General features: G+C 47.9%; 2 protein-coding genes and 2 long non-coding RNA genes across 9 annotated transcripts; 1 reads left to right on the top strand and 3 right to left on the bottom strand.

Annotated features, from left to right (window-relative positions):
• Positions 1-2,669: 2,669 nt before the first annotated feature.
• Positions 2,670-3,320, bottom strand: LOC114684741 (translation machinery-associated protein 7-like). Its single transcript, XM_037197300.1, has one exon. The coding sequence runs from the start codon at positions 3,116-3,118 to the stop codon at positions 2,924-2,926; it is 195 nt and encodes a 64-aa protein (XP_037053195.1). The 5' UTR covers positions 3,119-3,320; the 3' UTR covers positions 2,670-2,923.
• A 9,453-nt stretch (positions 3,321-12,773) lies between these two features.
• LOC114684758 lies at positions 12,774-18,221 on the bottom strand. Its single transcript, XR_003733401.2, has 3 exons — positions 17,542-18,221; positions 14,729-14,897; positions 12,774-12,811 (listed from the first exon to the last, which is right to left on the bottom strand). It is a non-coding gene; the product is annotated as an uncharacterized LOC114684758 (long non-coding RNA).
• Positions 18,222-23,217: 4,996 nt separating this feature from the next.
• LOC114684745 (lymphocyte antigen 6E) lies at positions 23,218-27,005 on the bottom strand. Of its 4 annotated transcripts, XM_028859313.2 has the most exons (5): positions 26,897-27,005; positions 26,252-26,375; positions 24,705-24,805; positions 24,172-24,291; positions 23,218-24,066 (listed from the first exon to the last, which is right to left on the bottom strand). In XM_028859313.2, exons 3-5 carry the CDS (start codon positions 24,772-24,774, stop codon positions 23,846-23,848), a joined length of 411 nt encoding a protein of 136 aa, XP_028715146.1. In that variant the 5' UTR covers positions 24,775-24,805; positions 26,252-26,375; positions 26,897-27,005; the 3' UTR covers positions 23,218-23,845. The 4 variants fall into 4 exon arrangements, with proteins under 4 accessions (XP_028715146.1, XP_028715145.1, XP_028715148.1 ...); XM_028859312.2 differs by lacking the exon at positions 26,252-26,375 and having other exon boundaries at positions 26,897-26,979; XM_028859315.2 differs by lacking the exon at positions 26,252-26,375 and having other exon boundaries at positions 24,705-24,802; positions 26,897-26,977.
• A 58-nt stretch (positions 27,006-27,063) lies between these two features.
• Positions 27,064-37,021, top strand: LOC119086366. 3 transcript variants are annotated; one of them, XR_005089639.1, is made up of 3 exons: positions 27,064-27,136; positions 36,221-36,440; positions 36,704-37,021. It is a non-coding gene; the product is annotated as an uncharacterized LOC119086366 (long non-coding RNA). The 3 variants fall into 3 exon arrangements; XR_005089637.1 differs by having other exon boundaries at positions 27,069-27,559; XR_005089638.1 differs by lacking the exon at positions 27,064-27,136 and adding an exon at positions 32,111-32,751.
• The last annotated feature ends 33,074 nt before the right edge of the window (positions 37,022-70,095 follow it).

The raw sequence follows: 70,095 nt of genomic DNA, 5'->3' as shown, positions 1-70,095 counted from the left end.
GTTCAGGGATACAGCCAGCATTGGAGACATATGCCTTTAAGACCTGGAGGGCTGTACTTACAGGCAGTGATGAGGCAGTCACGTGTTTGGGTTTACAACCAATTAGAAGGCAGAACAGAAAGACTATATTAAAGACAAACACACAGGAAATAGCTCTCTTTTGGAGAAGTAGGAGCACCACAGGAGGAAGGGTAAGATTTTAGCTCTGAGCTCTGACCTCTTGGCTTTCTCTTTTACATTGGTTCTGTGTTTCTTATTTAATAAGACGGTTGGTTATATCTACAAGTAACAGGTATCTCCAAAACAGCTGGAGTAGACTCATACCTTTGAGTCTTAGTAAAACTTACAGAGGTTAAAAAACATGAACATTTTTTTCTTTTTTGTCCAGAGAACCAGGTATAGATTAGACTGAAATGTCTTTAGCTCAATGAGAAGCATCTTTAAGTTTATATTTAGAAGACAACCAAAAGAAATCTAACAGTAAGTAGTCAATGCTCTACCAGTTTATTATTTACCAGGAGACACAGGTGGTTGATTATTGAGAGCAGCCATTGTTAATCGAGTTCCTTTTAATAAAGGAATAGTAAAAGTTACATTGAAATCTATTTTGTGAGTTTATTTTATTTTTGAGTCCAGTAATGAGGCAAACTGTGTCTAGACCTAGTAGTAGCTCTAGGAAAGTGAGGCCTGTGCCCTGAATTTTACACAGAAGGGAAACTAAGAAGGCCGTTGGAGCCTTGGTTGCTATTGTTAAACTGACAAAGGTATATTTAGTCCAGCCATCAAATGTCATCAGAGTTCCGTGAAGGATACATTTTATCTGAGTAAACAGAAGTGTAGACCAAGTAGCTTTCAGATCTGTTAAAAAGAGACTTGTTGGCTACCTAGACAGCTACCCCAGGTTTCTCTGTGGTCATTGGGGGCAGAGGTCTCAGGGCAGCAGCTGGCTGCCAGGCCCAGAGGATTTGACAGGTTTTTTTTTTTTTTTTTTTTTGGTTTTTTGAGACAGGGTTTCTCTGTATAGCTTTGTGTCTTTCCTGGGACTCACTTGGCAGTCCAGGCTGGCCTCGAACTCACAGAGATCCGCCTGGCTCTGCCTCCCGAGTGCTGGGATTAAAGGCGTGCGCCACCACCGCCCGGCTTTTGACAGGTTTTTCTGTGAAGTAGGAACTTGAGGGGACCAGCCCACTTTGTCTAGGTAAAGTGGGGCAATCGATTCCCCAGTGTCCTGTTTGTCCACTGTCTGGACAGGGTCTTGGCAAAGCAAGCTCCAGGTGGAGGTTCTTAGTACCCATCTATCTTCTTTGGAGGAGATAAGGGTGATGTTGCCAGGAGCTGGCATGTCTCTTTATCATAAAAAGTTTTTTCATTAAATATTTTAAATACTATATTCTGCAGATCTCTGAAGCATTTGAGGACTATCTACCTATTAGGTATATCTGAATAAATGAATTTTGTTTGTTTTAAGTTTAACTTTGGAAACATGTACAGGGGGCTAAGTAAGGCTTATCCCTGTAATTAATTATATTTGTACTTAGTATGCATGACTATAATTAAAGAATTTGATCATTTATAGGATGGTGGACATAGTTTACAATAGTTAGCAGCTTTTATAAGACTAGGACTTTACATTTCATTCCTGTCTAAGGTGGCTGGCCACTGACTTATATAATTTTTAACTACCCTTATTTGTTTACAATAGGTTAGTAGTAAAGAAACCAAAATATGTGTTCCATGGGTGAAAACAGAATCTCTTGAGAAAGCAAGGAAAAGTGACAGGAGAAAGATCCCCAGGGCCAAATGGGAACAGGAGAAAAGGGGGTCTGTGAGTTGGTGGGGAGGCTAGCGAGCAGGGACTAAGGGAGCCCAGAGTCCAGCATTGTCCTTGACAAGTCATGGGGGCTCCTGCCCAAGTGTCCAACCCGGAGAAAAGGACCCTCTCAGGGGACCTTAAGTTTAATTATAATTTATAATATAAAAATATCTTATTTATCAAACATGTGTTATCATTTATCTAGATTCTCTAGAAGCTTGGTGTTGAACACTTGGCAAAGATATAAATACTTAGGTGTATGCTGTGGCTATCGCTCTATATAAATAAAGCACTGATGGCCAGTGACCAGACAGGAAGTATAGGCGAGACAAGGAGAGAGGAGAATTGGGGAAACAGGAAAAAGGAGGGGAGACACAGCAGCCACCGCCAGGACAAGCAGCATGTAAAGACGCCGGTAAGCCACCAGCCACGTGGCAAGGTATAGATTTATAAAAATGGGTTAATTTAAGATATAAGAACAGTTAGCAAGAAGCCTGCCACGGCCATACAGTTTATAAGTAATATAAGCATCTGAGTGATTATTTTATACGTGGATTGTGGGACCGCGGGGCTTGGTGGAACATGGAGAGAAGCCCTCCAGCAACAGGTATAAATCTCTAAGTCAGTTTTTGTTAGTCTGAATAGATCCTTATAACCTTAAAATTTTAACATCATATACAGTATATATATATTTTTTTACACAAGAATGATAGCCTTTTAATGAGTTGGTTTAATTAATTCAAAGTGATACAGAGTTCAGAGTACAACAGAGATGAAACAGCTCCGGTAGGATTTCAGACTGAGTTTACTTTAAATTCACAGCTGAGGTAGGAATTGCTGAACACTAGAGACAATGAGCCATTGTATTATTTATTATTACAATTTTTTTTTTTTTTACAAAAGTTTATTACAATGTACAACAGGCTCCGGGATAACACTTCATTCTAACTATAGGTGGCAAAGATGTTATAGTAGGGAATCCAGATGTTTAACAGGCTCCAGGGTAACACTTCATTCTAGCTGTAGGTGGTAAAGATGTTATGGCAGGGAATCCAGATGTTTAAATAGGAATGGAAGAGGCTCACCGTCATCTCAGATATGAGGAACAGCTTACTTTTTGCCAGATTTCTTAATTCCACCTGTGGCCAGGGGTCCCTTGCCCGTGGCCTTGGCTTTTAGCTCCTCCAGTTTCTTCTGCTCCTCCTTCTGTTTCTGCTTGAAAGCCTTATCTTCCTCGTCCATCTCCTTGGCCTGCTTCTTGGGCTGTTTCAGAGGCTTCTTTTTGCTACCTTCGCGGTCCGACATGGCGCCTACAGACAGCCCCTTCACCAGATCCCCTCATATACAGTATATTTTAAACCAGAGTTGAATCGTATATACAGTATGCTGTAACAAATATAACCTTATATTCTTAGTATCATACAAGAGTTTATATCAATTCAGAATATTTGAGACTCATTGCTTCCTTGGTTTAAAAGGAGATACAATGAACAGAAAATTCGTTATGTACATATCATACAATATGTATTTTTTAATTTTTGTAAAGATGGTTGTCAACCATGTGGCCACCTACATTCTAATAAGGTCATCAGCCAAGATGGAGGAGAGCCAAGTGGTTGCTATTTAAAACATGTGTTTTTTTTTAAACAATAGTTGGATCTAAGTAGTTATAAGCATATATATGTAGAATTAAATCCAGCTTACATTTATATATGTGTGTGTGTAGAGAGAGAGAGTTAAAACTAAATCATATATGTGCATATATATATAATATATATATTAAACAGGAGTTGAACAATATATATATATATCCCCATGTATAGAATTTTAATTATAAGTCTTTTGTTATAAGTTTAAAGCCAAATTTTGTTACAGATTACATAGCTTTTAAACCATACCCAATGAGCAATCTACAAGTCCTGAGATAAGAGCTGATATATCTTAAGATATTATTATTATTATTTATCTTTATATAGTGTATTATTATGGAACATATCAGTTTCCTTTATGACTCAGTTTCTCAAAATGGATATAGCTTTAAAAAGCTAGCAAAAACAAGGGGGTTAGACATATATATTTTAAGTCAACGTTTGTTTGCACGAATAAACCTTAATTAAGGAGAGACATTTTTTAAGCCAGTGGTTCCAAGTTGTCAGATGGCTTAGGTTACCATCTTTTATTAATTTTTGGCCTTATTGTATAATAGCTTAAGCAACTGAACAATTAGCTATCTTAGCAAGTCTGTAAGGTATTTGTAAATTCTTAATAAAATATAAATTTTAAAATGTCCCATGGCCTTATAAATTTATATGTTGAAGTTATTTCTTTAAAATATCTAGTTTTTGTTTGTTTTTACTTAAGGAGAAAACGGGGTACAACCATGATCTATATCAGGCAAAACCAAGCTCCAAAAGTGTAAACAATCCAAAGCACTATATCTGGGATTTATTCACAGTCTTTTGGCTTTTCTCAAGGGACTTGATCACCTCTTTGGCCCCACACACAGCCTGCTCTGCTTGTTTCTCATGATCTCTTCATGAGTTTGAGGCCAGCCTGGTCTACAAAGCGAGTTCCAGGAAAGGCGCAAAGCTACACAGAGAAACCCTGTCTTGAAAAACCAAAAACAAACAAACAAACCAAAAAAACCCCCCAAAACCCCCCCAAAACCCACCATCACCGCCAGGAGGTGGTGGCACATGCCTTTAATCCCAGCACTCGGGAGGCAGAGGCAGGCAGATCTCTGTGAGTTCAAGGCCGGCCTGGACTACAGAGTGAGTTCCAGGACAGCTAGGACTGTTACACAGAGAAATCCTGTCTCAAAAAATAAAAAAATAAATTAATTAAAAAAAATCACCTGAGCGACTCTTAAATTACAAAGTTTAGCTGCCAGAGGCAGGCATATTTTTGCATATACAAGCACAGAGGCGCAGCTTTTAATATTTTATCACACAAGCATTGTTTAGATCCTATTTTTTAAGCCAGTTTTTTTTTTTTTTAAAAACAGCATAAAACATTAAAAAAAAAAATCTCTATTACATCAGACTCAGTAGGAGCTTCAGCCAGGACTCATTGAGCATAGTTGACTTTTACATTTAGAAGCAAATGTTAGTGGTCACATTCATGCATTCAGACCAGACAAAACTTTTCTAACTTTCTCCTGCTGAAATTTTAGGCAGGGGAAGGGGTGGCAGGCTGTTTGTGCTTTCCTGATAAAACCACTCCTGCTCCTCACAGCTCGACCCTCAGGTTTCCTGCTACACATGGGAGCATGTTTCATTTTGTGAGATCTAAAAATATTTTCATCCGCAAGAGGTAGATGGCAGCGGCCACCCGCTAGGTGCTTGGCCTCTCTGGCCAGGGACTGAGTGAGGTACCTGCCGGGGAGGAGTGATTATCTAGGCGGCCAGCGCAGTGAGACAGATCACAGACACAGAGTGGAGCCCTCTGGGCTGCAGTGGAGAGCTGGAGATGCCTGAGGCAGGGAGAGGCAGAGAAGGCTGGCAAAAAAAAACAAAAAAAAAAAAACAAAAAAAAAACCATTTCCTCGTTCCTGAAATCCTGGAAATGAGAGAGCAAGATCCAAAAGGGGCCTGAGGCTTAGCGGAAGCTTGGCTCAGGGTAGACATTAATTTACTGACAATTACCACAAAGAGACTGACAATAGACAACGCAATTAGACAGAATTGACAAGGCATACAGAAGGAAGAGCCCTGGGCGTAGGGTCATAGGGCTCCCAAACAAGTCCCGAAGGGCCACACAGATGGGCAACCCAACTGCCAGAAGAGGGGTCGGAAGTGTCCCCTCAGGCTCAGAGGTCTTTGGCACATCCGCCTACTCTTTTTCGAATCTTCCCTTTGGACACCAGATACAGAAACCAGGGAAAAACTTACCAGTCAGCCAAACCCAGTAGAATAAAGTTGCCAGAGACTGGGGTGCCTTCCCAGAATTGCGCAGATCCCCAGATGGGCCACCAAAATGTTGGGTCCTGGAATTGCGAAAATAACAGGGAACAGACCACCAAAGTCTATAAACCAGAAGCATCGTCATTCAAAAACACCACAGGGGTGGGGGGAGGCTTCTAACTAGTTAGGACTACAGAGAATTATTAGACTCTGTAGCCCTGAGGAAGGGCTACAAGCTCCTTTTTATAGACAAGGGCTATACACAAGGCAGAGAGTACGTATTGGGATTTACCGCATTTTGGGTGTCTAGGTGTCTTGAGACGTGAGACCTCTGAGATCTCTGAGATAGGAGGGGGATCTGGGACTTATGACTTTTGATTATGGGGTGTTCATAGTCGTGGGTTTGTTTAAATTGCCTTTCCCTTGCCTGGGAGAAAGCAGGGCAAAGGATCCAAGTAGCCATCAGTCCTAACACACTCAGAAATATGCGTATAGGCTACAAGTGTACAGTTTTTTCATATTCCTGAGCTCTTCGGCAGGAACTCCTCCCTAGGGCCAGAGGCTGTATCCAGCGGTACTTGGAGTATTGCTCAAGGGCTCTGTCCTCCTGTGCAGTGACTTGGAGGGAGCCTGTGGGGGTCTGAAAGAAAATGACCCCCCCCCCAAAAGGGACTGGCACCATTAGGAGGTGTGGCTTTGTTGGAGTAGGTATGGCCTTGTTAGAGGAAGTATGTCATTGTGGAGGCAGGCTTTGAGGTCTCATATATGCTCAAGCCATGCCCAGTGAGACAGACCATTTCCTGTTGCCTGCCTATCATGATGTAGGACTCTCAGCTCCAGCATCATGTCTGCCTGTATGCCACCATGTCACACCATGATGATAATGGACTAAACCTCTGAACATGTAAGCCACCCCAATTTACTGTTTTTTCCTTTATAAGAGTTGCCATGGTCACAGTGTTTCTTCACAGCAATAGAAACCTTAACTAAGACAGAAGTTGGCACAGAAAATCTGTGATAGGCCTGACCATGCTTTTGTCTGAAGGAATATAGACCTTGGGACTGTGGATTAGAAAAGCAGCTGAGGCCAGTCTCCTGTCTATACAGATCTCCAGACCTCTATGGTTAACTAGTGGCTAGCTCCACCCTCTGATCTTCAGGCAAGCTTTATTTGTCAGAACATAAACAAAATATCACAACATTTCCCCCGTTGTGTCTAAAATAAGAAGAGAAGGTTATAACTAATATAGAAAAACTATATACAATAAGTACAATAACTTAATTGTTATCATATATACTACATACTATATACTACATATACAGGCACTAATTACATCAACAATGTCTAATCCATTAACATTTGACAAATTCAGGGAAAATATTCCATTATCTATCCTATCTTGGTGAGTCCAAAGGGTTGTGCCTAATTCACCTTCTATCCTAATTTGCATAAACAACCCAAAACTATCTTTTGATGTCTTTCAACTCTTTTCTGAGTCTGGTAAAAAGGAAAACTATAACTACAACTATCTAGTCTTCAACCTCATCAGAGACCTGAGAAGGCTATAATATAACCTGTGTAAACAGGAAGTGTAGTTCTTTAGACTTACTTCCTGTTGATTGGGGGTGCTGACAATCTTTGGGGGACCCTGAGAAAATTTAGGATTATGGTCAAGTCCTAACTTGAATATTCTGTGAGGCTGGCTCATCTCAGCCAGCAACCTTGAAGCTGTTCTGGATGCAGAGCTGAGGAAACTGCAACAGATGCACTCTGAAATGCTGGATCATCGGGGCCATCCATTCCCATTGGAGATTTTTCAGGGGTTCTTCCTCGATCAAACCTTATTTTTCTTAACCCAGAATGAATCCAGAGCCTTTCATTTCCTGTAGAAAAAAAAAGCAGATCCTCTTTTCCAAAGTAACATATCTTTTGACTTAAATTTTGAAGTCGAGATATTTTTAAAATATATAGGTTCATTTAATCTATCAGCTTTCATAATCAAATGTCTCTCAGCAGTTATCATTTGTTCATTAGCTGTCAAAAAATTTAAAGACAATATAATAACATACAATGTCCAGACTCTCTGTGTATTTTCCATCTTTTCATGGCTTATTATAATCCTCTTGTACACTGCAGAGATTTTTCACTTGAATTGGTTTAATAAAATGCTGATTGGCCAGTAGCCAGACAGGAAGTATAGGCAGGGCAACCAAACTAAGAATGCTGGGAAGAGGAAGAATGGAATTAGGAATCACCAGCCAGACACAGAGGAAGCAAGATGATAAGGCAGAACTGAGAAAAGGTACCAAGCCATGTGGCTTAACATAGAAAAGAATTATGGGTTAATTTAAGTGTAAGAGCTAGTCAGTAATAAGCCTGAGCTACTGGTCAAGCATTTATAAGTAATATTAAACCTATGAGTGTTTATTTGGGAACTGGCAGGTGGGAGAGAACTGTCCATTTACAAATATGCTGTTTTGAGCCTTTGTCTGAAGAGTCTGCCTGATGCTAAAGTGAAGAGATTTGGATTAATTCCATTGGTAGAAGAAATGTCAAAATAGCCTAGTATTGACTCTGTTGTGTGGTTACTAGCATTAACTCTAATGAAGATACATAATGAAAAGAAGAAAGATGAGCAAGGAAAAATATTTGAGGAAAAAAAATCGCACTAGGAAGTGGAAGGAGTTAAATTCTGTGTTCAAGGAGATAGAACAGATTAAGAAATGGAATAAAAGGAGTGGTGATCTTAGGGCAAGATTTCATCCCCCTAAATTTTCAACTTGTGAAAAAGAATTAAAGAAAAGCTTAGAGCCTGGTGCAGTAGCACACGCTAGTAGGATTTACTGAAAGAGTCAGAGGCAGGAGAATCACGAGTTTGAGGCCAGCCTGGTCTACAAAGCAAGTTCAAGGACAGCCAAGCTTAGGCAGTGAAAATAACCACTGAAAACAGAAAGCTGGTGAAGAAGTAACTGAACAAGGAGGCCATGTTCCGGCCCCAGCAAGCAGCAGAACTTGGCAGCTTTGGCCACATGGTTCTGGCTTTAGAGTCAAGGAGCCACTAAGAAAAACCACTGAGGCCAGACATGTGTCAGGGGTGTTCATGAATGGAGGCCCAGAGAGGCCATTGTGTGAAGCTGTGAAGGTGAAATCTGGATTGCCTTAGAGAACCCAAGATTTTGGAGATGCCAGAGCCGTGGGATACCTGCCTAGGAGAGCTGCTAGCTGAAAGGAGTTGATCTGAAGAGTGTTTTGATATCAGGCATGGAGATGCAGAGTTCGGAGTTTGCCAGCTGTTTTTTGGTCTTGCTTTGGTCCAGTATTTCCTCACTATGCTCCCTTCCCTATGTTTTGGAGCAGTAATGTATATCCTGTGCCATTATATGTTCTAAGTATATGATCTGTGTTTTGATTTTGATTTTATAGCGGATTACAGTTAATAGATTGCATGAATCTCAGAAGAGGCTTTGAACTTTGGATTTTTAAACATTATTGAGACTGTGATAGACTATGGGGTGTTGTGGAATATTTGTTTAACTATGCAAAGATGTGTTGCATTTGTTTAATTATGTAAAGATGTATTGCTGTTTTACCTTGCCTACCTAAGGCACCTGATTGGTCTAATAAAAAGCTGAATGGCCAACAGAAAGGGAGGAGGTATGGTCAGAACTTCTGCGCAGGGTGAGTAGGAAGAGGAATTTAGGCTCAGGGAAGAAAGAAAAGGAGATGACTGGGAGACACCAGGGGCCAGACAGACAGACATGGAGGAAGCAGAAAAGTAGGACATACAGAATGAAAGAAAAGTAGAAAGCCCCAAGGCAAAATGTAGATCAATAGAAACAGGTTAAATTAAGTTAAAAGAGCTAGTGGGAAAAGCCTAAGCTAAAGCCTAACATTCATAATTAACAATAAGTCTCTGTATCTTTATTTAGGAGCTGGTTGGTGGCTCAAAGAAAATTCCAACTACAATGGGCACTTTTGAAGTTGGACTGAATGCATTTTTGCATTATGATATAATGCAAGCCTTGAGGGCCAGGGAGTAGAATGTGGTGGTTTAAAAGAAAATGGCCCCTAAAGGGAGTGGCACTATTTAGGAAGTGTGACTTTGTTGGAGATGGTGTGATCTTGTTAGAGGAAGTGTGTCTTTGTGGAGGTAGGCTTTGAGGTCTTATATATGTTCAAACCACGCCCGGTGACACAGACCACTCTCTGTTGCCTGCAAGTCAAGATGTAGGAATCTCAGATTCATCTCCAGCACCATGTCTGCCTGCACATCACCATGTCCCGCCGTGATGATAATGGACCAAATCTCTGAAAATGTAAGCTAGCCCGAATTAAATGTTCTCCTTAATAGGAGTTGCTGTGGTCATGGTATCTCTTCACAGCAACAGAAATCCTGACTAAGACAGAGCCTGTCCCTGAAGAGCCAGTACAGGGATGGGATAGAGGGACACAGGCTGAGCAAAGGCAGTGGCCAACGAGACAGGAGTGGCCAGGATCAAAGAGGGCCTGGGAATCCTCCAGGAACCCTGGAGCTGTCCTGCCACCAGGCACAGGCTCCCTTACTTTGACAAGCCCTGGTTCTTCTGGAAAGAAGCTGGAGGACCCTGCTTGGATCTCAGAGGCAGTAACTTAAGGGTAACTTTGACCTCTACCTCAGTCCTCCCTGCTGGGAGTGAGCCCAGCTGGAGAGGCTGACTCAGAGCATTGAGAAACTGAAATTCCAAGAGTCCTAGATCCTCAGCTTGACCATCCCCCCACTCATCCCCCACCCCTCCAAGTCAACTGGAAAACTACTACAGGCACCCTTCCTCTGAGCTCCTCTTCAGAGCCTTAGAGAGCTACCTAACCCCAGAGCCTGTCCTCCTGAGAGCACAGGCAGGAGTGTGGTCGCCCATGTTCTTTTATTGTGGCAACAGAAGAGACAGATATAGATTGTTCTCCACCCATTAGGTGCTGTGCTAAACACCTCATGAGATCAGACTGCATCCTGTCCCAGGGTTTTACAGACTGTGTGAAACAGTGGTTTTTCAGAATGTACCACCCTTCTGAGAAATTCCATTTTACAATCAGCTTTCTCCTTAAGGGAAAAAATTTTTTTCATACAGCATATTTTGATCATGTTTTCCCTCCCCAAATTCCTCCCAGATCCTCCCCACCTCCCTACACACCCAACTTTATTTTCTTTTTCTCTGCTTTTAAAAAACAGTCAAACTGGGCAGTGGTGGCGCATGCCTTTAATCCCAGCACTTGGGAGGCAGAGGCAGGAGGGTATTTGTGAGTTTGAGGCTAGTCTGGTCTACAGAGCAAGATCCAGGAAAGGCTCAAAGCTACACAGAGAAACCCTGTCTTGAAAAACCAAAAAACAAAAACAAAAGCAAAAACAGTAAAAACAGTAACAAAAAAGAAACATACTTACAAAAATACCCCCACAAGAAACACGCAAAAGACCAGTGAGAAAAATATGCCTCGACAAAGAAGATAGAGACAAAAAGTCTATGAAAATGCCACGGAATTTGTTTGGTGTTGGCCAACTACTCCTGAGCATAGGGCCTTCCCTGATCTGTGGTTAATATACCCAGTGAGACTCCACTGGCGAAAACAGTTTTCCCTTTCCATCAGGCATCAGCTGCAGATAGTTTTTTAGTTAGGGATGTGGGACCCATGTCCACTTTCCCTTCTCAGCGCTGGGGCCTCATCTGATTGGCACTGCGGTCTTTACGTGTGCTGCTACCGTCTCTGTGAGTTCATTTGCCCATCAGTTCTTCCCTGGATTCATCTATCCCCTCTGGCTCTCACAATCTTTCCACATACATGTCTGAGCCTTGAGAGGGGGGCTTTGATGAAGACAAACCATTTAGGACTGAGTGTTCCAAGGTCTCTCACCATCTTTTCACTGTCCGGTTGTGAATCTTCGTGTTAATTCCCATCTATTGCAAGAACAAGATTCTCTGATGAGGGCTGAGTCAGGCACTGATCTATGGATATAGCAGTATGCCATTAAGGGTCATTGTATTGCTAGTTTCCTTTTAGCAGAAAAATAATATTAGGTTTTTGTTGTTGGTTGTTTTTACTCTTTTGAGGGGCCCGCCACCCAGCTCCCAAATAAATTACACATGGAGGCTTATTCTTAATTATAAATGTCCAGCCTTAGTGTTATTAGAATCTTAGATGGTCTTATTAACAGAAAACCCAGAGCCAGATATCAGGGTGAAAGCTGAAAGATTAGAGAAGCAGAACAGCCAGCCACTAGTTCTTACCTCTACAAAATCCTCAGCCTAAGGAGAGTGAGTTCCTGTTTCCTCATGTCTTATATAACTTTCTCTGCCCTGCCATATTACTTCCTGGGATTAAAGGTATGTGTGCCTCCCAAGCAAAGGAATGGGATCAAGGTGTGTGCCACCACTGCCTGACCTCTATGTCTAATCTAGTTGGCTGGCTCTGTTCTCTGATCCTCAGGCAAGTTTTTTAGGGTACACAATACATCACCACCTTTCCTCATTTTTGTCTAAAATAATAAAAGAAGGTTATAACTAACATAAGAAAAACTATATACAATAAGTACAGTAAGTATATACAATATATACTGTAGCTGAAGTTTTCCTGTGTCCTGGCCTCCTGGCAGTCAGGACAAATCTCTCCCAGTAGCATCCCCCAAGTAAACACACAGAGGCTTATATTAATTAAACTGGTCGGCCTTTAGCTCAGGCCTACCACTGACTAGCTCTTACATTTAAACTAACCCATAATTCTTATTTATGTTTAGCCACATGGCTTGGTACCTTTTCCTAGTTCTGCCTTCACATCTTGCTTCCTCTGTCTCTGGCTGATGAATCCTGATTCAGCCTTCCTGTTCCCAGAATTTTCTTCTCTGCTTGTCCCACCTATACTTCCTGTCTGGCTACTGGCCAATCAGCATTTTATTTATTAACCAACCAGAGCAACACATTCACAGCATACAGAGTGATATCCACAGCAGCCTTCCTACCTTGTCTTGGCAAGGTTTGGCAGTCCTTTCTTTTGTGTCCTGCTTGTCTTGGACAGCATTCTGTCAGCAGTTGAGGCAAGTGCACTTTCTTGTCCAGTGGCTACCTTTTGCTACAAAGAAAGTAAACTCTATAAGGTCTTCAATGCCCATTATCTTCTCTGAAGTAGATTGGTGCTGCCAGGAGCAGACATATCTCATTGTCATAAGAAAAGAATCTATGTTATTAAAACATCTTAAATGCCATATTCTGTAGATCTCTGAAGTGTCTGAAGATGACCTGTTTATCTAAAATATATCTGTTTGACCTTAAAAACATACCTAATATGACTACAAGTTTGATTGTAATGACTAACTACCAACTTGCATTTCTTTATATTCTAATTAATTTGTCTTAATAACTTTCAAGGACTAGCAATTTGCATTACATTGTTAAATGAGCTGTATAGGTACAATACCTCTAACAAGATTAGAAATATATGTACATTATATTCTAACAAAATCAATCTCAAATTTGTATCAATATACATAATTTGTATACAAAAATCCAATCCAATGTAAAATATTTAAAACTAGTAGTTGCTTTCTAAAAGTAGATTCAATAATCTACAATTTTATCTTATCATAGCTATATTCTCTCTTTTTTCTTTTTAGAGTAGATTCAATAATATACCCTTTATCCATCATTTCTCTTTTTTTTCAGAGTAGATTCAATAATCTACCTCTTATCTATATCCCCTTTTTTCTTTTAGAAAGAAATTGACTATGATCAATAACATTTTTAACCAATCCCTAAACAAAGACAAACATCCATAATCCATTTTTTTTGGGAATATGGGCATAATTTTCTAGGCTACTTCTTGTTGATTAGGGGTGCTGCTAATCTTATGGGGACACAAAGAAAGTTTAGGATTATGGTCAAGTCCTAATTGGAGTAGTCTGTGAGGCTGTAGCATCTCAGCTAGCCATCTCGATATTATCCTGGGCAGTTTGTAGTCCAAAGACTGTCTTTAGGTAGTGTTTGTCAGCTTAATGGCACTATCATTGTCCTGATGGAATTGTCATTCTGGGGTCCCATCATCTTTTTGGAGACTTCAAAGTTGCTGTTTGGCATGGTCATGGTTCACTGCAGAAAATCTTCAGATGTCTTATTTGTCCAGTGGTCTTCAGATTGTTCAATGATTTTAGCCTCAGTCTTTCACCAAGTCCTCCATTGTAACTGGGGATCAGCTTCTAAGTCAGCTGTAACCAAATCTCTGCAGTCTTGAGGGATAGTTCCTTTTTTTTTGTTTGTTTTTGTTTTGTTTTGTTTTCTTTGAGACAAGGTTTCTCTGTGTAGTTTTGTGCTTTTCCTGGAACTCACTCTGTAGCTCAGGCAGGCCTCAAATTCACAGAGATCCTTTTGCCTCTGCCTCCCAAGTGCTGGGATTAAAGGTGTGTACCACCACCGCCCAGTGAGGAATAATTCCATTGCAAGTTGAACATGAGTTTAACATCTGCTTCACAAATAAGGAATGTATATCATATGACACTATAGCTTCTTTGAATCCTCTCAAATCTAACATTTACACAGGAGTTCAGTCAGCTCTTACACAGCCTTGAGCATGTGGCAGTTCTGTAAGGTTACTGGATAGATTAAGGTTGGCTGTTTGAAAGCCTTAGGCTGTTTCTCTGTAACTGTATAATGCAATGCTGAGATTGGCTCACCTTTAAATTCCTCTGTCTGGGTCTGAATATCTCTGTGATCTGTTTTAACAAGTTTTTCTAAAATTTTTATCTTGGCACTCACATTAACTTTTTTAATGGTAAAACAAAGATGATCAAACAAATAATATTTATAATTGACATTACATAAATCCCATCTACACTAATTATCCTCTCATTTAATTGTTCCATTTTCAGACCATCAATTGTATTATCAAACAGAGATCAATTTCCTCCATTGTAAAAATGCTTCCCATTTTTTAATGTGGAAAAAAAATTCTTTTTTTTAGCTAATTTCTCTCTTTAAGAAATCCCAATTGTCTTACCAAATTTGCCGACAATGAAGATTCAGATGTGAGGCTGACTGCTTCTGCATAGAACAGTAGAAGCCCATGTGGGTTTCAAGGCAGGTAACTAGTGTGGTAGCAGCCCAAGATGGGGATCCAGGGAGAACCCACAACCCACCAAGAGAGAAGAAGCCAAAGAGCCAGCCATCTGCACGAGAGAACACGAGAAAGTGGTTAACTCCTATAGTTTATGGAGCCCAAAACACTAATGGAGTTTGCTGCAGAGGGGCTCCACAAAAACTTGGAGGGTTAGGGACTCTGGCCCACGTGGGGTGGAGACTCTAGCCGCCTGAAGCTTGGGCCTGAGCTGGGGGCCTGCAAGGCTGCAGGCAAGAGGCTTTTTTTGTGAATTTGTGCCCCACAAGGTGGACACCAGATGTTGTTCGAATTTTAGATGGTCTTATTAACAGGAAACCCAGAGAAGCAGAGCAGCCAGCCACTAGTTCTTACCTCTACAAAATCCTCAGCCTAAAGAGAGTGAATTCCTGTTTCCTCATGTCTTATATACCTTTCTCTGCCCTGCCATACTACTTCCTGGGATTAAAGGTATGTGTGCCTCCCAAGCAAAGGAATGGGATCAAGGTGTGTGCCACCACTGCCTGACCTTAGCTTGGCCTGTTGCTAGCCAGCTCTACTTAAATTATCCCATCTATCTTTTGCCTTTGGGTTTTTTACCTTTCTCTATTTCTGTCTTCCTTTCTTTCTTACTCTGTTGCTGGTTGTGTCGCTGGTAGCTGGTCCTTGATGTCCTCCTCCTTCCTGTTCTCTTGCTCTTTCTTCTTCTGCCCCCAGATTTCTCCTTCTATTTCTTCTCTCTGCCTGCCAGCCCCACCTATCCTTTCTCCTGCCTTACCATTGGCCGGTCAGCTCTTTATTAGACCATCAGGTGTTTTAGACAGGCAAAGTAACACAGCTTCACAGAGATAAACAAATGCAACATAAACAAAAGTAACGCACCTTAAAATAATATTCCCCAACAGGTTTCCTAAGTAGATAGGTAGAACTTGGATTCTATTGTTTTTTGATCAAGAGATGGAGTTCAAAGTCCATCATGAGGGCAGGATCTATCTTCAATGGCCGCCAAGGCTGGGACTCTCTATGATGCTATTGCCCTTATCAGTCCAAGGTTGGGGTAAAGGTGAGAACAATGAGGATGCAGCACCGGTCTTTATACCTCCTCCCTAAAAGGTAGAGCTGGGGGTTGTGGGAGAACCTCTGGATTCCAAATCCAGACTTGCGACCCACTGAGGAAGAGGCTGCTTTCCAGGAGACAATGAGGAGCCAAGGTCTGGGAGCCTCAGCCTGGGAGAGGTGCAACCAGAGACTGGGCTGGGGAGCTTGAGGGAAGCGGAAAAGGCAGCACTGGGGGCAGGTGGGTGGGGGGAAAACCCCCACCCCACCCAGCACAGGATGAAGTGAAGGAGTCACGTGCTTAAGAACAGAGGAGATCTGGCTACCACACTCTCCCTGATGAGAAAAGAAGGTGGAAGTTGGTGAGGGACCCCAGAGCAGCAGTTCTGAGAATGCCGGAGACATCAGAAGAGAGTTTTAATTTCTGGTCCCTTGGGTGAGAAAGGAACCAAAGCTGAGAGGAAGCACCTGGACACTTCTTGGTGGGGCCAACTGTACCGACCAGTTTATCCCTCTCTCTGTGTGTGTTCAGTCCAGTTTCTACCCTCAGTTCTTCTAAGGGCCCTCAGCCTACCTATCCGATGGTAGCCCGATCCCAGAGACACCTCCTATGTATTGGAGCTCTGCTCTCTGTCTCTTAAGATCCCGCTTAGGAACTTACAATAATTTTGTCGCTAAAACTCTGTGGTCTACGAATTTCTTTAATTCCAGAGACAAGACCCCGAAAGCCACTGACTTTGGTGGCCTCTGAGTTTTCCGGGACTCTAGCCTCTGAAGCTTAGTTCACTAAGAGCTGAGAAAGGCTCTGTCAAACTCAGACACCCCAAATTTTCCGGTATCTCTCCCGTCCCATCAGCTCTGAGCAGGAAGCGGGATGGCCCTGGAGGGGGGCTCTAAGATGATGAAGTTTCTGACAACTTTATTTAGATTATTCATTTATTGTACCAAAGTCCAGTCTTCCCACCCTACCTCCGGCTCAGGGAACGGGGTGTTAAGGAATTTCCTTGGCACATTTGTGGAACGGCCCCCTCCCATGCACCTGAGTACTTGTCCCCCCACCCCCAAGTCTCTGAAGATTGCTGACCAGGCCCTAATGGATGGGGTGCTGATCGAGGGGAATGCTACTGTGTGGGTAGAGGTGATGTAGGGAAAAGGATACAGGAACTCTAAACCCTAGGAGGTCCGCCCACATCTCTAAATCTACAATTAAATCTACCATTTGAGTAAGGAGGACCGAGGCTCCAGGGGGGGCCAGGAGCCCCACCATACTGCCCAGACCTCAACATCTGACTGTGAGGTGGGGACCAGAACCCTCTGTGGGGACCAGGAGTTCTCTTTTACCTTCCAACCTTTCAGCCTCTGGCCAGCTGTGCCATTTCCAGCTCCCACTCGCCCCACCTCCCGGGCGGTGGGGGTGGTGGTGGAATGTCATGGAGGTCCCACAGGCAACACCACCCCAGGTCTGGGCAGAGGCCATGGAGTCCTAAGTGGCACCTAAGTGGCTCTCCCCCACCCTCTTCTCCTCTCCCTCCCTTTCTCCACTCCCTCTGAAGGTCCCCTCAGGCCCCTCCCTCCTCTAAACTTCGGGAAATCGAAACTCAAATTCTGGGCCCCTCTTCTTCCCTCTCCTCCTTCCAAAAGTCAAGGAAACAGAAAGTTACCTTCTGGGCTCCCCGCCCACTTGCACCAATTCACTTCCTCTTCTCTCTCCCATGCCTCTTGCGGTCTGTCTGAAGCTTTGTGGTGCCCTGTGCACGTTCAGTCCTATGTGGGACCCAGAATCTGAGCAGGAAGGCGGGGGTGGGTACCCCAAGACAACACCCTAGGGTCCTTCCGAGTCAAAGCCCAGCTCACCAAACGCACAGATCAGACTAGGTCTTCCCTGGAGCGCTCAGTGCTCCCATTACCCCCAAGGACTCCTGGAAACTCGTATGGGGGCATCCTCCTCTTGTTTACAGGGAAGGTCCGTCACGTTAGTGAGTGTTATAGCCCCAGTGTGTGCTCGCTACGGGGAGACTTCTTCCACAGACAGCAACTGGGGAGAGGCGTGATTCCATGGACGTGGAAGCTGAAATGCGCTCGGACTGTTGTGAAAGCTTCTGCCAGTAGAGGGCGCATGCGGCCCAGCCTGGAGCCCGGGTTTGGTGGCACTCTGCCCGCGCCAACCTCCCTGGATTGGGTTGGTCCGCTTCCTTCCCCAGCTGTGCCTGCTGATGAATTAAGGGGATAAGAGCGGCTTCTGCTGATAAGGGAAGAGGAACCGGGGGTGAGGGGGACTTGTCAGAGGGGGAAAAGCAAAGGGAGAAGGTCCCAAGGCCTCTGGAAACTGAGGCACAGTGGCCTAGGCTGCTTGTGGCCACCAGGCCTGGTGCAGCAGGTTGGGAACGTTAAGAGTTCGTTGCTGGGCAGGTGCGTGCAGGAGGGGACTTGGAAGGGAAGCAGGAGGCTCTCAAGAACAATTTAATTAAAGTTTGAGAGGAAGACCTGCCTGGACTGGCGTGTCAGTGAATCAGCCTGCCTGGGAGAAATGAATTTATCCCATAGGGACATTTGTGCTCCTCTCTTGGTTAGCAGACTACTGAAACAAAGGATCCCAAGAAACTGGAATTTCCTCAGAAACTTCCTGCTGGGAGAACAAAGCCCTGCATGCAACCGGAGGAACTTGTTCCCCGGAGAAAGATTTACAACTTGTCAGACTTGGAGCTGAGGCCATGGTGGGGCCCCACATCTTGGCTGGACTGCTCACTTGTGCATATCTCATCTTCTGTTTACCCCTGTGTGAAGGCCCCAAAGGTGGATTTAGTGAGGTCTGGCCGCTGGGTCTCTTCCTCCCTCTTCCCAATGGGGCTGGTTACACTGGCTTTTAATTGGCTTCTTGAGGGTGGCTGGCCAAACTTGGCTTGTTGAGGCACTAGCCGTAACTCTAAGTGCCCTGCCGTCCACACCTTTAAAGGTAGGCGTGGCGAGCAGAAAGCCCACAGGGTCAGAGAAAGCAAGCTTGAGCTTTGGCAGGTATCCAAAATAGGAGATTTTGGGGGGAGGGAGAGGGAGAGAGAGAAGAAAAGTGGGTAAGGGCATAGTTTATGTCAACTTGCACAGGCTAAGTCATCTGAGAAGGGGGAACCTCAATTAAGAAAATGCCTCCATAAGGTCAGACTGTAGGCAAGCCTGTAAGGCGTTTTATTTTTAATTTAATTTTTTTTAAAAATGTGGATTGGTGCTTTTCCATGGGTGTTAGGTCCCCTGGAACTGGAGTTACAGACATCTCTGAGTTGCCATGTGGGTGCTAGGAATTGAACCCAGGTCCTCTGGAAGAGCAATCAGTGCTCTTAGCCACTGTGAGGCATTTTCTTAATTAGTGATTGATGAGGGAAGGCCCAGCCCAGTGTGGTGGTGCCATCCCTGGACTGGTGGTCCTGGGTTCTATAAGAAAGCAGACTGAGAAAGCCATATTGAACAGACCGGTAAGCAACCCTCCTCCATGGACTCTGCATCAGCTTCTGCCCCCAGGTTCTGGCCCTGTTTTGAGTTCCTGTCCTGACTTCCTTCAGTGATGGGCTATGATGTGAAAATGTAAGCCAAATAAATTCTTTTCTCTTCATCTTGCTTTTGGTCATGGTGTTTCATCATAGCAATAGAAACTCTAACAAGACAGTGCATACACTATGTTTGATACTGGTAAATTTTCATCCAAGGCTTCACAGCTTCCACTTCAAATGCCAATTCTAACTGGATATAAGTTTATTAAATTGTATAGACTTTGGGTCTTGGTTTTTTTCTTTACTTTTTTTCTTTTAGAGGTTTATTTTAATTTTACGTGTGTGTTTTGTCTGTCTGTCTGTCTGTGGATTGCAAGCATTGCAGTGTCCCTGGAGGATAAAAGAGGATGGTACATCTCCACGAACTGGAGTTTCAGACAGTTGTGAGCCTCCATGTGGTTGCTGGGAATTGAACTCAGGACCTCTGGAAGAGCAGCCAGTGCTCTTAACTGCTGAGCCACCTCTCCAGCCCCTGATTTGCAAGCTTTTTTTTTTTTAAAAAAAAATAAAGTTTATTAAAAAGAAAAAAGTTTTTTATTAAAAAAAGGTAATAAAGGAAAAACTGAAAAATGCTGTGTTCGTGGGCATGTCTGAGTAACTATCCAGCAGGTGCCCTTACCCACTTTTCTTCTCTCTCTCTAGGCTCATGTCTCAGAATGAAAGACCGCACCAGGGACACACAGTTAGAATTAGAAGAGTTTAGACAGAGAACACAGTCTGAGGAACGAGAGCAGGCTAGTGGGCCAAGGAGCCCCCGAAACATCCACCATGAAGTGTAGAACCCTTTACAAGACCTTTACATTGCCCCTGCCTCTTGTACTTTGGTAGGCTGGGGGTGTTCTCCCCCCCCCCAACATGGTCTGTTCATTAGGTGAAGCCCAAGTAAGGAAGGTTTGCAGGTGTTTCACTTTGACCTTGCCAGGGCATGCTCAGTTTGTTGTACGAAGCTCAGGTGGAGAGGGGTCCTGAAGTTGCAGTCTCCGGTCTCCATCACTGGAGCCCTTGGGACCAAGGGGAGGCAGCTAAGTACCTGGGTAGGACGCGGCTGGCAGGGTCAGACTGGGGAAACCCTGGTCGGTGATTACTAACTAGCAATAATAGAAAGGGCTGGTCAGGGTTTGGAGGCAGGCCAGGCCCAGAACCCATCGGAGAGAGGGTTCATCTCTCTCTTGGAACCAGATCTCTGACTCTGGCATGGCCAGGCTGGTGGCCCACACCTGGCACCTCACTTCAAAGCCTGGGTGAGCCTGAGAAGTGTATGCTCACCCTCCTCCCCTCTCCCCTCTGGCCTTTCCTACCTCTAAATTTCAGGAAATTGAAACCGGGAGCTCCTCCTCTTCCCTCTTCAGGAAGTAAAACTTGGCCCATGTCACCTCCCTCTCCTTCAAGTCCTCTTACCAGTCCTAGGTATCCGGAAATTGGCTGTCCTAGCCTTCATTTTCCCTGTGATCCCTGGAACTCTAGCGCCCTCTGCCCACCCTTCTCCTGGGAGGAATCAGACTGGACTACCCACTGCAACCCCAGGTTGCAGTCTTGAAAGGATGCTGCCCTGCAGACCAGAGCAGAGGGCAGGCGGCTTAAGGGTGACCTCTTGAGTTTTGGACACCTCCCCCATCACAAAGAAGGAGCTAAGTCAAGACAAGGAGGAACCCAGAGCTTGTTAGATGTCCCTGTCACTGCCTGGTGCCGTTCTGGTTCCCACGTCCTTGGAGTCTAACTCAGGGTCCTCCCTAGATCTGTCATGAACACCATAGTGAATACCAGTTGGCAGCCCAAGCTTCCTGCAGAAGACTTGACTCCATTTCTCGCTTGCCTTTTGACAGTCCTGTAACAAAGCACCCTTCTGCCCGGTGTCTCAGAGGTCCGATAGTTGCTTTCCTGACAAGCTTTCCCCAGAACTTGTGTTTTCTTAGTATGAGCCTGGGCAGATCCATCTGGCATGAGACTAGCTCCTTCCTAGGTCATGGGAGTCCTGGTCCTGAGAATCATGGTACTGACAAAGCCACTGCCTTCATAGACATCCGAAGTCCACCCTGACCCCTGTGATGTCCCCATGCCGGACCCCCACTGGGTAGTATTCCTAGGACACTGGTATCACCAAAGCCAGGAACTGTGTGGATCGTATCCCACTGCAGTATCACTCGGCAGCCCAGAGACTTGGGGAAATCTGAGAATTAGCCTCTTTAGGCCCCCAGATGTGGTGATATATTGTTTTTAATCTAAGAAATAAAACTTTCTTATATTAGTTATAACCTTTTATTATTCTAGACAAAAAAGGGGGGGAATGTGGTGATATATTGTTTATAATCTAAGAAATAAAACTTGTCTGAAGATCCGAGGACAGGGCCAGGCACAGAGGTCAGGCATTGATGGCACACACCTTTCATCCTAGCACTCGGGAGGCAGAGGCAGAGATCCGTCTGTATTTCCGTGAGTTCAAGGCCACACTGGGCTACACGAGATTAATCTAGTCTAAAAGAGAAACAGAGCCAGGCAGTGGTGGCACACACCTTTAATCCCAGTACTTGGGAATCACACACTTTTTTTTTTAATTAATTAATTTATTTATTATGTATACAGCATATGTGACTGCAGGCCAGAAGAGGGCACCAGATCTCATTACAGATGGTTGTGAGCCACCATGTGGTTGCTGGGAATTGAACTCAGGACCTCTGGAAGAGCAGTAAGTGCTCTTAACCTCTGAGCCATCTCTCCAGCCCCCAATCACACACTTTTAATCCCAGCAATAGGAAGGTTGAGACAGGAAGTGATATGGCTGGGTAGGAAAGGAATATAAGGCGGGAGGAGAAAGGAACTCGCTCTCTTTCAGGCTGAGGAGTTGGTGAGGTAAGAGGTGGTAGCTGTGGCTTGCTCTGCTTCTCTGATCTTTAGGCTTTCACCCTGATATCTGGCTCCGCGTTTTTATTAGAAGACCATTTAGGATTCATGCAACACACATACAGACCGAAGAAGAGTTGCTTCAAGGTCTGTCTCCATGAGTCCCTTGTCCCTTAACACGAACAGCAATGAACCCCATCAAGCCAGGTGGAGGGGCAGCTGCCTGTAACCCCAGTACCTAGACTTTAAGTGAGATCCTGCTTCAGAAACAACAACAACGAAGTCTTAAGTGTCAGGTGTGGTGGTACACACCTTTAATCCACGCAGTCAGGAGGCAGAGGCAGGGTTACTGTGAATTTGAGGGCAGCTAGTCTAACATATTGGGACCCTGTCTTAAAATACCAGGAAAAAAAAAGTGGTGTGTGTGAGCATACCAAACCAAACCAGGAGGAAAAAAAATAATCAAAGCCAGTTACAGGGTGGATATATATATATATATATATATATAAAATTTGCCTGGCCACACTTCTGTGGCTTGGACCACAGTGTGGTTTGTGAAGGGCAAGTGACATACAGCAGGCCTCAGAAGTCCCTGCTATAAATGAATAACGTGTGATCAGCCCGCTGGGCCCACCTTTATGGGTAGCTGTACTTCTCAGCTGACTTACAGCCTGGGACAGCACTTTCTCGGGCTCTCTGTCTCCTTTCTCTTTCTCCCTCTCCCCTCCTCTCTCAGACCCATCTCACTAAAAGGGCCTGGATCCCTGGAATTCGCTACGTACACCAGCCTGGCCTCACCGATAGCTGTTCCTGCCTCGCTGTACCACCCACACCAGGCTGGTCTCTCGGGATCTCTTCTGCAGAGCTGTGGGCTTGCAGGATCCCCAGGTCCCTCCAGATTGAAAGAGAAAGAAGACATTTCAAGGAGGGAGAGGGGTAAGGACATCCAGGACAGCGTGGGAACGGGTGGGAACAGTTTATTTGAGGCACTAGAATAGCAGCAGGAAGCCGGTGTGGGCAGAGAGGGAGGCAGGGACTCAACGGGATGCAGCGGTGGGAGCCTTCATTGGGAGGAGTGGCAGGCAGTCCTCCATGGGCAGCTTCCTGAATCGAGTACAACATGGGCACAGTCATGCCAGGGGAAGGAGTTTGGGTGGAGACAGAGGCCTTCCACTCTAGAATCTTCCAGGTCCCCTTTGCCCATCCCAGATTCCAAGTGGCTTCATTCACATACAGACACACTGAGCACACAGGTGTACATTCGTTTGGTTAGACATCCTTGTGAGTGTGTCCACAAGATTGAGGCCTGACCTGGATACTCTTGAGACTCCAAGGAAGATTTTCACCCCTTTCCTGGTTCCCCCAAGGGTGGTCACAGGATGGGCTCTGGACACAAGGGTAGCTAGTCCCATTTCAACAGAGCAGATGTGGTGTTAGATTTGGTGCTTCGCCCTGATGCTGAGAGTGTAGAGGGGGACTAGACACACCCAGGAGGAGCCGAAGGCTCCTAGAGTCCCCTGGGACCTAAAAGGGGCTGTGCTTTTCTTCCTGAGCTGGGGGGGATATATGGGGAAACACATGGGGATGGTCAGGGATCCAGCTGCAGAAGAGCCAGCAAGCTGAGCAGGAGTCCCAGGCCCAGCAGGGGGATACTGGCGCGAAGTCCGAGGCCAGCTGTGCTGATGTTGCAGAAGGAGTGTTGGCAGCAGTAACTATTTACAGATGCCACCCCTAAGTTGACATTGATGTTCTCACGAGGGCAGATTTCGGAGCAGCCCTTGTTCAGGGTGTAGCCAAGGTTGACATTCCCTGTATGGAAAGTGAGATTGAGGGGGCAGCCGTCTGGGTACCGGGAGATGGGGGACAGCCCCGTGGATCCCCAGGTCCAGGCCAGGGAGAAGGCTAGTTACTCACCGAAGCCAGCCGAAGCAGATAACGTGACGCAGTAATTGTCTCGGCTCGAGCATGCCGTTGGCCACAGGCATTTCAGATTGCTCTTCTGATCGGTGCAGGAGAAGCATATCAGAGAATGGGCTGCAAAAGGGACATGCTGTAGGTGACACCTGCTTGCTCCCTGGGGAAGCCGTCCAGGGAAGGGTACCATCCCAGTGGGTCGGGGGTGGGGGGTGCGGCTGGGCTTGATACCCAACGCTTTGCGGACAATCAGCAACTACAGCATGCTCGGCCCTGGGCCAGAGACAAAACCAAGATGGCAAGTGACAGTAAATAGACTTTGGTCTCCGAGGGGCTAAAGTGTCTCCTTAAACACAAGGCAACAACAGTGTGACTGGGGCCAGCACGGAGGCAGGGGAACAACGTCACTTTGCTAGGGAGTGGGAGGCAGGAAGGCCGAGAAGTTCACAGGAGAGCTGGCTCCTGGTCAATGAGAACGGACGTCAGGGAGGAAGGGCCAGGCTGCCTCTGGGGTCTCAGCACTCATTCCGTACCTTGTTCTACACCCAAAAGGGCTGCCAGGAGTACAGGCAGGAAGACCCTCATGCTGGAAGTGGCAGACATCTGCTGAGGGCTCACAAGCCACAGGAGCCTGCTGTGAGAGAGAGAGGCAGCTGGTTAAGAGACGACGGGCTACCCACCCACAAACCAGGATCCCGGCTTAGACACTCCACACACACACACACCCCCACCCCCCCAGCGAGCCACACGTCCCCTTGGTAGATAGTTCCAGCATTCCAGGCCCCAGGGAGGGCAGGAAAGCAGTATTAACACCCTGCTGCCCCGAGGCTAGCCACTGAGACAACCTGACTTAAGACCCAATTCCTTATCTCGTGGCTTTCTGGCCCCTGCACCATCAGAAGAGCAATTTGTACAGCCTAAAGCCAGCCATGCGCTACAGCCGCCACACTTACGTAAGCCATGCATTATCTGACCGCCCCTCTTCCTCCTGAAACCTGTAGGAGCCAGGATTTTCCTTTGCCCCACGGGGCTGCTAATCAAATCTTTACCTCTGTACACCTGGCCCCCTCCCGCTGCTACTGTGGCCAATTATTAAAAGAGCTTTTTATCTAACATCCCTTTTGGCACCCGCAGAATCTTAACCCAAATTCATCTAGTGGCACCTTCCAGTTAACACCCCTTTCCAAACTTGGGGGCACCCAAGGCCAAGTAAGGGGAACCAAGGGCTCTCGGAATGCCATGGAAGGGGTGGGGCTTAGGGGGTGGACCCGAGGCTAGGGCAGTGGTCTGTTAAATGGGCAAACATGAACCCTAAATCTTCGCTGGGCCCTGTGGAACAAATCAGGCCACCCTGGAGAGGGCTGAGGGCTTCTGGGCGTCATCATTCCCTCCTGTACTAGGTGGGGGCTCAGGAGCCGTTTCCTGAAGAAGACAACTCCATTCCTCCACCTGTGTCTGGAAGGGCAACAAGAGGTTATGTACAGCAGTCAGCACCCCGGACAGCCAGGTGGGCCATGGGGCTTCTCTTGGCCCCTGGGAAGGAGTCTGTGGCACAGGGTAGAGAAAGTTAGCAAAAGGACCAGCTTGCAGGGTTTCGATGTCCTATTTTTGAGTACCACTGGCCTCCTGGGGAGGGAGTACACTGATGCCATCTGTTGAGTGGGAGAGGGACATTCCAGAGACTGAAAGGAATAGGGGGTGGCTTACAGATTTGGGGCGGTCCTCTTAGACAAAGAAAGGGGGTGCAGTGGGAGATGAAGTTGTGGTGTCTTCCAGGGGACACCCTGGCCCTAGGCCTCTCCTGTCCTGAGCCTTGCTAACATCTTATAGTGGGTGGCAAAAACCCCAGCTGGTCAAGTTCAGTGCCAAGCCCAGCTGGGCCTGTTCTCGATTCCAGGCGGTACATACTGGAAGAAAGGAGTCTCCTGTCTTTTCTATACACAGTGAGGCTGTGAAACGAAGGAGCCCCGAGCTGCCTGCTAGGAAACTCTGGCATGCACAGCCACAAACAGGTTGAGGAGGCAACCCATCCGTCCCCCGGAGGACACACAGCGCGACCAGAAGGGCTGAGGGAAGTTACCGGGGAGTGGTTGGAAACCAGTGCGATGAGTCTGTGATGAGTCTGTCCACAGCTACCGTCTGCAGGCTACTGGGCAGGGCCTCTCTGGGGCCCGGGAACTCCTCCTCAAACCCACAGGGATCACCTGTGAAAGCCAGGTGTCCAGTGCCAGGCGACCGGCAGAGGAAGAAGCCTGTTTAGGTCAACGGAGCTAGCCAGGGACTAGGCACCACCTCGGGAACCTCAGCACCGGCATGCAAAATCCTGGACAAAGACAAAGAGCTCCCGCTCCTCACTCTGGTGAGGGTCCTGCCTCTCGCAACCAATCCACCTTGTCGGAGGGCCCGGCAACTCCTGCTCTAGTTTACAAGGGTGTATCCCTGGAGATCCCAAGCAGACACACCAGCGTTCATGGAACTGAGAAAGGGGCACCGAGTGAGGGCTTAGCAGGGGCCTTTGCCCTTTTCTGCTCCAGATCTCCAGAAACATTCAGGGAAGACTGGGGGGATGGGAGGAATGGAGCACACTGCAGGGGGCCTCGAAGGCTCCAACCACTCCGCACACGGGCTCCGAGTGCCCAGACCCCAGACGCTGCGGCCAAGGCCGCCAGCTCTCTCCCAGCGCATCCGCGCTGGGGCCCTGTGAAGCCGGGCCCCGCAGACTTACCTCCGGGACGAAGCGGTGCCACGAAAAGCTCCAGAAACCTCAGGTCCTGGAGATCGCCACAGTCTGGAGATTCCCAGGCAGGCGGACCAGGGCGCCGATGGCGGGGGCGGGGGCGGGCGGCGGGCGGGGCGTTCCACGAGCTGTGGGCGGGTCTCTGGTGGGTGGGAAGGACAACCCAGGATACCCGACTCTGCGTCCTGCGGCTGCGCCCTGGCCTAGCAGTACAGCCACTCTTCTGAGGTTTGGATCCGGATCCCGACCCATGCGCCCATGGCTGCGGCCCTCAGGTCCCCGGTGGCACCCAGAAGTCGGGCGGAGACCTCCCAAAGTGCCCCATGCCGCACAATGTAGCGTGTGAGCGCTGGCGTGGCTTTTCACCTGGCCTGCGGTGCAGCCTGTCTTGCCTTCTCTTGCAGGACAGACCTGGGGAGGGTGGAAGGGTCAGGTCTTTGCGGTAATTACTGATACTAGGACCTGGGCTCAGGCTCTGCTTGCTTCCGGGAAGAGTGAGAGGACAGACTGCATCCCGAAGCCCTGGGCGCTCATGGGAATCTCTGCTGCGGCAGGGGCTGAGGAAGTGCTGGAGCGAGGATGCAGCATCTCCCGCCTGCTGGTTGTCGGGTCCCTCCGGGCGGAGTCTGTCTAGGCCATCTCTCTCTTGGGGTGAGACAGGACAGGGCTTCGGGGAAGGAGGCCACTGCGACACTGGTTTGGACAGATCTGGTTCTCCTTCCCCTTCCTCTGGGTACAGGGCTGCCTGCCTCTTACACTCCACTAGGTGGCTATGGAACAAAGGCTCCAGAACCCAGTCAACCTGTCTTGGCTCTCATCTAAAGTGCTGGGGCTCCAGTTTTTGGAGGGAAATCCCCAACCCTTCTGTTTTTACCTAAGCATCTTCCAATATTCTATTCATAGTGCTCAGGAAGCGCCTTCGCACCCAACAAATATTAACGACCGCTTGCTGAGTGTGGGACCCTGGGGTCCATGTCCTGCTTCCGGATGATACTTCTGGGGCAGACCAGGGCGCCAAGAGTGGGCTTAGGCAGCAGGTTCCTTTGCCTGGCAGGGCAGTTGGTCTGTTCCCCTTGGCTTCTTCTTGCCTTCCTCCTCCAGGGCCCTCCCCAGGGGATTGTGGGCTGCTGAGTCGCTGCCACCTGCTTTTCTGAGGGTCACACTTCTATTTTGATCACACGTGTGGAAATAAGGGCTTGGCACCTGATCCTCCCCACAGTCTGAGGAGTTGACGGGGTGGTGACAATGGCTGGCCCTAGGAATGAGCCTCACAGGATTGGGGGGAAGGGCAGAGGAGGGGCGGGGCGAGAGAGAAAAAGCTGTGAAGCTGGATGGCCGATTGGCCAGGGTGGGGCTGTGGCCCAGAAGCCCTGCAACAGAAAGCCAGCTGTTGGGGGGTGGGAGTGGGGGGGGAGCAGGAGCGTATTCAGTGTGTCTGTCGAGTGATGTGAACACAGTGTGTCTTCAAAGTGCTCCTTCGTGACGCCCCCCTCCCGGATCATCCAGCGCATCAAAGGGAGGTGGGGGGCACACCTGCTCCTGGTGCTCCTTTCCCAGGAGCTGAAGGTGAGACTCAGTGTGTGTCCTCCGATGGCCAGGCTGCAGCATGGTGACATTTGGTGATTGGGGAGTCCACAGTCTGGGGTGATGTCCTAGCTGTCCTCAGGACAGAAACCATCCAGAAGACAATGGCCAGGCTGTTGCTCAGAGTTTGGGTCCTTGGTTTTCTGTCCCCTCCTTGGTCTTACCTGGGGGCAGGACAGGTCTGAGGAGCCCGGGATGGAAGTGTCTTCCTCATGTTTAGAACATCTTTTTTTTTTTTTTTCCATACTTCCTCTTGGGCTGCTCCAGTGATCTGAATTCCTGCCAGAATATCACTACTGAAGGATTGAGAGCAGAGGACTTCATCTCCCGTCCAGTACTACTGGTAGCTCAGGGCAGGGTCTCAGTGAGTGTTTAAGGAGTCATACATGGTTTATCAGGACAGGCCCTCCTTTGCAAAGACCTGGAAGACAAGTTGCAGTTTGCGGGGCCTTCATGATTATGGATGTCCTAAGGTCTCTGCCAAGGCTCAGCCATTAGGCCTAGACTCCTTGGAAGCACTGTCTAGAAGATCCTGGCTGTGCAGTGAGCTGGGGCTTGCCAATGCTGTGGTCCACAGGGTTGCGGGAGTCTGGATGGCTCCCTTAATGCTGTGCAGTCGAAGAGAGACTGAGTGCTCGAGAATAGCTTATAGGAGTTATGATTGGGGTCCAGGTCCCCAAGGAGGACAATGATCTCAGGAATGATGCCAGGGGTTTCTACATCAGGCTGACTTCACGTGCTGAACTTCCTTTGGTCTGCCCTTGAATCCCTTACTCCGGTCAGTCCACTGGTAACACCACGTGAATGGGCCAGGTGGTGTCTGGCCTTTCACAGATCTGGGATCCCATTCCCCTGGTGGCTCAGCTCTTCCTGTCCACTCATTCACCCCAAGGCGGTCCAGCATCACATGGGAGAGGCTTTCCGCTGTCACCCTGTGGCGTCTGTAATACCCAGATCATGGATTCTACACTAGTCGGTGTCTTCTGATTGACTTTATCTCATGTGTCCTCAGTCCAGACTGCACAGACGTTGTGACTAGGACATTCAGACTCCTAGTGCAGCTTGAACAGCTGCCCATCTGCAGACATCCCATCCCCTACCGTGTTCTCTTCCTGAACAGAAGCTCCCATAACCACCCTTCAGATGCTGTTGGGAAGCAGTCCCGAATCCATCCACCATGGTGGTGTCTGTCTCCTTGGGCCTGAAACATCTACCCTTTTAGAGCAATGGTTACAGAAACTAATTTTAAGAACAAACAAAAAAAAAAAAAAAAAAAAAAAACCAAAACAAACAGGATCTGATGTAGCCCAGAGTGGTCTTGAACTCACTGAGTAGTGAGGATGAACTTCTAATCCCCCTGCCTCTACTTCTGAGTACGAATTACTGGTGTGTGCTACCTTACCAGGTTTATGAGTGCTGGGGATCAAACCTAGGGCTTCGTGCATGCTAAGCAAATGGCTGTGCTAACTGAGTCACATCTCCAGTCTCTATTATGCTAATCTTTCTGGTTGCTCAACATGGGCTGACAGTTACCATCCATGGTGTGACTTAGGCTTATGCCAATGGCATTGTCATGGGCGGGAGTTTTGTGGCCACTGAGACTGTCCTACGCTGGTGGGATTCTAGCTGTGTCTTCTGTAATGTTGAGGATTGCTTATCTTGAACTTTCTGCCCTCTCTCAGGGTAGAGAAACACCCACTTCAGCAGTCCCTGGGGACTTGCAGAGACAAGGTGTTGGTTAAGCGGCAGATGTTGCGGTGGCAGAAGAATCATGAGCCTTTCTACAGCTTTATTGGGAGAGAAAGGGAGAGAGAGAGAGAGAGACCGGGCAGAGGAGGGAGAGTACGGAAGGAGAGAGTGTGGAAAAGAGAGAGGGCACAGAGGGCACGCCCACTTTTTAGGCTGGGACGCTGTTGCAGGCTGGTGACATAATTAAGGACAGAATCCTTACACAGGGGCAGTGTGTCTTCAAGCTCAAGTGGACAGGATGATCCGTCTTAGAATAAGGGACGTTTTTCTACTTTGGAGTAGTGGACTGTCATCCTCCATCATGCACTGCAGCAGTTGGCAGTCCTTTCTGTCTAGGCAGCTCCTGTTAGGGTGCGGTAGTTTGAATAAGAATGCCGGGTGGTCATAGAACCATGGAGGCTATATATATAGCATGGAGGTCCCTAGGATGACTGTGGCTTATAATAAATTTCGGTTTTACTCAATTATTGAAAAAAAAAATAGCCAAATGAATGGAAACACATGAACTATGAACCAAAGGCTGAGGGGCCCCCAGCTGGATCAGGCCCTCTGAATAAGGTGTGACAGTTGATTGGCTTGGTCAGTTTGGGAGGCAACTAGGCAGTGGGACCAAGTCCTGTGCTCATTGCATGAGTTGGCTGTTTGAAATCTGGGGCTTATGCAAGGACACTTGGCTCAGGCTGGGAGGAAGGGACTGGACCTGCCTGGACTGAGTCTACCAGGTTGATCGCAGTCCTGGGGGGGGGTAGGATTTGCCCTGGAGGAGGTGGGAATGGGTGGTGGGCTGGGGGTAGGGAGAGGGGTGGGAGGGGGAGAATAGGGGAACCCGTGGCTGATCTGTAGAACTGAATGGTATTGTAAAATAAAATAAATAAAATTAAAAACAAAATTAAAAAAAAAAAAAAAAAGAGTGCCGGGTGGTGGTAGCACATGCCTTTGATCCCAGCACTCGGGAGCCAGAGGCAGACAGATCTCTGTGAGTTCAAGGCCAGCCTGGTCTATAGAGTGAGTTCCAGAACAGCCAACGAGGACTGTTACACAAAGAAACCCTGTCCAAAAAAGAAAAAAAAAAGCCCCCCTCTCCATAGGCTCATGTATTTGAATGCTTAGTTATCAGGGAATAGTACTACTTGAGAAGGATTAGGGGGTGTGGCCTTTTTGAAGGAAGTGTATCAGTGGGAGTGGGGGGTGGGCCTTGAGGTATCAAAAGCCCAAGCCAGGCCCAGTGTCACTCTCTTCCTGCTGCCTGTGGATCCAGATGTAGAACCCTCAGCTACCTCTCTAGTACATGTCTCCCTGCATGCTGCCATGCTACCCACTGTGATGGTAATGGACTAAAGCTCTGAAACTGTAAGCCAGCCCCAATTCAATCCTTCCCTTTAGAAGAGTTGCCGTGGTCATGGTGTCTCTTCACAGCAACAGAACATTGACTAAGACAGGATATAACCAGTGCCTGGATATATTCTTCCTCTCAAGTCGCTGGACTTTCCTGGATAGAATGTAGCCTCATGAGGATGGCTGAAAGTTGGCCAGCCCCCCATCTGCAGATCATAGCGGGCTCTGGTCCTAGCCCTGAGTTGGTGCCTGACTCAGCCTTAGTCAGCCCTGAGCCTGCTTTGTCCGTTTGGTCCACATGCTGCCTTGCTGAATTTGCATGCAGCCCAGGTGTCGGGGACCAGCCCCTGACTAGCCCTGGCCAACTGTCGGGGACCAGCCCCAATCTGTCAAAGGGTTCTTGGAGGGAGGAGGGAGGAATTGAGAAATAAGAAGAAGAAATATAGACATAGATGAAGAGAAAGATAGACACAGGATAGCTTCGGGAGGGCCCCGGGTCAATACCCAGTCGCCTCGAGTTTATTCATGATGGGCTTTTTATACATCAGCAAGGGGAGGGGCAAAAGACCTCCCTTCCAAGGTCGAGGTATAAAATACCAGTAAGTGTAGACCTTTCAAAATACCTGGTAACCAGGCCTTGGCCAAATCATCCTATTATGCAGCCCTGCTGGGTAAAGCAAGCTCAGGCTTTCTGACCTTGAGTAAGGCCTTACTAGGAAGCCTCTGTGGGCCCCCACACCCAGGGCAGGGTTGGTGGGATCAGAGAGTCCCTAGGTCCCTTCCACAGTTGGAGGAGGCTGGATTGACTCCCTGCCCCTAGAGTGGAGGGACCCTTGTCTGCTGCAGTCTGCTGAGCTTGCGTCTGGGGTTTTCCTGGGCAAGACTGTCTTCCTCCTCTTCCTGGCCGAACCATTTTACGGCACAGACCTCTTCCAGGCAGGCCCCTGTCCTGAGGAAGACCCAGGTGAAAGAGAGGGCCAGGACCATTCCCCATGCAGAGCAGAGCTTTACCCCAACGGTTGGTGGTTTCCCTCCTGCAGCTCTTCTTGAATCTTCTCTCACGGGCAGCCGAGTGGGTGCTGCTAGCCCTGGAGTAGCCCCTCTGCCTCTGAGTCCCTCATCTGCTGTGTCTCCCCACACTGGATCCCTTCCTCTTTGGCACCCCCTGGCAGCAGGTAAGTACCATCCAGAGCTGTTCTGGCTGTGGTTTATCTGACTTGAATCCCCCTCGTCTTAGGATGCCCAGTTGTTCTCAAAGTGAATGAATAAGTGATCAAATGAATGAACGAATAGAGACTCGACATTTTGATGGCAGCACAGAAAGTATATCTTCTGCACAGATGTCCTGTCCATCCAGTCCCAGCTGAGGTCACAGGTGTGCAGGCTAAATATACTGTAGGGGACCTCTGCAAGAAGGGAAGATTTTTGTCTTTGGTAGGTGCCCAGGAATGGGAACCCCATAACTGGGGGAGCCTGGGATTTGGGGAAGTAAGCTCAGCAGAACAAAATGTATAGGTGTGGTAACCTCAAGGGAGTGGGTGGAAACCTTCACGTGCCCCAAGTCTAACCGTAGAGGTTACTGGCTTGGAACTGCCAGCACATATAGGGCTGGACATTTCCAGTCTTTGAGCATGCTTAGTGGGTATCAGCTTAGTGGGTAGATGGCTAGACATTAGCAGGCATGGAGGACACTGGGGATGGTCTCTCCCTCATGACCAGTAGCTTGAAGAGTAAAGGACCTCAGTAATTTTCCCAGCTGTGGGAGGACAAGTGATCTCATAGGCCAGTCTTATCACCTGAGTTTCCTAAAAGACCGTTAATGAATAGCCATATAACAAGACTTCACCAAGTCATCAGATCATTGGACAGAACCCAGAGTCATCCAACCCAAAGGCTAAGAATATTATCAGTCAGTATCGGAGGCCTATAGCAGAGATTTCCCCCATTTGCTATGACCCGCCTACCTGATGTTTCCACTAGTATATTTGATAAGTGTTTTGTGACTTTGTCTGTCGGTCACTATAAAACAAAAAGCTCATCAAACTGTTGCCACATCAGAACATGAAATTTGAAGTAACCTAAATCTGTGTTCCTGGACCATGCTCGTTTATATTGGCTTCAGAATAAACTATCTTCGCTTACAAAAAAGAACCCCTCTTGAGTGAAAGAGACCATGAGCAGAAAAGGTTCAGAAGTCTGGTTAGGGGCTAGAGATGTAAGCTCAGTTGGCAGAGTACTTGCAGCTCGGTCAGTGGAGTACTTGCCTAGCAAGCAGAAAGTCCTGGGTTCATTCTTCCCCAGCTCCACAGAACCAGGAGCAGGTGGTGCATGTCTGTAATCCAAACATTTGGGAGGCAGAAGCATGAGGTCAGGAGTGTCAAGGTCAAACTGGGATAGAAGAGACCTGTCTTTAAAAAAAGGTGTGTGGCCGGGCAGTGGTGGCGGCGCACGCCTTTAGTCCCAGCACTTGGGAGGCAGAGCCAGGCGGATCTCTGTGAGTTCGAGGCCAGCCTGGTCTCCAAAGTGAGTTCCAGGAAAGGCGCAAATCTGCACAGAGAAACCCTGTCTCGAAAAAGCAAAAAAAAAAATAAAAATAAAAAGGTGTGTGTGTGTGTGTGTGTGTGTGTGTGTGTGTGTGTGCTATTAAGAGATTGAGCAGCTTATGAGAAGACACTACATGAAAATGTAGGGACACCGGACCCTGTCCCTTGTTTTGGAATAGCAGTACTTATGTGCTCTTAATAGGAAGCTGTCGGGGCTTTCTCTTCACTTTGTAGCTTTATTGTTCTGTTTGAGTGGTTTTTGTTGTTGCTTTGCTTTATTTTCTTCTTTCTGTCTAAGACAGAATGTATCCACTGCTTTTCAGTTGCAGAGATAAAACACCAGGACCCAAAGCAAATGCATGGAAGAGTTTAGTTGGGGTCAGGGTTCCTTGAGGGATAAGAGTCCATCCTGGCGGGGAAGGCAGCAGGAACAGGCAGCCGAGAGAGCACCTCTTCCAGAGCAAGTGTGAAGCCAAGAGGGCGAGCTGAAGGTGGAGGGAAGCCAAGAACTCTCATAGTTTGTCCCTAGTGATGTACTTCCTCAAGCAAGGTTCTTCTTCCTATATAACCTCCCCAAACAGCGCCATCAACCCAAGTATTCAAGTACAGGAGCCTATAAGGGACATTTCTCTTTCAAACCACCACACAGGGTCTCACTCTCAATAGTCCAGCCTGGCTTTCGAATTGTTGGCAATTCTCCTGCCTCAACCTACTGGCATTACAGACTTGAGTCACCACCATACGAGCCGCTGCTGTGAACAATGTAAGCTTTTTTTTTTTTTTTTTTTTTTTTTTTTTTTTGTCAAGAATTAGCTAGAATGTACAGAGGCCCCTGATGACTTTTCTCTGGGCTTGGTTTAACCACGATCATCATGAAGTTGAGTGGGTGTGGTGACCTACAGGAGGCTGTAGCTGCTGGCATGGCGACCAAACAGAACTGTACAGCAGAGAGCTAGGTCACAGTACTTATTCGGCTATCACTATTTCTTGGAGAAGGGAGGGAGGGTCACTGGACGTTCCTAGGACCCTCCCTTGAGATTCTAATTAGCAGTTCCTCCTGCTGAATGAAGGTGCATGGACTTCTAAGAATGCTTGAAGTGTGTAATAGATGAGAAAACTGGCTGGGTTTGGTCCCAAGAAACTCAGTCATTCATCAGGCTGGACCTGAGGCATCGTTCCTCTATCGGCCCCTCCCTATTTTGGCTGACTACACTTATCTTCTAACATCTCCCCAGGAGAATTACAAGTCATGAGACTCTAGCTTATGTCAAGATGATAAACAGCTAACCCGTACAACTGACCCCTTGTCAACCTGACATAAGAACAGGATCACCATAAACCTTTTCTTCTTGTTTCTCATGTTAATATTAACTGACAAGTTCTCAAGTTAGTATCATAATATAAAACGTAGTACGGCTTCAAAAGTCCCACAGTCTTTAAAAATTCAACACTTTAAAGAGACCAAGGTCTCTCTTCAAAGTTACTGTGGATTTTTGTACAAACAAAACAAGTTGAATAGTTTTTCCACTCCAAGAGGGAAGAACCAGGGGATGGATAGTCCCAGCAAGTAAAAGCAGAACCAGACTTCCGTGTCACGTGTCTGGGACTCACTTGTGCTCTTCTGAGCTCCAAGGGACCTGAACTGTCCCACTTCTCTGGCTTTGCCAAGAACGACCTCCCGTTCTTGGTGGTAACCGCCAGTAAGCTATGGTCTCCACCATGACTTAGACTGTACCTTCACCATTGACCTCTTGACCTCTTGACAGGAACTCAAACCTGTTCCATGAGGTCAAGGCTCAGCTTTTCTCCGTTACCCCTCGGTTCTCAGGTTAACACTGACTGTTACTGGGGCTGCACTCTCACCAATGGCCTCTCCTGGCCTCTCCCAGGGCCACGCCTCCATGGCCCCTTCATGACTTCACCCCCATGTGTGGGTCTCTCACATGTGACCAACTTCTGCTTGCAGCCAGATGTGCAGCCTTGGCCCCGAGCCCCCACACTGGGCCACAGCTTCTGTGTGCTGACCCTGAGAAAATACTCAGAGAAGATTTAGCCTGGGTGATGTTAGTTTCTTATTAACAAAGCTGATTTTTCTTTTTAGTCCCAGCTGACCGGAAACTATGGATTTGTCACTTAAATGCATCACCCGAATGGTCCTGCTGGAGTCTCTGCTCTTCATCTTCATGATCCAGGCCTCCACTGTCTACACTGCTGTCAACTCTCCTGTCTTCTACACTCCCATCATGCTTTGAGCACTGACTGGCTTTTCCGGTCCAAAGATCTAGATACTTCCACAATCCACCCCAAGGCGACACTGTCAGGTCTGTCTCAACAAGATCACACTCGCAGTACCAACTTCAGTGTGCATTTGCTTTGTGCTGCTCTGAGGACAAGTCAAAGCCATTGGCCGAAACCAATCGGAGGGGAGGAAAGGGTTTATGCGTGGCTTGCGCCTCCACACCGCAGTTCATCATGAAGGGGAGTCAGGGCAGGAACCCAGGGCAGAAATGGAAACAAATACTACCGGGAAGTTCTGCTTGCTTACTTGTTTCCCATGACTTACTCAGTCTGTTTTCTTACACAGCCCGGCCTGCTTGCCCAGAGGTAGCATCACACACAGTGGGCTGGGCCCTTCCACATCCATCATTAACTGAGAAAATGCCCTGCAGACTTGCCTCCTGTTAAACCTGAGAATCGCGAGGAGAACAGACCAAATCCACAATTGTCCAATTAAAGCAAGCAGTATTTTGGAGTGCACCTGAGACTGGCCACCTGGCTGTCTCACCATAAATTGGGATTTGAGAAAGCAGCTCCGGCTGGCCTTTTGAGGTCCTTTTTTTGTTTGTTTGTTTTTCAAGACAGGGTTTCTCTGTGTAGCTTTGGATCCTGTCCTGGATCTCACTCTGTCGACCAGGCTGGCCTCGAACTCACAGAGATCCACTTGCCTCTGCCTCCCAAGTGCTGGGATTAAAAGTGTGCGCCACTACCACCCGGCATCTTGAGGTTCTTTTTACAGGAGAAAGAGTTCACAGGGGCGAGAGAGTCAGCTGTTATACGTTGTTAGTAAAATACAATGATGAAAGGAACAAGGGTCGGAGATATACATCATGTGAATGGGGTCACGTGCTTTGCAGTGTGCATCAGGTCTAAGAAACGGGAACTCATTCCGCAAGCTACAATGTTCCTGTTTTGGTCTCATACCACAGGCCAATCTGATGGAGGCATTTTCTCAAATGAGGTTCCCTCCTCCTAGCTTATATCAAGTTGACAAAACAACAACTAACTAGCACATTCTTGAAGTCTAAAAGACACACAAATTTAGACCTATATAATATGGACTCATTATTGTTATTATATTATTACTTTAGGGCAAGGTATGGAGCTCTGGCTGGCCTGGAACTCGTTATATAGACCAGGCTGGTCTCAGGCTCACAGAGATCTGCCTGCCTCCGCCTCCTAAGTGCTGACAGGCCTGGCTAAAGGCATGATTAATACACTTTCCAAAGTGTGGGAGAGTCCTAGAGATTGGATACGTCTTGGTTATAATTCTAAAGCTGAAGTATTTATGCAATGTGATGATTCCCCTGCAAGCTTTAGGGCAGGCAGGGAAAAACCAATCAGGTCAAGGGAAGGCTGAAACTCAGCTCAGCCCGATTTTATTGTAACTGGCACTGGACCAGGACTTCTAGAGTGGGGCCCAGATCATTTTACATTAGCCATATTTAAGCACAGCACAAGTTTGGGAGAAGTATTCAGATGACAATTAACTCAGCCCTGTGAGTACAAGAAAGCTTAAGACATGCTTACATTGAAGTTCTTTGCAAAGTACCTGTGGCTTCATCCCTAAGATGGGTTCTTGCTGACTCAGAAACAGTGCTCAAGCTAAGGGTCCTGGGAGAATGACTGAGGTAGACATGCCTGGCCCTAAGATAACATAGAAGTCACTTAAGCTGTTGTAAAGTACAAATGACATCTCTCACAAGGATGACCTGGAAGTAATGCTCAAGGTTTTAAGAGGAAAGGGTTTGGGATAAGTAAAGCATAAATTTTGGAAGATACAGGCTGAGCCTGGCTCACCAGACAGCAAAGGATCACCGGGTTGCAAACTACATCCGTCCTCAGCATTCCAGGAGGAACACTAGGCACCCCATTCCACTGGAGAGGTAAGCTGTGTGTTCAGTTTCCTGGCTTCTCCAGTGCGTATCTGTCTGCACGAGACCCTTTTTGCCCCTTACAGTGCCACAGAGGGACCGGTCACAGGATCTTGACCTGTGACTGTACTGAGTCTTTTGCTGTCCATAGTTTTGACTCTTCCTATAAGTCAGTTTTGGCAAAATGAAACTTCTTTTATAAACTGATTTGAGATTGTTTGGCTAAAAATTAGAATCGCTTTAAAAAACAGTATGGTTTGCGGTTCAAAGTTACTAGGTTGGGTGTGTTTTGCTCCTGTTGGTTTTGTTCTATTTCTGCCCCCCTCGCTCCCCCCACCCCTCGCTCCACACTGAAGCACTGGCCCCTTGCCCTGAGAGGATACCTATTGTCTGTAAAGCTGGTGGAACTGAACGCCATTCATCTTCAGATTCTTCCCACAGGGGGCTCCTGGGAACAAAATAAAATGGGAAAAACATCGAAGTAGGAAATACTAAGGAAAGTAAATAAAAGCCAGGTGTGAGATAGCCGGTCTGACCAGATAAAAGAGAGGACAGGACTCACTAATGACGGTCTCTGCTTGCTCCTGTGGGTGGCAGTGAGGAGGAAGGTGCATTGACCTGCAGTATTCTCTGCTGCAGCCCAAGGGCCTGCATGCACTAACACTTATGTTATTTATTAAATGGCACAATGTTATTCTTTAAGCGGCAATGTTTACCATGTGAGAAAAGCCATGAGGTAGAACAAAGCCCACTGTAAGAGTTTATTAAGGGAAGGGAACAGAAGGGATGTGTTTAGGCCTAAGGGAAGGATTGTGCAGGAAAAAGGGGCCGAGGGATAAGTGGAACCGCTTTTATAGGTTCCTCCAGAACATGTGCATATGGGCTTACGTAGCTACACCACATATGCGCATAGATTATGTGACAAAGCCCTGGGATGACTAAGCATCTTGCCTGGCTACTGGACAGCTCATGTATAGTCATGTAGCTGGAGAGTAGCTAGGAATTCTAACATTCCAAACTCTTTGCTTTTTATAAAAAATGGTGGGTGAATGGGAATGGGGCGCTGTGTCTCGTGAAACTGCTTCCAGCTGACTCAGTGGGAGTTGGTTAAGTTTTGGGGGCAGGAAAGGGGGCTTTTGGGGTAGCTAGATGTCCTGAGGTAGTGGATTTGTCCATCGCCTTCTGCTGCTTCGGACTCTGTGACTGTTTGGGTCTGACAAGGTGCTGGGTAAGGCAGAAGGAGTTTAGAAAAAAATTTTACCTTGGGGGATGGTCCCTGAGGGGTCCCAGGGTGAGGGAAGGGGGTCCCGGGACCAGGAAAGTTTGAATTATACTTAATCTAAAGTGGTTCTGACCTGTCCAGGTGGATTCAAGCTGGCTCTGGAGCTCAGAAGATTTTTTAAAGATTTATTTATTTACTATGTATATAGAAGAGGGTGCCAGTTCTCATTACAGATGGTTGTTGTTATGCCCAGATTGTGACCCCACAAAGAGACCACCGAAGACCTTGGATGTCCAGAATGCAACAGCAAGGTTTATTCTGCAGATACAAGTCTAGACAGGGACTCATTCCTACACCCAATACAGTGAGGCAGGGAGGAGCCCCTCTTTCTTGGGGAAGTTAGTTTTTATAGGCAAAACCCATAAAATTTCTTAGAGGGGAGGGGGTTAGTACGGGTCCATCCTTGATTGGTCCAGTTTCCCGGGCCTGGACTTTATCTTTTAAATCTCTTACTCACAGCAGGGAGGTTGGAAGGAGCACTCCCCTTTCTTTGTGAGGCTAGTTCTTAAAGGCACAGACCACATAATTCATCTCCCATTGCCCGCATCCCTCTTTTAGGTTCATATCAGTAGTTTTTTTTATGTTATCTTTATTTCCCGTTTGTTCAGCAACCGTGTTTGGGAGTTTTATGAGCTGTTTCTGGGGTTTGGGGAGTTTGGGATGTTTTATGACCACTTAGTCTCTGCCAAATGGTCGTATATCCTAATTCTGTGTTTTCTTAAGTTTTTTGTAGTTGATAAAGCCACCTGGAAAAAGGCGTCTAAGTTCTTATCTACACTTAAGAATCCTGGTTTTAGCTTCTCTTTGTCTGTAGGGGATGAAGTGGGGGGTTTACTGAGGTTTCACAGTTGTGAGCCACCATGTGGGTGCTGGGAATTGAACTCAGGACCTCTGGAAGAGCAGTCGGTGCTCTTAACCTCTGAGCCATCTCTCCAGCCCGATTTTTTAAACATATTAAGAAGCGAATATGTAATTCGCTTACATATTTAAATTACACAGGTAATTTAAAATCTTGAACTAGTAGCCTTGATATTATGTTTAGTATTCTGCTATCAGAATTTTATTGGTTAGTGTTAGCAAGAGAGATAGAAGTCTGGAGCATGCTTTTTTTCTGAGTGGGTCAGAAATGATAGGCTTAAGTCCCCTAAGGCTCTGGAGTGAGAGAGGGTACTGAGCTTGGGTCATGTACCGGTAGGGTTCTGCAACTGGATAATAATAGAGGGATGGTGCCTAGCAATAGAAGGATTCTGGGTGCTCCAGACTTTGGGGTCGATCTGAGAGGCTGCCAAGGGAAATGAAATGTTAGAGCTAGTAGGCTGGGTGACTAGGAAGAGGAGAAGAGGGGCTGCTGATGAGTCTGGAGTCAGGCACATGGGGGGAGCAAACAAAATAAAAGCTCCTACCTTAGCTAGAAAATCTCTTCCCATTGGGGCACAGGGTAGGGTGGCACAACTGAAAATGTGTGGGTGAGAGGGACACCCCTGAAAATATAATTAAGTGGTGGGGTCTGGTCAGGTAGGTAAGGCTGTCCCCCTACCCTGACAAAAGGGAAACAAGAAGGAGAGGTGGGACCCCAAAACTCCCTCAGGAGTGAATAAGTAGCTCCAGTGCCCAAAAGGAAGGACATGGATCATTCCAATACTGTAATGGCTACCCTGGGGTCCCGGTAAGAGATGGCCCCTTCAATTGTCCATCACCAAGCTTAGGAGATCACCTGGAGGGTGGTCTTCCTTTGATGTCCCCATGCCACGAGGTGCATGGGGGCAGTCAGCTGACCAGTGTCCCTCTTGGTGGCACTTTGGACAAGGTCCTGATGGTGGCCCACATGGGGCAGGGCAGGCATGAGCCCAGTGGCCTTCTGTACCACGCTTCAAACAGGGACCTGGAGGCCTTTGGGAGGCTGGTTGGACAGTGTGTACCAGCATTAGACAGTTCTGTTTACGGGCTTTCTCATCTCTTCCATGGTATACCTTAAATGCCACTGCTAAGATTTCTACCTGTGGGGTCAGAGGCCCTCTCTCTAGATGTTTAAGTTTAGCCCGGATGTTGAGGAAACTGCAAGACAAAGTGGGCCATAAGGAGCTTACCTCGTGAATATTCATGAAACTTTTTGCTCCCCACCTTGAACAGTCCACTCCAATCTCTTTGGAGTGTTCAGTTCAGCTTTCCTAAATAAACCACTTCTTTGCTAAATAAACTTAATTAAATTATCTACTATCTCTTGACTGAATTCATTCCTTCAAGAAGGTAAGAACCAGCTGGGCAGTGGTGGTACACACCTTTAATCCCTGCACTCCGGAGGCAGAGGCAGGTGGATCTCTGTGAGTTCAAAGCGATCCCAGTCTACGGAGTGAGTTCCAGGTCAGCCAGGTCTACACAGAGAAACTCTGTCTCAAAACAAAACAAAACAAAACAGACCAAAGGACCCCTGTAGCATCTGCCTCAAAATGACCATGTGACTTCCTATGAGTAGAGGCCCATGTTTAAAGCTCCTGTGGGTACTGTTAACTACCTCCTGTGCAAACATCTGGGCAAACCTCAGGATTCTCACTTCTCATGTCAAACTCCGAACTGCTCCTCCCGAGGGACAGCCAGGTGAAATGCCGCAGGCCACTCAAGTGAGCTCATCTCCAGCTTTCTGCAGGTGAGAACCCTTAAGACCCCTGGAGCTCTTCAATTAACTCCCAGTCTTGATATTTCTCTTAGAGTCTTTTTTTTTTTTTTTTTTAAATTATAGACTTGCTGTGTAGTCCAGACTGGTCTTGAATTTGTGGTGATTCTCTATCTCTGCCTCCCAACTTCTGTGATTACAGGCATTTGCCTCTATGCCTGATTTTACAGTATTAAAGGCCTTTATAACTGACTTTCCAGAAATTGTCTGAAATACTCCCTTGATTCAGACAATCCTTCCTTCCTTCCTTCCTTCCCCCTTTTTTTTTTTTGATACTGAGACTTGAACCCAGGGCTCTGTACATGTTAGACAAGCTTTATGCCAGGTTTCTACGTGTGACTTTAGTTAACTCAAAACAAAACAAAACAAAACCCACTGATATCACTTCCCCAGGCTAATTCAGGTTTCCTCAGTGACTGCTTGCCTCCTTGGCTTTCCTATCCTATGTGAGACAAGTCTTTTTGTTGTGGTTGTCTGTAATCCTGGGAATAGAAGCCAGGATCATGCCCATTCTAGACTAGTGCCCTGTCACTGAGCTGTGTACCCAGCACACACTGAGTCTTGACACTTGGAAAGATTCAAATTTGATGCAGCCTCCAGCAAATGACTCATTATTTAATACAATTTCAAAAAAAGGGGAAGACTCCAGGTCTGAGGCTGGTAAGGCTGTCTTTTAAACACTCAAAAGAAACTCCACGTCCAAACCCCATGAGCAAGACAGCCCAGAGGAAAGAGGAAGAGCACTAACTGGGTCCAACCTGCTGAGTTCTGAATTGCTGTTGCGGTACCCTCCCTCAGAGACACTTGTGTTCTCTCTGCTCTTGCAAAGGAGACCCAAGGATTCCAGTTTGACTTTTTTTATCCAAATTTCACAAAACTAATTCGTCTCCACTGGCAAAAACATTCATGGTGGGTTCATTAGAATTAACCAAATACTAGTACTGAAAAAGACCACACCTGATAGAGGCACTAGAGGTTTCTGTATGCAAAGATACCCAGGGCTGGAAAGCTGGCTCAGTGGTTAAGAGTGCTAACTGCTCTTGCAGAGGAACTGGGTGTAGTCAGAAGGTTTCTCCAGTCCTGCCAAGCCCCCTTATGGCCCACTTATAAAATAATCACTCAGAAGCTTATATTAATTATAACTGCTTGGCTATTAGCTCAGGCTTATTACTGACCAGCTCCTACACTTAAATTAACCCATAGTTCTTACCTATATTTAGCCACGTGGCTTGGTACCTTTTCTCAGTTAGACATTCTTATCTTGCTTCCTCTGCATCTGGCTGATAACTCCTGACTCCCTTCTTCTTCCCAGCATTCCTTTAGTCTGCTTGCCCCATCTATACTTCCTTCCTGGCTACTGGCCAATCAGCACTTTACTAAACCAGTGTACAAAAACATTATCCCACAGCACCTGGGTTTGGTTCCCAGCACCAGCATGGCTCATGACTGCCTATAACTGTAGTTTCAGGAAATCTAAGGCCCTCTATTGGCCTCTAAGGGTTCCTGCAAGCATGTGGTACACATAAACTCACTGAGGCTCACACATATGTATAAATTTAGAAATAAATTAATTTAGAATTAACATTCTTTAGAATATAATTTGCTCTTGAGCTGTGCATGATGGCTCATGCTATAATCCAGCATTTGGGAGGGTGAGGCAAGAGGACCATTAGAAGCTTGAGGCTAGTCTTGCTTACAGAGTAAGATGCTGTCTCAAATATTTCCACTGAGGCTAGGCTCCCCACAATCTGATCAGTTGGTCTCTGCATTGTGTCTGGTTGTGATTTTCTGTGGTGGTCTCCATGCATTGCCAAGAGAAGCTTCATTGATGGGAAAGGTAGCTACACTTATAAAGATAAGATTTAGAATATAGTTATGAATTGTTCTGGTCTAGTTGAGTGGCAGTAGTATATTGGTGAAATTATTAAGGCCACTCCATATAGTTAAAAGGGAGGTTTATTTTGTGGGGTAACTTACACGTGAAGGGATAGGTGGTTTACAGGGTCTGGGAAAGGTGTGGCGCAATCCAGCGGTGTTCTCTGGAGAACTCTGCTCGGTCTACCTCCAGCGTCCAGGGTCCAGGCACCAAGAGTGCCAGCACATCTGGATCTCTGGTCTTCAGGGTCCTTTCTTGGCCCTGCCTTGTAGGCGTGACAGTTACCGAAGCCTCAATGGGGGTTGGAACTTCCAGATCAAAGCTGGAATGGTTGCTTACTACAGTAGTATAGTCTGTTCTAGACCCATGACCTCACTAGCCCCAGGAAGTTGGCTGCAGCTCCAGTATCAGGCATGATTTCCCCCCTGTTGTGTGGGCCATAAGTCCAATCAGGCATCTGTTGGTTACCACCAACATGTGAGGGCCACTTATTGTACCTTTACAATAGCTTGCCATGCTGGTCATTGTTGTGATTCATGGGTGTGCAGCTGGGTAGGATTATTCTTTGCTTCTCTCCCTTGGCAGCTCCTGCATCTATGGCTCAGGGAACATTGCAGAAGAGGAGGCAGAAAGATGGTAATAGCCAGAATACCAGGGAATATGCTGTGAAACAGTCTCCCCTAGAAATAGTTGCATACACATGACCAGAACAATGGCAGTAGCAATAGATATGCTAATATGGAAGGAGGAAAATCTCACTGTGTCCCACCCCTAGACAAAGAACTACAGACAGATAATGATTGCCAAGAGAGGAAGAATTAGCCTCTGATAGAGATGTGCCCCCTAATTGTGACCCAATATGAAGTGGCCAGCCTTGAAACCATATGCGCACAAACAATAAAAACAAACACAGCAGATTGTATTTATATGTTTGCACATGTATGCGCACACTCATATACACACATGTAATAATTATAACAAAAGAAAATGAGGCTTTCAATTTAAGGGTGTCAGGGGACATGGAAGAAGTGTCAGAGTGAAGGGACTTGGGAGGGGCCGGAGGGAGGAAGAAAAGAAAGGGAGGAAAAATGATATAATTATATTTTAATTTAAAATGCATAAAAATAATGTTTTATAAAAAATAAGACATTGAGACAATGTCATTTCACAAAGAGGAAAAACATATGAAACAAAAATTGTTATTACAAGAATGGACCAATAAATAAATAAACAAATAAATGAGATGCTGGTGTGGTGGGAGTGATGGCACTTGTAATTCCAGAACTGAGGAAGGAGGTTGAGGCAGGAGAATTCCCGGGAATTCCAGGTCAACCTTGTTGTAGAATATTATTTTAAGGTGTGTTACTTTTGTTTATGTTTCATTCCTTTAACTCTGTGAAGCTGTGTTACTGTGCCTGTGTAAAACACCTGATGGTCTAATAAAGAACTGAATGGCCAATGGCAAGGCGGGAGAAAGGATAAGTGGGGCTGGCAGGCAGAGAGAATATACAGAAGGAGAAATCTGGGAGGAGAGAGAAGAAAGAGCCAAAGAATGAGGAGGACTCCAGGGACCAGCCACCCAACTATACAGCAAGCCATGGAGTAAGAGTAAGATTCAAAGAAGTAAGAGAATGGAAAAGCCCAGAGGCAAAGGGTAGATAGGATAATTTAAGTTAAGGAAAGCTGGCTAGAAATAAGCCAAACTAAGACCAGTTACTTATAAATAAGAACAAGCCTCAATGTGTAATTTATTTGGAAGCTGGGTGGCAGGCCCCCCAAAAGACCAAAGACCAACCAGGAACACTCTTGAGGACCTCAAGAATATATTATAGAGATTCAGTTGTGTATTAAAGCTATACTTTGACCAGCCAAGGGTCTGTCAAATGGGAAGCAATTTATCATGAAATATGTGGTGTTATCTAGTTTTTAATATTTCAGCTGTCTTCTGCTATGAAATTCTTGTGTGCCCAAATACTATAGACCATTTGGCCAACAGCTAAGCTTCCCAGACCTGCTAAACTTCTAGGTAACTAACTCTCCTGCTGAGCCTAGGAGGCAAGCAAGCTTTGTTTCTTGTGCAAATGAAGCTCAGACCATCCCCTTCCCTCAGGCCTAGGGGCGTGGCAGAGAAATTGACTGAGGACAGCAGGGCTTTTTGCATAACCAGGTGCAGTAAGGACAGGAGCAGAGTTCCAGAGGCAGACACAGAACCGAGTGGCCAGAGAGGAAAGAGGAAGACAGAGGTTCTGCAGAGGGTAAAGCAGATCTCTTGTAGAGTTAACGAGGGCCAGGGGTAAGGAGCCAGGAAGGATAGAGGGAGGATGAAGGAACAGAAGATGAAGATCAGGTCAAAAGCGTAGGAGCTTACTAAACTATGAGGATAGGAAAACTGGGCACAGAGAGGAGCTGAGTGTGAGCTGTGTGGATAGAATTTTGTCATAGAGGAATAAAATTAATGGACAAAAGAGCATAGATTCCTTTCCCTCAGATAACCCACATCATAAGTAGAGTCCCAGGACTCTGGGAGGAATTTTCTCAGGGCAGGAACTTGGGAAAATTTTGTTATCCTTATAACACAACCCGGATCATACGTAACAAGACTGTTTCAAAAGACAAAGACATCCAAAGTCAAACCAAACCATGGACTGGGCTTTTTTTTTGGGGGGGGGTCACCAACCATCTCCCAAATCATGACACAGAGACTTATTATTACTTTTGAGTGCTCATCTTAGCTTAGGTTTGTTTCTGGCTTGCTTTTTTAACTTAACCTGTTTCTCTTTATCTACCCTTTGCCTTGGGGCTTATTACCTTTCTTTCTTCTGTATATCTTACTTTCACTACTTCTGTATGTCTATCTGGTGTCTGCCTGGCTTCTGGTCCTGGGTGTCTCCCTCATTCTCTCTTTTTCCTTCTCTCATTCCTCCTCTTTCCTTCTGAGCCCAGACTTTTCCTATTTATTCTCTGTGCCTGCCAGCCTCACCTAACCTTTCCCCTGCCTAGCGACTGGCCTTTCAGCTTTTTATTAGACCGATCAGGTACCTTAGCCAGGCAAGATGAAACAGATACAACACGTTCTTACATCATTAAACAAATGCAGCATAAACAAATGTAACCCACCTTTACACAGTTAAAGTAATATTCTGCTGCATCAACAAATGTTAACATCTCTTTGCCTAGTGAAAATACCATTCTACATTAAAACCCGAAAAAGAAAACAAACAGAAATAAGGTTCAACTGTTGAGGACCGTGCTTAGACTCCCAGGCAGGGAAAGCCAGGCTGGGCGTGGACAGGAAGCTGATAGTGTTGACACCAGTGGTGTCTGAAGAGAAGGGAAGGTGGCCAACACTCCTCAGGCTATAGCCCGGAAAGGGAACGGCCAGAAGAACAATTAGAATTGGAAGCTAATCCGTATGTCCTCCACTACAGGTGACTGCACAATGGGCCATAGACGAGGCTGAGCTCCCTGACATGTCCCACTTGCTGAAACCTCACCAGCATGACGGAGGCATGTTATTTCACGTTGTAGGTTTATTGTATATGTACGGGTTTCTGCCTGTGTGTATGTCTGTGCACCACATGTGTGCCTGGCGCCCATGGAGATCAAAAGAGGGTGTTCATACCTTGGAGCTGAAGTTTTATATGGTTGGGGACGGCCAGGTAGTTGCTGGGAACTAAACCCAGGTCCTCTGGAAGAGCAGCTAGTGCTTTTAACAGCTGATCTATCTTTCCAGCCCCCTCATTCATGTTTTGATACAGGATCTTTTCATGTTCAGTGGCTGTGAGTTCATGTCACCTCTTCCACAGAGGAGCACGCCTTTATGGGTAATTTTAGTACCCATTCCTTGGCCATGGCCATTCTTGTTTGACTAAGAGTAAGCTGTTTTCTTTAAAGCAAAATTGTTATGTAACTGGTACAAGATGGTGATGCACCTCTGGCCAAGTCCCCGGGTCTACAGGCCTGACTCCCACCTCTACAAAGTGCTCATGTGACACTTGTGACTCTAGTTCAAGCCCATGACCCTGGGAACTTCCTTTAAGAACTTCCTCTAATCTATATACCCACCTCAGGGCTTTTGCACAGGCTGTTTCCAATCTTGATGCTGAAGTGGCCTACAGCTTCTTCCCTTACCTCCCTGAAGTCTTTCCTGTCCCTAGGTGAGCCGGCTGGGACCATGTGAACACCTGGCACCTAACCTTGCACATAAGAGTTCCTTGTCTCACCTCCCATTGGTGTTAGGGCCCATAAGCACAAGTCTCTCTCTCTTTCTTTCTTTTTTTTTTTTTTTTTTTGGTTTTTCGAGACAGGTTTCTCTGTGTAGCTTTGCACCTTTCCTGGGACTCACTTGGTAGCCCAGGCTGGCCTTGAACTCACAGAGATCCACCTGCCTCTGCCTCCTGAGTGCTGGATTAAAGGTGTGCGCCACCATCGCCCGGCTAAGCACAAGTCTCTTGTGTATACTTTACATGAAAATGATGCAGTCTATGGGTCTTGATGGGGTTTGTTTTCTCTGCCAATTAAAGAACAGAAAGGCAGGAAACTGTCAAGTACACCAGGTAGGCAGCAGAGAAATCACAGAATACTGCAAAGGAGGGAACAGCTCAGGAGTTGCAGGAAAGCATTTACCGGGGTGAGGAGACACCTGCATGTAGCAGAAACACAGAGAAAGACCCTCTGCTTTGCAGAGTGGGCTGGTTTTGGACGTCTCTGAAGAGTTTCCTCCCCTAATTTAGGGTTCGTTGCTTTGAAGAGAGATAGGGTGGCTGATTGCCCTACAACTGCACACTGATGTCTTGACCTTGCCTGGACTTGTTGAGCCAGTTCATCAGCAGGGTCCTGCTGGTGGGACACACAAGCCTGCAGGTCTTTGTTTTAAGCCATGAGGTTTTTGTCTCAGGTCAGGAAGTGAGGAAGAAGGCAGCCATTTTGGAAGGCCATCGCCTTTATTACCTAGTCATGCCTCTCCCCCAACTGTCTGCCTACCAGTGAACTGTCCCTTAGAAGCATGGCAGCAGTGGTGGGTGGGTGGGTGTTGTCGTGACAAAGAGCCTTAAAGCATGATGTCATAGTCACCGGAAGAAGGATGGGTCCATCGCTTTCCAGTTCTTTCACATCACAAGTCTCAGGGACCCTCTTGCTTCCCTATCCGGGCCACCTGCTCACCACTTTGAGAATGATTGCCACTGTGGGTTCCTGGTGCCAGTTTGGAAATGGATTCACAGTGACTCCGAAGCAGAGGCAGGACACTGGCTGGGCTCTCTACCCACTTGTTCCTCTTCAGCTGACCCCCCACCCAGTGCTGAGGCAGCCTTGAATGAGCGCCCAGCAGGTAAATTGCTCTTCCTTATCAAGAGGGTTGCGGGTGTGTGGTCAAAATCCCAATGGCCTTACTCCAAGTTTTCTCCTGGGTCTATCAGGGCCCTTCCTTTAAGATTCCCTTAGATCCCTACCGAGTCAGTATGCCAAGGCCCGCCCTGATCATCCCCTACACCTGATTGCCCTGACCACTCTCCAGATCTGATGAGATCATATCCCAGACCCCAAAACCCCAGCTCTCATCTGGCCTGAGTTCTCTGGCTTACCCTCTCTGAGAATATGGCTAGGGTGGTTTAGACAGAATCCCCAGAATTGTTTCTGGAATTTTCTATTTGATACTTTGGGACTGTGGTTGGCTGTAAGTAGCAGAACCTGAAGTGTGGATAAGGCATCTGCTCTGGAACCTTACTCAAGAGCCAGGGTGATCTGTGGTCATCAGGCCCAAATGAAGCAGAGGGGCAGAAGCTAGTTCTGAGACCGGATAGACACTAAGGACTGTGTAGACAGCACCTCCTGCTCTGCACTGAGTCCTGCCTCTCTGTGTCACCCATTGCTGCAGAAGCTTCTCAACACGAGGAAATTACCAGAACATATTCAGATGGAGAAACTGAGGCTGAGAGAGAGGGAGAGAGAAGCAGAAGCAGGCCCTGTATTCCGTTTTCTTCTATGGCCAGGTCTGTGCCCCCTACCTCCACCCAACATGCATAAGGTTGTTAATCTCAAAGGTGGAAGGAGAAAGATGACCGACCCAAATCATCAAGGCCAAATTAATTTTTTTTTTGGTTTTTCGAGACAGGGTTTCTCTGCGTAGCTTTGCGCCTTTCCTGGAGCTCACTTGGTAGCCCAGGCTGGCCTCGAACTCACAGAGATCCGCCTGGCTCTGCCTCCCGAGTGCTGGGATTAAAGGTGTGCGCCACCAACGCCCGCGTCAGGCCAAACTAATTAAAGCAAGCAATTAATTAAAGCATCTTTTTATTCATGTAATGTTAAACCCAAATATGCCAGGAGAAAGATCAAATCCATGATTGTCCATTAAAGTAAGCTTAATTTAGAGGTGCACCGAGACTGACCAGCTGGCCGTCTCACCCTAATTCAGGACTTTAGAGAGGAGCCCCACACTGGCTTTTTGAGGCCCTTTTTATGGGGAGAGCCATAAGGTTAATAGAAAACGGCTGTAAGTGTGCTTACGGGGCAAGATAACGGCTGTTAGAAAAAATACAATGAATGGTAAGAGTAAAAGCAAGAATATACATCATGTGGGAAGGGAGTCATACATTGTGGGATGGTCACGGGTATAGATCAAGGTATCCTGAAAACATATTTTGTGAGGCAAAGGGCAATTATAAGTCATGGGGCCGTGAGTTTAGTGCAGGTTGAAAACATGTTTTGTAGGGTACACCAGGTTTAGGAAACAGAAACTTGTTCTGAACTAAAATAGAAACCTATTCTTGTAGGGTATGGGGACTTAACAACAATGCAGCTCCTGTTCTGGTTTCACAGGGTCCCAGAGAAGAAGGGGGTCAGAACTGAGCTCTGTAAAGGGTCTCTGCATCCAGGCAATGTGTGACCTCTGGCCTCCTAGCAGAGCCCAGTCTCCTTAATAAGGCTCCAGGATGGCAGAACTCATGGGTCTCTGGATTCTCCAGCTTTGGTGGAAATACCTCTCCCACCCCCGGTAGATGGTGTCTGTTTCTATTTGTCTTTTCTGCTCAGGTGACCTCTGTGAGCCTCCTGGCTTCTTCCTGACTCAGCTCCCACCTTTTCAAGGGTTCTTGTGAGGAGGAGAGAGGGATAAGAAAATATTAGATAGAAAGAGAGCTAGATGATGAGAGGAAAGATGGAAACACAGGATAACTTCAGGAAGGCCTGGATCAACATCCAGCGCCCCTTCCGTTTATTCAAAAGGACTTTTTATAACAATGCCAAAGGGTGGGGCTTTGCAAGATCAAAGCACACCGCACAGCCAAGTGTAGACCCTTCCAAACACCTGGTAACCATGCCTGTGGTCAAATCATCCCCTTATGCAGCCCTGCTGGGTAAAGCAAGCTCAGATTCTCTCACCCTGAGTAAGTTCTCACCAGGAAACCTCTGTGGTCTCCACACTCCCAGGTCCCTTTATCCCATATACCTTCTCCTGTCCTCTTCCTCCTGGATCCCTGACCCCATCCCATTTCTAGAGGCGCTTTCCTAGACCTCCTTCCTCAGCTTCCTTGAGCACCCCACTTGCCTTCCTCCTGCCTTTCAGCCCTCTTCCCCATCCCCTTCCTTTCCCCAGTCCGGAACCCATGTGCCCTCTAGTGGCAGTGGCACGCACTAACGCTCTTCCTCCCTGGCCAGGAAGAATCCACAGCTCTCAGAGACCTGAGAGCTAGATCAGGGCATTCAGAGGATTCACTCAGGCTGCTCAGGGAGCTGACGGCTTTGTCCTTTCCCAGCTAGCTGCTTTATCCCAGAGGCCTCACAGCTGTCCCTCCTGTAGCCCCCCCTGGCTGGCCTAGTAGGTGGTCTCAACTTGTGTTGTGGGTTCCTTCTTTCAGGCAAATCTGCTTCAAAGTCTGTAAGATATCCTCACACTGGGATGGAAAAAAGGGTCCCATTGGGACAGGATCCTGGAGAGCTGATCTTGTGTTCTCCCTGACGGAGGACCCAGCTAGGGCCAGCTCCTTCAGCAGGACTGGCCGCCAGGACTGATTGAATAACCCACCAGTGTGAAAACTAAACATTGGCTGCCGGGAGACCAAAAGGCCAAATGCCCATGCAGCAGAGCCAGCATTAACCAGCTTGGCTGCGTATACCACCTCCTGATACCTAGATGCCCTCAGCAGCCTCCTGCGGGAGCAAATCACTTCCCAACATGAGAATGCCCTGGACTAGCCTGGCCTTGAGGTTTGAAACACAGGGGCTGGTCAGCTCCAGTGTTGGTACCGAGACTGGGTAAGTGCAGATCTTTTTGACCTGAGTTTACTTATATATTTGTTGTTAAGTCCATATTTTAGTGCATTAGTCTTTTCTTTGGCCAGAGCTTGGGGGCCAGTCTCCCACACACATGCCTCTTGCTCTCCACTTCCTCCAGAGAGTGACTGGAAGGTGTTTGGAGGGCAGGGTGTTGGGTCCAGCAAGCTCAGCCACGGTGACTGAGGCCGTGAGTCTCAAAGCTCAGTTAAGTTGCTGGCAGTAGTTCCTGTCTTTTTGCTCGAGACTTGCTTGGTGCCCCCACAGACACACCAAGAGGGCAGTTTACCACTTTCTGGATGTGCTAATTCTTCCAGCTGATACCCAGAGATAACCACCACAGACAGACCGGTTGCTGGCTAGCCTGTGCTGGTCGTTAGCTGGAGGCCTACATTCTGTCCCCTCTGCAGTGACACCTGTGTACTCAGGCTGGCTCTCCTTCGTGTGTGTGTGACCCTGCAGGGAGCATAGTTGAAGTCACAGCATTCCTTACAGCCTTGACTTTGCAGCCTCAGGAGGTCACTCCTCCACATGACACCTGTAGGACTGGACTGATTCTATCTTCTAATGAGAAGAGTGTGCAATATGAACGTCCCCTCAACTTCTGTTGCATAAAGCACGTGACTTCTCGGCTAAGGGGTATGTAGAATTCAAGAAAAATGCAATGAATTCATGGCCAGCCTGCTTATTACATACAGAACTATGTGCCACAATAGAAAATATATATTTAACATTTATTTTTATTTGATGTGTATGGGTGTTCTACCAGGATATATGTATATGTACCACGTGTGTACAGTGCCCATGGAGGACAGAAGGGGACATTGGATCCCCTGGGACTGGAGTTACAGATGGTTGTGAGCCACATGTGGAGGCTGGAAATTAAACCTGCATGCTGTGGAAGAACAGCCAGTGCCCTTAACTGCTGAGCCATCTCTCCAGCCCACAATAAAGAATATTTTATGGTAGATATGGAACAATTTGGCATGAGTTAGTACAAACAACATAGTTTGCTCTCTACAAAAACCACACAATTATGTGGTAATTGGTGAAAAAGTTCTCAGTGAGACTGAGCAGTGTGGATGAGAATTCCTGGGAAGAAGCTGTGTCTGCAAAGGCTGACTGACCAGAAAGGCAGTAATGTGGAAAGGTGGGAACGGTGCAAGTTTAGAGACAAATTATCCCGAAGCAGCTCTGGCTTCTTTAGTAACCATTTCTTGCTGAAATGGCCTAACCTCTTTTGTGGCCATTAGGGAAATCCTTTGGGATGTATGAACAGACCCCAGTTTCCACCACCAAGAGGCTAAGAACGCTGCCGGACAGCTCCTGAGGCTGGAGCAGAGCTTTCCCAGGGTTTCTGTAACTGCCCGCCTGATGGACCACAAGTGTATTGAAAAGTGTGTTCTTTAGTGACTTCCTATCTCTTACCTCATCGGAACATGACATTTGGGGAGACCCAAATCTGTGTTCTGGGCCATCACTGCTTATATTTGAGTCCAGAATAAGCCATCTCTTTTGTTCCTTAGAGGGAGCACTATTTATTTTGCTGACAACAGCCACTTGTCATGAAATCTTCTACTTCAATTTATCTTTAAAAGGTAAATACTTATAACATATTGCTAAGCTCTTGGGAGGCAGAGGCAGGTGAATCTCTGTGAGTTTGAGGCCAGACTGATCTATACAGCAAGTTCCAGGCTAGACAGAGCTACATGGTGAGACTTTGTCTCAAAGTAAACAATAATAACAACAAAGAAAAACAAAACAAAGACCTCGGAGCAGTCTAATAGCCTCTTGGAACCAGCAAGGCATTTTTTGGCAATTGGGTTTAAGGTAAATAATATAAGGAATAAAGAGAGTAAAACAAGTCTTCACGTAACAAGGGCAGATAATAAAATGTTACCTAAGACCATGATTAGTAGATGTCAGGCTTGTGAGTCACGCCATGTGGCTGGCTTGCCTTCTATTAGCCTAGGCTGCAGGAGAAAGAAAGATGGAATTCAGGATGTCGCAATCAGAGCTTCCGGAGGAAGCTCCCAGTGGGACAGAGGGTACATGGGGTATTCAGTGGGCATGGGGTAGGGGAGGCATGGCGTGGGCAGCCAGCTACTGTGAAGGGAAAACTCCACCCAGCCAAGCTGTTCTGGTTCTTCTGTCTCCCACCCCCAACCCTGTTGTCATGGGTAGGCATGTATGAGCCTCACTGTCCATCCCAGCATTGGCCAGGACAACGGACAAGGCGTCCAAAAAGATGACACATAGCGCCACACCAGAAACAGATGATGTGTGGTATCTTTATTCAAGGTCAGAATTTATTGAATGGCAGGCAGAAGGTTCACAAGGTGAGTAAGCTTTGTTAGCTGTAATTTCCCAAGTAGTCCTGACTTCCCTTGGTAGCTGGCAGAAACAAGCCCAGACTCTTTCATTCCAACCAATCACTAGTATCAATTCTCAGATCAAATATCACATACCACAGTACTCTGTCTATCTGTCTATCTATCTATCTATCTATCTATCTATCTATCTATCTATCTGCCCATGTAGGTCACAGAATGGCTCCAGAAGGGTTAAGTGCTGAAGAGTTCTAAGAAATCAAGGAGGGCTCCCTGGAAGCAGAAGTAGAGAAGACTACAGGTGGATAGATTAACAAACCCATATGGACGCTGCAGAACCAAGCTTTAGTATTGTAGGACCCGGAGGTGAGGTACAGGACCAGGTCTGGATGGGTGGACAGATAGGCAGGCAGATGGCACTGTGAGGAGAACCCAGTCCAGCTTCAGGCATTGAGCTAAAGTCCTGGAGACAGCCTCTGGCTGCTGCTGCTTTGGTACACACACCCAGTAGTCAGAGGACAGGTCAGTTAGGGCTGTCACCTGGCAGGATGGGTATCGTCCTCTTTACGGGGTCTGCTGTACCCTCCATCAGTCTGGTGTGTGTGGTAAGTTCTGAGTCCTGGTTTTTGGTGTGGTTTTTAATACACCTGTCTCTGTGTTATAGTCAAAGTTGAACCAAGTGCTACTTTTATAATGGACTCAGCAAGGACATGGTGTGCCTGAATGCCACTGTTCACACAATATGGAGTGACTCAGAGCAGGGCACAGACTGACTGACACAGGGTAAAATCTCCCAAAGTTGAACTTCTCTTAAACAGGTGGAGTATGTCTGGCTTTGAGTGCTCAGTGGTCCTTCACGGTTCTCCACGGCCCACTCTAGGGCCATGGGTCCCACAAGGCTGTCACTTCATCCCCTCTCAGGCAATGCTGCTTCCCCTGGAAATCTGAGGGTGGAAGGCTCATCTGTAGGGACAGGTCCCAAAGGGAGGGACCAACTATGTCTCTGGATGCTGTGGTTTTGTGTGTGAATTTCATTCGTGATAAATCTGACGGTTCAAAACTATGCTCAAAGGGAGCAGTCTCCTGGTAGCGGTTTGTCTGTTTGTATTGAAATGAGTGGTGGGGGTTTTGGGGGGCACATAAAGTCACCTTGTAAGTGAAAGGAGCCCTATCCATCAATGAACACACAGCACTTAATAAGGGAACATCTTTAACTTCATAATGACAACTTTGAAAATATAGAAGAACTGGCTGTCTTAAAAAATTCTTATTTTAAATCGGTCCTCCCCCGAATAAAAAAATCCAGCTTCTACAATCCTGGGCACCGCCACAGCCCATGTGGATGTTAGAGGACAATTTTGTGGAGCTGGCTCTGTCTTTTCATCTTTATGTGGGTTCCTGGAATGGAACTGAGATGCCCAGGCTTGCTTGGTGAGTGCCGTTCTCTGCTGAGTCATCTCAAGGCCCTGTTTGGACAATTTGGATGTCGCAATTATCTAATAAACGCTTCCTGGATACAAGAATGAATATCAACATTGGGATTTCTCTCCCAAACAAGTTTTAGGGTGTGTGATGGTTGATTTTGATTGTCAACCTGATTGGGTTAGGAAATGCCCTGGAGGTTGGGAAAGCTCACTTTGGGGGTGCTTCTGTAGTGCGGTTTGCAAACAGTTGACTCCAAAGTTCCTGATGTAACCAATGGCTTCGTCTCTTGATGGGGTTCATAGTCTGATGGCGTTGGTGGGACATGGTGGGTGGCAGGAGAGTGAACAGAATGAGCCACTGGGGTAGTCCCCTGGGCCCTCGGTCTTGCTAGCCTTCTCCTGTATTTACTTCCTCTCTGTGCTCCCTCAGGTAGAGGGCTGTTAGGAACTTGTTAGGGCTTGTTAGGCCTTGGTTCTCACACCAACAAAGAGACAAGAACAGTGAAAAGAGAAAGCCGATGTATTTAGCTCGACCACAATGGGAAGAGAAACAAATTGCTGTTTGAGTTCCTGCCCTGACTTTCTTCATGTGCAAGTGGAAGTGAAAGACACCTTTTTTCTTCCCCAACTTGCTTTTAGTCATGGTGTTTCCGCACAGCAATAGTACGCCTAACTAAGACAGCAGGTATAGGCTCTATTACTTAGGGTGAGCTCTGCTGCATGTGATCAGAATGCATGGGTGGCTGCAGGCTGTGCTCAGCCAGCAAGGACAGCTCAAGCTGCCTCTTTCTCTCTTTCCTGGCACTCCCCCACTTTTTGCACAGTGGCTGGTCTGTAAAGTCATCACTAGGAACATAGACGTGCTTTCTCTCTGTCCCACATAGACCGACCCGAGCCTCGTCTGCTTGGGAAGAAGACTACAGGCACACTATCATTCCCAGGGGAGCGTCCTGTGTGCAAACTCTTTCTCAGACCTTGATGGGGAGGGAACCAGGCTTCCAAACTGTTCAAGGTGAGACCTCACCAGCAGAGGGCAGAGAAACCAAGGATGATATGCATATTCCCTTGCCTGCAGCATTTAAAAAATGTCATTTGAAATAGAAAACAAGGGGAAAGTTTGAGACTGATGTTTTGAACAAAAATAAAGCTGTCCAGAGCTCCTTTCTTCTGATTCCACTCTTTCCCCACATTTTGAGGTGTTGTGTATAGCCAGATCATGGCACATGCTAGGCAAGTGCTCTACCACTGGGCTCAGCCCCAGCCTGAGGTGTAAGACTTTAAAAATGTTTCGTTTTCATCTTTATATTTATGTGTAGGGGTGTGTTGCTTGCCTGTGTGTTTGTGCCCCACAAGTATATAGTACCCACAGAGGTCAGAAGAGGGTGTTGGATCCCCTGGACCTGGAGTTACAGAGGGTGGTGAGCCACTGTTGGGGTGCTGGGAATCGAACTCAGGTCCTCTGGAAGAGCATCTGGTCCCCTTCAACTGCTGAGCCATTCCTCCAGTACCACAGGACTCTTAAAAGCACACAGAACTCTCAGTAACGATGGAAAACCTGTGAGGGCTTTGGTGGGATTGCAAGGGGAATCTGGCTTGCCATACATGGGTTCTCAGACAAGCTCTGGCAAGAGGTGGGAAACTGAGGACCCGGGGAAGGAAAGGCTTCCCCTCAGCCCAGGTGCAGTGGATTGAAACTTCCATCTCCGGAGCAGGGCCACTCATAACTGGCCAAAGTGCTGAGAACAAGTAACTGTTGTATGTTCTGCCCTAAAAGAAGCATCTCTACCTCTGCATCCAGCTCGGAGTACACCGGGAGGAGGAGGCAGAAAGAATTCCAGAACCAAAGGAAGAGGCAGAGTGTTGGAATACCCTCCTCTAGGCATGATGTAATTCTTACACTCTAACCTTAGCAAATAAAACAAACGACCTGGGCAAGGCCGGCAGAAGGATCGAACCCAGGTCCTCGGCCAGAGAAGCCAGCCAGTGCACTTACCTGCTGAGCCTTCCCTCCAGCTTGTGAGCCTTTCCTTGTTTAGCTTGACCAATACAAAATTAGAGAGGGGAACCCACCCTATACCACCAAAACCACTTAAAAGACCCACACCCTCCAGGGCTGGATTTCAGATTCCAAGTCCCCTCTTCGTGGGAACTCTCCGTGCCTGCTGCTGTCCACTGTGTCGGAAATTTTCTTCTGTCTTTAAACTTTCTAATTGGCTGAGAAAATGAATGTGATCAAAACTCCTAGTGGGAACTACAAGCTCACTTTGTTTACCCCTCCCTGAGCTCTTTCTGGGTAAAGACTAGAACTGGACAAGGGCTTGGTATACCAATATCCCGTTGTTCTTATTGTAGGGTTGCTGATATCCCAGGACAAGGGAAGGTGTCGGGATATCTCCACTGCTCTGTTCCAGGCCTTGCTGTATGGCTGTTCTCTGAGGACCCCCAGCTCTATAGTAGGTCTATACCTGAGGCTCAGACTATCTACACTCGAGCTGAAGTGCTGTGTAAGCAGCAACAGTGGTCTGGGGTCTCAGATGCAGCTACCATCCAGCTGTGTGGGGATTGCTTTAATGGGGACCCTCTACGCTGGTTCCCACAGTGGGTCTGCCTGGCTTTAAAAGCTCACAGGGATCCTCTGAAGTGTAGACTTAGACACCCCTGCCCTATGGCGCTTCTGAGCACACAGCACAGAGGCGTGGGAAGACCACCAAGGCGGCTGAGGCGGGCAGTGGTGGAGTGGGGGCCAGCTGTGTCATGTGGGATGGTGGGCCACAGCACCTCTGTCCCCTCCCCTCCCCTCCCCCACATTGGAAAGGATTTTGTCCTCAAGGTCCTGGGAACTGTAGGCCTGTGACAGGAGGACTGTTGGGTGATCTTGCCGATGCTCGCTCTTCCTTCTTGGGAACAGAGGGGATCTGGCTGACGGCCTCAAGGCCATCAGGCCCCACACTCTTCACCCCCCTGAGCAGGCTTTCCCACTCCTCCAATAAGCAGGTGAGAGTGTTCTGCTTCCCTTTTGCTTAAACGTTTTACTGTGGGATCATTTCTCCTTCCTCCATTCTGTTATAAGCATTCAGAAGCACCAACCCACACCTGCAACACGGTGCTCGAGTCCTGTCTTCTGCTGAAAATCCACTTCTTTGCTTGCAAGTTCTAAAAATACTAGGACAGGAACAGAATTAGATTGCATTCTTCACCGCTTTGTGACAAGGATAACCTAAGCCCCGGTTTCCAGAATCGTATTCCACACTCTGCAATCTCTTCGAGTCTCTGCTGACATTCTTTCCCAGTTTGGAGCCATGACTGTGCCGTGTTCTCTGTATCCTTTATTCCTAAGTCTTCCTGGAGTCACCCTTTAAGGTGACAGAGATTCAAGATTTAACCATACGACTGTTTGGCTCCGAACCTGAGTACTTCCTCTAGACCTGCTTTGTCTGTTTATTAAGAGACTCTACCTTCCATATCTGACCAGCTTCCTCATGTGCATCCTGGAGATGACATCTAAGGACCCTGGTCCCCAGAGTTCCCACATCCTGATGTTTTCTCTTTAGGTTTTCATCCACTGACTCCCCTCTTCCTGGGCTCTAAACCCCTATTAGTTCAGGCTGCGTTGATAACTGAGACCCATCTCTCTTCACCCCTGCACACAATCCCTCATGGCTGGCCTCTGCTCTTCTTGGTAGTCTTTAATAGAGGAGCCTTGCTACTTTAATAAGTGTCATGGAATAAATTTCTCTGTCTCATCATTCTGAATTCATTCTGTTGCTCAGGCTGACCTGAACTGTCTGTTCTTTTACCTCAGTCTCCAGAATGAAGGGATTGCAGCCGTGTGCACCATACCCCACTCATTTTTCTTTAACAAGGTTCTGCTTGTAGCTCAGAATTTTCCATCACCCACTTCCCACATATCAGGCATCTGCTACAGCCCCACCCATTCCTGACACCTGTTAGCCCAGTTCTTCAGGCTTCCCCAGCACAACACCAAGACTGGGCAGTGTATAACCCACAGGGGCTGACGTCACAAAGCTGTGGAGTCTGCAAGTCCAAGACTGAAACCTCTGCAGATCTAAGGCCTGGCAAGGGCTTGATCCACATAGTGAAAGAGGCAGGAGACTCTTGGGGTTCTCTCTAGTGGCCATGTCTAGTGCCTACCCAACTCCATCCTCGGGTGGGACATGATTAGGCTGGGTCAAGGCTGAACATGTTCCCAGAAGGCTCTCTGGAAGAGTGGTCTGAGCTGTTGATGTCACAGGGAGGAAGGGAAGACAGGCAGTCAGTTGCACAAAATGGGCTTGGCTCTTTCCCCTGATCTCTGACCAAGAACCCCTTTCTGCCTAGAACCAGGTGCCATCCCAGGAGTCTTGAGCCTTGGGATGGATGCTGCTGCGCTCCAGGAGTTACTGACCAGAACACCTGCCAACCCCAAGACCCTCTACTCTGTTGTTGACTTTACCTGGAGGGCTATTTGATCTCCACTGTGGTTGGTGTAAGCACCAAAGGCCAGAGAGGTAATAAAGAGTCACCACACATGCGCAGGGCAAACTCGAAGGACCACTGAATGTGTTATGAGGCCTTGGGCAAACATAAGGACGAGCCACCCCGGTGGATTTTAGGACAAACTATGTACCTCTGGTGCTTGTCAAGCCTCCCACCGGGAACTCATGACCCAGCAGCCTGAGAATGTGCCTGTGGCAGGTAAGTGGCTTGTGCTTGGTCCTGCAGGAGTATGATACCCTCACGGCTGGGTAGAGTGCTTGCTTACCACACGCAGGGCTCCATTTCTAGCCCTGTGTAAAGTGGGCATGGGGATGTAGAGCTAAAATCCTGGCACTCGGGAAGCAGAGGCAACAGGAAGCCTGTGATAACTGCTCTTCCCAGCATGAGTGAGGCCAGAAGCCTGACTGTCACCCTCATCTATAAAGCACTCATCCCTTGCCTCGGGACCCCCACTCACCCACTTCCACAGTTCCCTCCCCCACTAAGCAGAGGGTCCCTTTCAGTTCTGCCAGCTCTGACCCCATCTCTCCTTGATCCCATGCCCCCTTTCTGAAGCTGCTTAGGGCAAGGGGTGGGTCCCACCCAAGCAGGAGTGGCCGGGAAGACCTGGCAGTGCCATGGACCCTGTCACACTGTTGTCCAGAGACTGGTGGTCTCCTCCAGAGAAGCTTTCTGGATGCTATTTGCTGTGTTGGTGACCAGGGCCTCCTCTGGGAGGGACTGTCCTATAGACAGGCAGAGGGCACCATGCCAAGGAAGGCATTCATTCTTTTCCCCGAGGCCCCTAGACTCCCACCTCTACAGCCCATTCACACCATGGAATTCTGGTGGAATTGGAGGCAGCCCATCACCCTCTTACCCTGCCTGCCTTAGGGCCTGGCTTCTCCACCCAGAGGCCAGAGGCCACCAGCCAACTCTCCTAGCCCTGACCCACCTCGGTGCTCCGCACATATTCAAGTGCTGGCAGGACCCTTGCTTTTCTTCCGTACTAGGGTTCAACTTCAAGCCAGGATGGGTAGGGATCTGTCATGGAAGTCAACAATTCCAAAAGCCCAGTTCTAAGGAAAAATGGGGGGATGCCAGGGCTCTGTGCCCTGCACTGCCAGGATGCACAGTCTCCTTGGGTAGCATTTCTTAATCATACCATCCACCATACCCATGCTCTCTCCCTCTCTTCCTTTCCCTCCCCACTGTACATTACATGTATAAACACATCACCCACAGTGTGCACAGCACTTATAGCTTAATACATCAGCTACAACTCATACACATGCACCCCCATATGCATACTCACAGACCCCCTTCCACAGCATACATACCCCACATACACAAAAATACACCCTAACCACCACATGCACACCACCACATGCACACTCACATCCCACCCCACAGCATACATACCCCACATGCACACTCACATCCCACCCCACAGCATAAATATCCCCACATGCACACTCACACCCCACCCACAGCATACCCCCTATACACAAAAATATACCCTAACCACAGCATGCACACACCCATTGGCATAGTCACACCCCACCTACAGTATACATACCCCCACATATACACATACTTCTACTTGTACACCTCATATGTTCACATTATACAAATACACACACTACCCTCATTTTACATGTTGGGAGGCTTCCCAGGCAAGCATAAGTGTGAGCCACAGCTGGGCCAAAGAGGGAAGTTAGACCATCCACCCATGCCACGGGAAGAGGGCTGGGGCCCTGACCATGGTGGCTCTGGTCTCTGCTGGTGCTGCTGGTCCAGCTGGAACAGGTACTGAAATCTAGGATACTGAGGGGATCCTTGGAGACCCAAGTCAGCTCTTTCCCTGTGCCTGCTGCTGTGCAAAGATGCACCAGGGCTTCCCTTGATGTGTGTGCCCTGTGGCATCCAGGGTGGAAACAGGGCTGCACTTAAGACTTCGTGTCCAGTGCCAAGGCCCAGGCCTTTCAATTCACAGACAGGTAGTTAGCTCTGTCACCAAGAATGCTGATCAGAAAGTTTGATGTGGGGATTTAAAAGGAGAAAGTACAATTTTGGGATCTAAGCTTACAAAGGCCCAGGAGGTGACAGAGGGGACTCCTGGCCAGACAGCAGGCATGCTCTCAATGTGGGTCTCATGCAGCCTGGCAGTGACCATACTAATTTCTAGTCCTTATGTAACAAGTCACATTTGGTAAGCTGCAGAGAGCATGCAGAAACGCCAAGCTATTTTTATGTGGACTCTGTAAGTGTGAACTGATTTTCAAATTGAGACAGCGCAGGCAGGGAACTTCTTGGAGCCTCTGAGTCTGGCTTTGAAGAGGAAGGAAATGGTCTAGGCACATGGGAGGTTGAATGGGATCCAGCTAGTAGGTCAGTGGAGAAAAACACAACAATGATACCCATGGTATGCGTGGTGCCCCGCTGAGCCCAGCCTGGTGGCACTCACAGACAGGGCACATGGGCTGGCCCATCTCAATCCAGAAAGTCAATGTCTGAGGAGAGAATCGACTCCCTTGGATTGTGTGCGCATACTTGTGTGTCCAATGTGCATGTGCATGTGCGCGCGCGCGCACACACACACACACACACACACAAATAAATTGATGTAAACAATTTAAAAAAGAGAGAAATTGGCCCTCTGAGACTCAGATTTAAGAAATATAAGGAAACTTCTTTATGCATTAAATGAGAGAAAATATTTATTAGGTCAATATGTTTAAATATATTAACATGATAAATTCCAAAGATAGGTGTGTATGCAGTGGAGTATTGTGTGTGAGTGTATGAGTATTTATTGGTACATGTGAATATGTACATGTATGCACCTATCTATGTACACACTGTGAAGTTATATATAGGAGGTTATATATAGGAGGATCTCTGTCTCCTGTGTGATAGGATTAAGGGTGTGTGCCACCACTGTCTGGCCTCTATGTCTGATTTAGTGGCTGGCTCTGTCCTTTGATCCCCCAAACAAGCTTTATTGGGGTACACATGTATCACTCCAGGAGGAGGTGAACTCTAGCTGGTCTCCCGGAGATGACCTTCTTGGGGAGGAGTCTCAGAAGCGCACATGGTTGGTGTTTACTTCAGTCTGGCTGGTCTGTTTTCCTTCTGCCTGCTGCAGCCCCGACTGCACTTGGGGGAAAGGGATTCCTCTCCTCCCTAGGCTCCGTACAGCAGATAGCTCTGGCCTTCCCGGGGAGGAAGGAAGGGGCCTGTGCGGGGGTCGGTGGGGGGGGGCTGGGGGGAGCATGTGTGCCAAACCTTCACGCTCAGAAGTGACATCACTTCAGAATCGAGGGTCAAGGAAACTCAAACAGGAGAGAGACTGTGAGCAAGGTCAGGCCTGCATTAGGTGGTGGCAAGGGTGGATGGTCTCAGGAAAGCTGAGCCTGCTTCTCTCATTGTTTTCCTCAATGGCACAGTCATCCTCGGGGTCCTCAGGACATCATGGGTGCCTGGATCCATGTCTGTTCAAGTCCCTTTCATGGGCTGTTGTAGCATTCCCACGTGGCCTGCAGCATCCTTTGTCTCTCATGCTCTGTAGATGAGAGCTAACGCCACGGTGTGCGTCTGTCTAAACGGCTACTAGGCCAGGTGTGCCGAGTCAAGGGCATGTTTTCCTGAATGTTTCTCTTCCCTCATGGCTGACTCTGCCCACGCTGTACATGCGTGGGACCTGGGCTAGGAGGAGTGATTCAGAACCCGTGGCCAATCAAACCGAGGGTGGGCGTAGGCAAGCTGCCTTGAGAATGTGTTCACAGGCACTGTGAGCAAGCCGGTGAGCAGCGGACAGTGCCTGGGCCAGGCCTTCAGTCCTGAGTTCATACAAGTTGTAGCTATCGGTAATAAATCCTAGGCTCTCTGGAAATCTTTTTAAACTCCTCCTGGTGGTACAGTAGGGAAAGACCTCCATTTGAAGGCAAACCCAAACTCAACCCTGAACTCTCTTTCAGTTCTCCAGAATCCTACCAAAGCCAGCTGTGCCCCCCCCACCCCCCCCAGTGCATGGAGCTTTACTACCCATGCTGCAGCAGCAACAGCTGGATGAACGGAACCTCAGCACGTGGGCATCGTTTGGAGATGGATTTGATGAGCTGTCAGAGGGGCACCAGGGCCACAGGCACCAGTGCTGGGAGCCCTTGGGAGGATCTCCTCATTCTGGGTGTGTGACTGAGAACTGAGAATTGACTGCCTTTGATGGGAGGGCACTGTCCCTGGGTGCCCACACGGTTTTAACACAAGGTGAAGCTTGGAGACTGGAGAATCAAGGCTTGGTCTTGAGTGTATGTTTGGGTGTACATGCCTGTGTGTGGGGGAGTTGGAAGACTCTGCCTTCAAAGCACCAAGAAGCATGATAACAAGGGAAGTCCCCCAGGCCTGGCAGCTCACTTCAAAGGGCCTCTGGGGATCTCAGAAAGGATGGAGAGCAAAGGGCCCTTGCCTTCCCATGATCCCATGGGGCTGTAGTCCTGGGAATGTATTGAGGGGCTTTAGGGAGAGGATCAAAAGCCTTCTCCCATGCCTGGCTCTTCCTGGACCTTCTCTCAGGCTCTCCCTGGGTAAGGAGTTGAGTGTGGAGGCGGGGTTTGGGAGACCACTTCTTTTAGCCAGAACACTTAAAGGTCTCTGAGAGAGTCCATCTGGTTCCCTCTGCTTGGACGATTTCTGTGTGGCAGCTGTGTCCTCAGCTGATGATTACTGAGACAGACAAGTGATGGTCGCATTGGATGAAAGGCTCTCTCTTGTCTGTCACAGACTGGCAGAGAGACTTGGCCACCTGTCCAGTCATCCCTCAGTCTGGGAAGGGAAATGTCTTTGGAGCTCCCACAGTCCCCACCCCTGGTGATCCCTTGGGTGCCTACAACCACCTTAGGGGATTGCAGAGGAAGGGGAATGTAATGGAAAGGGGAGGGTCTCTTTGATGCATGACCCTAATTCATCTTAACAATAAAGACCCTGAAAGATCAGAGGAGCAGAGCAGCCAGCCAGCGGAGAGTTCTTACCTCTTTGAAATCCTAGACCGAACGAATGGGATCCTGTCTCTACAAATCCTCAGACTGAATGGGGCCAAGATCCTGTCTCTACCTGCCTTATATTCCTGTCTCCACCTCCAGATTGTGCTGGGATTAAAGGCAAGAGCCTCTCAAGTGCTGGGATCCAAGGTGTGAGCCTCCATCACCTAGTTCTGTTTCTATTTTAGACTGGCTCAATCTGGTTTACACTGGTTTGGACTGGTCAAGCAGGGTGGCCTTGAACTCCTGATCTTCCTGCTTCCTCCCAAGTGCTGGGGTTAGAGGTGTGTGCCACCACTGCCTGGCCTCTATGGTTAACTAGTGACTGGCTCTGCCCTCTGATCTCCGGGCAAGCTTTGTCAGAACACAAACAAAATATCACACATCTTCTCCTCCTGGTCAGATGCAGATAGGGGATTGTAGGGAAAGAGCATTGGCCACCCCTGTTCCCAGCCTGCCAAACTTAAGAGGAGAGACTGCAGCTCACTCTGGCATTTGGAAGGAAGGAACCAGGCCCTTCCCCCATCAATCATCACCCTTGAACCTCAACTCCAACCAGGGGACCTGGACAAAAGCCTTCCCTGTGGAGGGTTCTGGGAGAGTGGTGGTCTTGGAAGGACAGTGAGTGGGGAGGAGAACCTGGGTGTTCAGAGCCACATCCAAGTGAGCAGGCAGAGCTAGGTCCTGGCGGGGAACAAATCCACCCAGGCTAATGCTGAGGGGAAACAAAAAAACCCAAAGCCAAGCCTCCAGCAAGACAAGTGACAGGGATTCCCGATTATCCCCTAGTGGAACTGAGGCCATTGCAGGACAGGGGCTTTTCTGGGAAGCATTAGTTTCTCTGGATGTCTGCCTTGTGCTCTCAGAGGGACCCTGAACTTCACGTCGGATGGTGCTTACAGACGTCAGAATGCTTCTGGTGTCCGGTGGACACTGGAGGCTGGGCCTGGAGGCTGGGACTGAGTGGGCTGGAGGGCAGCCAATCCAGTTAGCATGCTTTCTCCCTGGGCCTCCGTGTCAGGAGTGTGAGGTGAGCAAGTGAAATCTAGCCTGTATCTGCTGGGCAATGCGGATGTGAGCATGCCTGTGAGTGTGGGTGTGAAAGTGAGCAAGCCTGAGGTTGGACATCTGATCATGCTGGTGGGAACAGTGGTCTGTCCTCACACCCGTTCTCTCTTCCGGAGGAACTCCTGAGTCTGTGCGGGGTTGGTAGATCCTTACAGCCAAGGGCAGAGGAGAGAGGAGCCCAGGCTAAGCCGGAGCCCCTCACCTCTGTCTTTGCTCCCAAGTTTCTCGGGGCATTTGCTCTTGGTTGTGGCAGCTTACACCCTTCACCCCTCTTTTAAGGGGCTCAGCTGGCCCAACCCCTCCCTGGTATATTTAGGGCAGGCCACTTTTGGAGCCCCTTAGGAAGGTCTCACAGGAATGGGAAGAGCCCTTAGAAGTCACTGTGACCTCATTCCCCAACAAAGATGAGACATTGGCCTGGGATTCCTGAGGCCTCCTGTGTCCCCTCCTCAGCCCTACCGCCGCCTCCCAAGTACAGAGCCCACTGCCTGTGAAGACCCTATTCAAGGGTCTCTTATGTGGTTCCCAGAAGAGACATGGAGGCAGCCCTGCCATGTCCATCCTCCTCCCATAGGTCAGGGTGCCTCACAGCAGAGCTTCTGCACCCACAGTCCCTCCTGACTCTCATGGACTCTGTCTCCCCACCCGCAATGGAGGGCTGGGATGCTTCGTTGCCCTGGGTCCTGTCTTTTCTCAGCTCGTCTTCAAAGCAGAGGCTCTGCTCTGGTGGACACCGCACCATGCTCTCATTGACGGACAGCACCGCAGGTCCAGCGCTAGGGCCCGGGAAGACAGGCAGGTGTGTCTGGACTCCAGACAGAGGGGCAGCTGTGTCCCTGACTCCTGTGTCGTCACCGAGCAGCTGCCTCTAGCCCCACTGCAGGAACTGTGGCCACTGCCCACGGCGGGGTCCCGAAGACCCACTCTCAGGGTGTCTGGAATGGTGCCCTGCTCCTTGTCAGCTGCCCTCGTCCACTCATCATGCCGCAGCAGGGACAGCAGCAGGGGTGAGGCAACGCCCTTCCCTAGTGAGGCCACTCTACACTCTGGAGCCAGGGTCCTATTCTTTTCCTAAACCCTGACTGAGGACTGCACCCTGTACCCTTGCCGATCCCCCCCTGATGGCCCTCCCCCCTCAACCAGTAATAGAGCAAATGCCCCCCAGGCTTGCCTACAGCCAGGTCTAATGGAGGCATTTTCTTAGTGGAGGTTCCCTCCTCTCAGATGACTTCAGCTCGTGTCAAGTTGACGTGACACGATGTTGGGGCTCCTCCTATTGTACTCGCTGATCCCAGCCTTCCCAGGCAGCATCAGTGTCTAGATCCACCTCCCTAGTGAGCCACCAAAGCCCTGGACCACAGCCATACAGGACAGGCTGGGAAGAGCATCACCTAGGGGCCTGCATGGAGCAGAGGGTCCTGAAAGGGCTGGCGTCTGGCTCAGGACAGCCACATGATGCAGCCCTCTGCTGCAGTCCATTATGTCCCTGGGTCTCTCGGGCCCTTTCTGGCCACGAGTGTTTTTTCCTGAGGGGGTGGAGGGTGGGATGGAGTGACTGGTTAGGCTCTGGACCTTTTCCTTAAACACATGGGGAAAACGGAGACAACAAACAGCAGAGAGTTCTGGAAACCTGAGGAAGCCCCACTGTCCAGTGTGGACGTCACTCACGTCCACAGGAAACGCAGCTGGAGCCCGCCCTGGGTAGCCGCCTCACAAGCTTGAGGCTGCTTTGTCCTGTTTTCTCTGTGTCCCTGCTGGGTGGCCCTCCAGGACAGTGCCTGCTTGTGGGGTCCTCAACAGGTGGTCTCCTGGGCAGGCCCCTCCTGGCCGTTCTGTGGGCACACACTAGGCTGTGCTGCCCTGTTGCGCAGTTTTGTCTCTGCTGGATCCTCCAGTGCCTGCTCAGTGCCCAGGTCTCAAACTCCGGGGCACTCTCTGTGGCCTGTGGAGCGTCTGCTTGGCCCCGTTTGGAGGGTGTAAATGTTGGACACAGTGCAACGTCAGATGGGTCAGGCTTGCTGGAAGAGACCGGTGTGTTTCTGGGCTGCTCTGTGAAGGCAGGAACAGCTTGGAGGTGCTTGCCCATGTGGAGGGGAGGGAGATATAGAGAAATGAGAAACACAGTAAGAGAGAGGAGAAAGAACAGTGGGGTGTTGGTGCTGGTGGTGGAGTGAGCCTTTCCTGGAGTTCATGGAGAGTAGCAGTTAATGGAACCTGACGGGGTCCAGGCAGCTTGACATCAAACCAGGTGGTTGTGGTCAGCCTCGATTGTTGGGTGCAGGTAGTGAGAAGGCTGGATTCAAGACAGCGTGCTCGGCATACCCTCTTTCCCTCATTCCTCCTCTACCATTTCCTCAGCCTCTTTACATGTCTGTGGTGTCCATGGCTGATTGCGTGCACAGGTGGCCTGGAGGTCATGGAGGTCAGGGGTCAGAGAACAACAAAAGCGTGGATTGTGACATGCTTCCTCTGCTCCACAGATTGTTATCCTTACACCACTTTCCTTTCTAGCAGGCAGGGAGAGGCCTGAGGACCTGGCACTTTCAACCTTAGAGTCCTTCTCTGGAAGCTGGTGGGGTCATGGCCCAGATATCCAGACCAGCCATGTAGAAATGCCTCAGACTCCCAGGCTTGCTTCACCATTTACAGCTTGGTCTCACGGCCCGTATTCTCAGCTCTGCCCAGCTCTCCAAAGCCTGTGTGTGTGTGTGTGTGTGTGTGTGTGTGTGTGTGTTTATGTTTTAGGGGTCTCCACAGCAGACAATAGGCTCAGCCCTTAGCCCTGGAGATGGGTGTTGGCTAGGGATACCTCACCCCATCTACTCGCTTACAGATGTTCTACCAGGGCCTATTGGTGGCCTCTCCCTCTGTGGTGGTTTGAATGAGAATGTCCCCCACCCATAGGCTCATATATTTTGAATACTTGGTCCCCAGTTGGTGAAACTATTTAAGCTAAGATTTCAGAAACCCATGCTATTCCCAGTTAGCTCTCTGCCTCATGCTTGTGGATCAGATGTAGGGTCTCATCTCCAGCTCCAGCATCATGCCTGCCATCATGACGCCATACTCCTTGTCATGATGACTTTAGACTCACCCTTTGGAACTATAAGCCCCAATAAACTATTTCTTCTATAAGTTGTCTTGGTCATGGTGTCTTATCATAGCAATAGAAAAGTAACCAAGGCGCCCTAAGAATAGAACTCCTGGTAGTTCGCCAGCCTCCACCCAAGGGATTCAGTCTTGAAGACTCAATCCATGTGAGCTGCTGAAGATGTTATCTGATGACAGGACAGCCAGCCACAGGGAACTGGAGGTTTTGCTGGCTCAAGGGAACACACCAAGACATACAAGCTCTGAGATGAGCACGTAGAGATGAAGGCCAGGGCCAAGA

The sequence above is a fragment of the Peromyscus leucopus genome, chromosome 20 (assembly GCF_004664715.2).
Source record: "Peromyscus leucopus breed LL Stock chromosome 20, UCI_PerLeu_2.1, whole genome shotgun sequence".
Classification (NCBI taxonomy): Eukaryota; Metazoa; Chordata; class Mammalia; order Rodentia; family Cricetidae; genus Peromyscus; species Peromyscus leucopus.
The sequence above is the reverse complement of the archived record's forward strand: the minus strand, read 5'-3'. Positions and strand labels throughout refer to the sequence as shown.

Bases quoted from the DNA above. Each gene is read 5' to 3' on its own strand.
- LOC114684741 (XM_037197300.1), bottom strand. From the start codon at position 3,118: ATGTCGGACCGCGAAGGTAGCAAAAAGAAGCCTCTGAAACAGCCCAAG.
- LOC114684745 (XM_028859313.2), bottom strand. From the start codon at position 24,774: ATGTCTGCCACTTCCAGCATGAGGGTCTTCCTGCCTGTACTCCTGGCA. The intron at 24,292-24,704 runs GTACGGAATGAG...TCCCTTTTGCAG, and splicing joins CCTTTTGGGTGTAGAACAAG to CCCATTCTCTGATATGCTTC. The intron at 24,067-24,171 runs GTGAGTAACTAG...CTTTCCATACAG, and splicing joins ATCTGCTTCGGCTGGCTTCG to GGAATGTCAACCTTGGCTAC.